Source organism: Heterocephalus glaber, unplaced genomic scaffold, assembly GCF_053883595.1.
Source record: "Heterocephalus glaber isolate CG9 unplaced genomic scaffold, H.glaber_assembly_v1.0 deba00001831, whole genome shotgun sequence".
In the NCBI taxonomy this organism is placed as follows: domain Eukaryota; kingdom Metazoa; phylum Chordata; class Mammalia; order Rodentia; family Bathyergidae; genus Heterocephalus; species Heterocephalus glaber.
Window position 1 is genome coordinate 190,456 of NW_028258491.1, and position 72,089 is coordinate 262,544.

The 72,089-nt window shown below is 40.6% G+C and overlaps 2 protein-coding genes and 1 pseudogene across 3 annotated transcripts; all 3 read left to right on the forward strand.

The window, feature by feature from the left end:
• Positions 1 to 12,626: 12,626 nt before the first annotated feature.
• LOC147820608 (uncharacterized) lies at positions 12,627 to 19,234 on the forward strand. 2 transcript variants are annotated; one of them, XM_087204005.1, is made up of 2 exons: positions 12,627 to 13,800; positions 17,678 to 19,234. In XM_087204005.1, the coding sequence occupies exon 1, from the start codon at positions 12,843 to 12,845 to the stop codon at positions 13,770 to 13,772; it is 930 nt and encodes a 309-aa protein (XP_087060131.1). In that variant the 5' UTR covers positions 12,627 to 12,842; the 3' UTR covers positions 13,773 to 13,800; positions 17,678 to 19,234. The 2 variants fall into 2 exon arrangements, with proteins under 2 accessions (XP_087060131.1, XP_087060130.1); XM_087204004.1 differs by lacking the exon at positions 17,678 to 19,234 and adding an exon at positions 15,249 to 15,424.
• A 1,345-nt stretch (positions 19,235 to 20,579) lies between these two features.
• Positions 20,580 to 38,725, forward strand: LOC147820609 (olfactory receptor 7G1-like). The gene is made up of 3 exons (XM_087204010.1): positions 20,580 to 20,938; positions 37,304 to 38,028; positions 38,406 to 38,725. Exons 1-3 carry the CDS (start codon positions 20,580 to 20,582, stop codon positions 38,723 to 38,725), a joined length of 1,404 nt encoding a protein of 467 aa, XP_087060136.1.
• A 21,885-nt stretch (positions 38,726 to 60,610) lies between these two features.
• On the forward strand, positions 60,611 to 61,578 carry LOC147820610 (olfactory receptor 7G2-like; annotated as a pseudogene).
• The last annotated feature ends 10,511 nt before the right edge of the window (positions 61,579 to 72,089 follow it).

Consider the following 72,089-nt stretch of genomic DNA (forward strand, 5'->3'; position numbering starts at 1 on the left):
CCTCAGAAGAACTTGATGTTAGGAGCCAAAACACCTCTTCAGAATGATCCTGCCCTTTCCGCTTCAGCTTTCCCACCAGCGTTCTTCTAGCGCCAGCTCTCCCAGGCAAGTCAAAGGAACGTCATGATACCGAGTGCAGTTCCCTCGCCCAGGAAGCAGCTAGAGCACTAGGAGTTGACCAGCTGACCGGCTACGTGCTAGCTGTCGGCGTGGCTGAATGCCGAAGCACATATCTCTGCGGTCTCTGCCGCAGGGAGCACTTTGGCCTAGAAAGAGCACTGAGGTTCTGCTGAAGGACAGGTGCAGGAAGGTCCGCCACGTTGCCCTAGGAAGAACTGGACGTTAGAAGCCCAAATCAGTCTTCAGGACGCGCCTGCAGTGGGCACTTCCGTTTTCCGGCAAGCCTACATCTAGGGCCCTCTCTCCCTTTCAAGGAAATGGGAGGCAATGTCATAACATGCAGTCCCATCTCAGAGAAAGCAAGTAGAGCACGGTGAGTTTCCCAGGGCACTCCAATCCCGGAATTCCCTGCAACCCCATTCACAACACCTTCTAGCTGTCTGCATTGCTGAATTCGGTAGCACATCTTTTGGAGGCCTCCACGGCCACTAGCACTTCGGCCTCGAAAGGGCACTGAGCTTGTGTTGAAAGACAGGTGCTGGAAAGTACGCCCCCTTGCTCGAAGAAGAGCTTCCCGTTAGGAGCCAACACCACTCTTCTTCAGAATGAGCTTGCCGTTTGCACTTCGTTTTTCCTACCAGCGTACGTCCAGCACCAGACCTCCCATGCAAGTCCAAGGGAGGTTAGGATCAAAAGTGCAGTGCCTTCCCAGAGGACACAGCTAGAGCACGGTGAGTTTGCCAGTGAACTGCCCTCTTGGACTTCCATCGAACACAAGGCCCACGACGTTCTAGCTGTCTGCATCGCTGAAATATGGGGCACGTTTGCAGGAGGCCTCTACCACGAAAGGCACTTTGGCCTAGAAAGAGCACAGAGGTTCTGCTGAGGGACAGGCGCTGGAAAGCCCTCAACTTTGCCCTGAGAAGAACTTGGTGCGCGAAGCCCAAATCCCTCTTCAGGATGATCCGACAGGTTGCGCTTCAGTTGGACGAGAAGCATAATTCTAGCGCCAGCTAGCCCCGGGAAACAGGCTAGGAGGGAATGACCAAATGGGCAGGTCCTTCTCAGAGAAAGCAGCTTGAGCACGGTGAGTTTTCTGGTGCACTCCACACTTGCACTTCTATTCAACACAATTCCCAAAACATTCTAAATGTCTGCATTGCTGAATTCTGCAGCCCAGCTTTCCGATCCCTCCACCACGAAGAGAACTTGGGTCTAGAAAGTGCCATGAGGTTCTGCAGGAAGACAGGTGCTGGCAAGTCGGCAACTTTGCCCTAAGGAGAACTTGATGTGAGAAGGCCAGATCTGTCTTCAGGAGGATCCTGCCGTTGGCACTCCTGTTTGCCTGCAAGAATATTCTAGTGCCAGCTCTCCCTTGCAAGGAAAGTGGAGGTTATGCTATAACGTGCAGTTCCACCTCAGGGACAGCAAGTGGAGCACGGTGAGATTCCCCGTGCACTCCAATCCTGGAATTACATTCAGCCCAATTCCCAACACATTGTCGCTGTCTGTCTGCCTGGCGGAAGTCTGGAGCACATCTTTAGGGAGCCTCTACAAGGAAATGCACTTTGGGCTAGGAGGTGCCTGGAAGTTCTGCTGAAAGACAAGTGCGGGAAAGCCCTCCACTTTGCCCTAAGAGGAACTGGATGTTAGAACCCAAACCATCCTTCAGAATGATCCTGCTGTGTGCACTGCGGGTTTCCTCCCAGCATTCTTCTAGCGCCAGATCTCCCATGCAAGTCAAGGGAAGGTTAGGATACAGAGTGCAGTTCCCTCGCCGAGGAGGCAGCTAGAGCACTGAGTTTAGCCACGCACTCCACTCTTGGACTCACCTGTAACACAATTCACACCACATTCTAGCGGTCTGCATGTCTGAATTCCGCAGCATACCTTTCGGAGGCCTCTACCATGCCTAGCACTGTGGCGTAGAAAGCGCATTGCGGTCCTGCTGGAAGACAGGTGCTTGAAAGGCCTGACCTTGGCCCTCAGAAGAACTTGATGTTAGGAGCCAAAACACCTCTTCAGAATGATCCTGCCCTTTCCGCTTCAGTTTTCCCACGAGCGTTCTTCTAGCGCCAGCTCTCCCAGGCAAGTCAAAGGAACGTCATGATACAGAGTGCAGTTCCCTCGCCCAGGAAGCAGCTAGAGCACTAGGAGTTGACCAGCTGACCGGCTACGTGCTAGCTGTCGGCGTGGCTGAATGCCGAAGCACATATCTCTGCGGTCTCTGCCGCAGGGAGCACTTTGGCCTAGAAAGAGCACTGAGGTTCTGCTGAAGGACAGGTGCAGGAAGGTCCGCCACGTTGCCCTAGGAAGAACTGGACGTCAGAAGCCCAAATCAGTCTTCAGGACGCGCCTGCCGTGGGCACTTCCGTTTTCCGGCAAGCCTACGTCTAGGGCCCTCTCTCCCTTTCAAGGAAATGGGAGGCAATGTCATAACATGCAGTCCCATCTCAGAGAAAGCACGTAGAGCACGGTGAGTTTCCCAGGGCACTCCAATCCCGGAATTCCCTGCAACCCCATTCACAACACCTTCTAGCTGTCTGCATTGCTGAATTCGGTAGCACATCTTTTGGAGGCCTCCACGGCCACTAGCACTTCGGCCTCGAAAGGGCACTGAGCTTGTGTTGAAAGACAGGTGCTGGAAAGTACGCCCCCTTGCTCGAAGAAGAGCTTCCCGTTAGGAGCCAACACCACTCTTCTTCAGAATGAGCTTGCCGTTTGCACTTCGTTTTTCCTACCAGCGTACGTCCAGCACCAGACCTCCCATGCAAGTCCAAGGGAGGTTAGGATCAAAAGTGCAGTGCCTTCCCAGAGGACACAGCTAGAGCACGGTGAGTTTGCCAGTGAACTGCCCTCTTGGACTTCCATCGAACACAAGGCCCACGACGTTCTAGCTGTCTGCATCGCTGAAATATGGGGCACGTTTGCAGGAGGCCTCTACCACGAAAGGCACTTTGGCCTAGAAAGAGCACAGAGGTTCTGCTGAGGGACAGGCGCTGGAAAGCCCTCAACTTTGCCCTGAGAAGAACTTGGTGCGCGAAGCCCAAATCCCTCTTCAGGATGATCCGACAGGTTGCGCTTCAGTTGGACGAGAAGCATAATTCTAGCGCCAGCTAGCCCCGGGAAACAGGCTAGGAGGGAATGACCAAATGGGCAGGTCCTTCTCAGAGAAAGCAGCTTGAGCACGGTGAGTTTTCCGGTGCACTCCACACTTGCACTTCTACTCAACACAATTCCCAAAACATTCTAAATGTCTGCATTGCTGAATTCTGCAGCCCAGCTTTCCGATCCCTCCACCGCGAAGAGAACTTGGGTCTAGAAAGTGCCATGAGGTTCTGCAGGAAGACAGGTGCTGGCAAGTCGGCAACTTTGCCCTAAGGAGAACTTGATGTGAGAAGGCCAGATCTGTCTTCAGGAGGATCCTGCCGTTTGCACTCCTGTTTGCCTGCAAGAATATTCTAGTGCCAGCTCTCCCTTGCAAGGAAAGTGGAGGTTGTGCTATAACGTGCAGTTCCACCTCAGGGACAGCAAGTGGAGCACGGTGAGATTCCCCGTGCACTCCAATCCTGGAATTACATTCAGCCCAATTCCCAACACATTGTCGCCGTCTGTCTGCCTGGCAGAAGTCTGGAGCACATCTTTAGGGAGCCTCTACAACGAAATGCACTTTGGGCTAGGAGGTGCCTGGAAGTTCTGCTGAAAGACAAGTGCGGGAAAGCCCTCCACTTTGCCCTAAGAGGAACTGGATGTTAGAACCCAAACCATCCTTCAGAATGATCCTGCTGTGTGCACTGCAGGTTTCCTCCCAGCATTCTTCTAGCGCCAGATCTCCCATGCAAGTCAAGGGAAGGTTAGGATACCGAGTGCAGTTCCCTCGCCGAGGAAGCAGCTAGAGCACTGAGTTTAGCCACGCACTCCACTCTTGGACTCACCTGTAACACAATTCACACCACATTCTAGCGGTCTGCATGTCTGAATTCCGCAGCATACCTTTCGGAGGCCTCTACCATGCGTAGCACTGTGGCGTAGAAAGCGCATTGCGGTCCTGCTGGAAGACAGGTGCTTGAAAGGCCTGACCTTGGCCCTCAGAAGAACTTGATGTTAGGAGCCAAAACACCTCTTCAGAATGATCCTGCCCTTTCCGCTTCAGCTTTCCCACCAGCGTTCTTCTAGCGCCAGCTCTCCCAGGCAAGTCAAAGGAACGTCATGATACCGAGTGCAGTTCCCTCGCCCAGGAAGCAGCTAGAGCACTAGGAGTTGACCAGCTGACCGGCTACGTGCTAGCTGTCGGCGTGGCTGAATGCCGAAGCACATATCTCTGCGGTCTCTGCCGCAGGGAGCACTTTGGCCTAGAAAGAGCACTGAGGTTCTGCTGAAGGACAGGTGCAGGAAGGTCCGCCACGTTGCCCTAGGAAGAACTGGACGTTAGAAGCCCAAATCAGTCTTCAGGACGCGCCTGCAGTGGGCACTTCCGTTTTCCGGCAAGCCTACATCTAGGGCCCTCTCTCCCTTTCAAGGAAATGGGAGGCAATGTCATAACATGCAGTCCCATCTCAGAGAAAGCAAGTAGAGCACGGTGAGTTTCCCAGGGCACTCCAATCCCGGAATTCCCTGCAACCCCATTCACAACACCTTCTAGCTGTCTGCATTGCTGAATTCGGTAGCACATCTTTTGGAGGCCTCCACGGCCACTAGCACTTCGGCCTCGAAAGGGCACTGAGCTTGTGTTGAAAGACAGGTGCTGGAAAGTACGCCCCCTTGCTCGAAGAAGAGCTTCCCGTTAGGAGCCAACACCACTCTTCTTCAGAATGAGCTTGCCGTTTGCACTTCGTTTTTCCTACCAGCGTACGTCCAGCACCAGACCTCCCATGCAAGTCCAAGGGAGGTTAGGATCAAAAGTGCAGTGCCTTCCCAGAGGACACAGCTAGAGCACGGTGAGTTTGCCAGTGAACTGCCCTCTTGGACTTCCATCGAACACAAGGCCCACGACGTTCTAGCTGTCTGCATCGCTGAAATATGGGGCACGTTTGCAGGAGGCCTCTACCACGAAAGGCACTTTGGCCTAGAAAGAGCACAGAGGTTCTGCTGAGGGACAGGCGCTGGAAAGCCCTCAACTTTGCCCTGAGAAGAACTTGGTGCGCGAAGCCCAAATCCCTCTTCAGGATGATCCGACAGGTTGCGCTTCAGTTGGACGAGAAGCATAATTCTAGCGCCAGCTAGCCCCGGGAAACAGGCTAGGAGGGAATGACCAAATGGGCAGGTCCTTCTCAGAGAAAGCAGCTTGAGCACGGTGAGTTTTCTGGTGCACTCCACACTTGCACTTCTATTCAACACAATTCCCAAAACATTCTAAATGTCTGCATTGCTGAATTCTGCAGCCCAGCTTTCCGATCCCTCCACCACGAAGAGAACTTGGGTCTAGAAAGTGCCATGAGGTTCTGCAGGAAGACAGGTGCTGGCAAGTCGGCAACTTTGCCCTAAGGAGAACTTGATGTGAGAAGGCCAGATCTGTCTTCAGGAGGATCCTGCCGTTGGCACTCCTGTTTGCCTGCAAGAATATTCTAGTGCCAGCTCTCCCTTGCAAGGAAAGTGGAGGTTATGCTATAACGTGCAGTTCCACCTCAGGGACAGCAAGTGGAGCACGGTGAGATTCCCCGTGCACTCCAATCCTGGAATTACATTCAGCCCAATTCCCAACACATTGTCGCTGTCTGTCTGCCTGGCGGAAGTCTGGAGCACATCTTTAGGGAGCCTCTACAAGGAAATGCACTTTGGGCTAGGAGGTGCCTGGAAGTTCTGCTGAAAGACAAGTGCGGGAAAGCCCTCCACTTTGCCCTAAGAGGAACTGGATGTTAGAACCCAAACCATCCTTCAGAATGATCCTGCTGTGTGCACTGCGGGTTTCCTCCCAGCATTCTTCTAGCGCCAGATCTCCCATGCAAGTCAAGGGAAGGTTAGGATACAGAGTGCAGTTCCCTCGCCGAGGAGGCAGCTAGAGCACTGAGTTTAGCCACGCACTCCACTCTTGGACTCACCTGTAACACAATTCACACCACATTCTAGCGGTCTGCATGTCTGAATTCCGCAGCATACCTTTCGGAGGCCTCTACCATGCCTAGCACTGTGGCGTAGAAAGCGCATTGCGGTCCTGCTGGAAGACAGGTGCTTGAAAGGCCTGACCTTGGCCCTCAGAAGAACTTGATGTTAGGAGCCAAAACACCTCTTCAGAATGATCCTGCCCTTTCCGCTTCAGTTTTCCCACGAGCGTTCTTCTAGCGCCAGCTCTCCCAGGCAAGTCAAAGGAACGTCATGATACAGAGTGCAGTTCCCTCGCCCAGGAAGCAGCTAGAGCACTAGGAGTTGACCAGCTGACCGGCTACGTGCTAGCTGTCGGCGTGGCTGAATGCCGAAGCACATATCTCTGCGGTCTCTGCCGCAGGGAGCACTTTGGCCTAGAAAGAGCACTGAGGTTCTGCTGAAGGACAGGTGCAGGAAGGTCCGCCACGTTGCCCTAGGAAGAACTGGACGTCAGAAGCCCAAATCAGTCTTCAGGACGCGCCTGCCGTGGGCACTTCCGTTTTCCGGCCAGCCTACGTCTAGGGCCCTCTCTCCCTTTCAAGGAAATGGGAGGCAATGTCATAACATGCAGTCCCATCTCAGAGAAAGCACGTAGAGCACGGTGAGTTTCCCAGGGCACTCCAATCCCGGAATTCCCTGCAACCCCATTCACAACACCTTCTAGCTGTCTGCATTGCTGAATTCGGTAGCACATCTTTTGGAGGCCTCCACGGCCACTAGCACTTCGGCCTCGAAAGGGCACTGAGCTTGTGTTGAAAGACAGGTGCTGGAAAGTACGCCCCCTTGCTCGAAGAAGAGCTTCCCGTTAGGAGCCAACACCACTCTTCTTCAGAATGAGCTTGCCGTTTGCACTTCGTTTTTCCTACCAGCGTACGTCCAGCACCAGACCTCCCATGCAAGTCCAAGGGAGGTTAGGATCAAAAGTGCAGTGCCTTCCCAGAGGACACAGCTAGAGCACGGTGAGTTTGCCAGTGAACTGCCCTCTTGGACTTCCATCGAACACAAGGCCCACGACGTTCTAGCTGTCTGCATCGCTGAAATATGGGGCACGTTTGCAGGAGGCCTCTACCACGAAAGGCACTTTGGCCTAGAAAGAGCACAGAGGTTCTGCTGAGGGACAGGCGCTGGAAAGCCCTCAACTTTGCCCTGAGAAGAACTTGGTGCGCGAAGCCCAAATCCCTCTTCAGGATGATCCGACAGGTTGCGCTTCAGTTGGACGAGAAGCATAATTCTAGCGCCAGCTAGCCCCGGGAAACAGGCTAGGAGGGAATGACCAAATGGGCAGGTCCTTCTCAGAGAAAGCAGCTTGAGCACGGTGAGTTTTCCGGTGCACTCCACACTTGCACTTCTACTCAACACAATTCCCAAAACATTCTAAATGTCTGCATTGCTGAATTCTGCAGCCCAGCTTTCCGATCCCTCCACCGCGAAGAGAACTTGGGTCTAGAAAGTGCCATGAGGTTCTGCAGGAAGACAGGTGCTGGCAAGTCGGCAACTTTGCCCTAAGGAGAACTTGATGTGAGAAGGCCAGATCTGTCTTCAGGAGGATCCTGCCGTTTGCACTCCTGTTTGCCTGCAAGAATATTCTAGTGCCAGCTCTCCCTTGCAAGGAAAGTGGAGGTTGTGCTATAACGTGCAGTTCCACCTCAGGGACAGCAAGTGGAGCACGGTGAGATTCCCCGTGCACTCCAATCCTGGAATTACATTCAGCCCAATTCCCAACACATTGTCGCCGTCTGTCTGCCTGGCAGAAGTCTGGAGCACATCTTTAGGGAGCCTCTACAACGAAATGCACTTTGGGCTAGGAGGTGCCTGGAAGTTCTGCTGAAAGACAAGTGCGGGAAAGCCCTCCACTTTGCCCTAAGAGGAACTGGATGTTAGAACCCAAACCATCCTTCAGAATGATCCTGCTGTGTGCACTGCAGGTTTCCTCCCAGCATTCTTCTAGCGCCAGATCTCCCATGCAAGTCAAGGGAAGGTTAGGATACCGAGTGCAGTTCCCTCGCCGAGGAAGCAGCTAGAGCACTGAGTTTAGCCACGCACTCCACTCTTGGACTCACCTGTAACACAATTCACACCACATTCTAGCGGTCTGCATGTCTGAATTCCGCAGCATACCTTTCGGAGGCCTCTACCATGCGTAGCACTGTGGCGTAGAAAGCGCATTGCGGTCCTGCTGGAAGACAGGTGCTTGAAAGGCCTGACCTTGGCCCTCAGAAGAACTTGATGTTAGGAGCCAAAACACCTCTTCAGAATGATCCTGCCCTTTCCGCTTCAGCTTTCCCACCAGCGTTCTTCTAGCGCCAGCTCTCCCAGGCAAGTCAAAGGAACGTCATGATACCGAGTGCAGTTCCCTCGCCCAGGAAGCAGCTAGAGCACTAGGAGTTGACCAGCTGACCGGCTACGTGCTAGCTGTCGGCGTGGCTGAATGCCGAAGCACATATCTCTGCGGTCTCTGCCGCAGGGAGCACTTTGGCCTAGAAAGAGCACTGAGGTTCTGCTGAAGGACAGGTGCAGGAAGGTCCGCCACGTTGCCCTAGGAAGAACTGGACGTTAGAAGCCCAAATCAGTCTTCAGGACGCGCCTGCAGTGGGCACTTCTGTTTTCCGGCAAGCCTACGTCTTGGGCCCTCTCTCCCTTTCAAGGAAATGGGAGGCAATGTCATAACATGCAGTCCCATCTCAGAGAAAGCAAGTAGAGCACGGTGAGTTTACCAGGGCACTCCAATCCCGGAATTCCCTGCAACCCCATTCACAACACCTTCTAGCTGTCTGCATTGCTGAATTCGGTAGCACATCTTTTGGAGGCCTCCACGGCCACTAGCATTTCGGCCTCGAAAGGGCACTGAGCTTGTGTTGAAAGACAGGTGCTGGAAAGTACGCCCCCTTGCTCGAAGAAGAGCTTCCTGGTAGGAGCCAACACCACTCTTCTTCAGAATGAGCTTGCCGTTTGCACTTCGTTTTTCCTACCAGCGTACGTCCAGCACCAGACCTCCCATGCAAGTCCAAGGGAGGTTAGGATCAAAAGTGCAGTGCCTTCCCAGAGGACACAGCTAGAGCACGGTGAGTTTGCCAGTGAACTGCCCTCTTGGACTTCCATCGAACACAAGGCCCACGACGTTCTAGCTGTCTGCATCGCTGAAATATGGGGCACGTTTGCAGGAGGCCTCTACCACGAAAGGCACTTTGGCCTAGAAAGAGCACAGAGGTTCTGCTGAGGGACAGGCGCTGGAAAGCCCTCAACTTTGCCCTGAGAAGAACTTGGTGCGCGAAGCCCAAATCCCTCTTCAGGATGATCCGACAGGTTGCGCTTCAGTTGGACGAGAAGCATAATTCTAGCGCCAGCTAGCCCCGGGAAACAGGCTAGGAGGGAATGACCAAATGGGCAGGTCCTTCTCAGAGAAAGCAGCTTGAGCACGGTGAGTTTTCCGGTGCACTCCACACTTGCACTTCTACTCAACACAATTCCCAAAACATTCTAAATGTCTGCATTGCTGAATTCTGCAGCCCAGCTTTCCGATCCCTCCACCGCAAAGAGAACTTGGGTCTAGAAAGTGCCATGAGGTTCTGCAGGAAGACAGGTGCTGGCAAGTCGGCAACTTTGCCCTAAGGAGAACTTGATGTGAGAAGGCCAGATCTGTCTTCAGGAGGATCCTGCCGTTTGCACTCCTGTTTGCCTGCAAGAATATTCTAGTGCCAGCTCTCCCTTGCAAGGAAAGTGGAGGTTGTGCTATAACGTGCAGTTCCACCTCAGGGACAGCAAGTGGAGCACGGTGAGATTCCCCGTGCACTCCAATCCTGGAATTACATTCAGCCCAATTCCCAACACATTGTCGCCGTCTGTCTGCCTGGCAGAAGTCTGGAGCACATCTTTAGGGAGCCTCTACAACGAAATGCACTTTGGGCTAGGAGGTGCCTGGAAGTTCTGCTGAAAGACAAGTGCGGGAAAGCCCTCCACTTTGCCCTAAGAGGAACTGGATGTTAGAACCCAAACCATCCTTCAGAATGATCCTGCTGTGTGCACTGCAGGTTTCCTCCCAGCATTCTTCTAGCGCCAGATCTCCCATGCAAGTCAAGGGAAGGTTAGGATACCGAGTGCAGTTCCCTCGCCGAGGAAGCAGCTAGAGCACTGAGTTTAGCCACGCACTCCACTCTTGGACTCACCTGTAACACAATTCACACCACATTCTAGCGGTCTGCATGTCTGAATTCCGCAGCATACCTTTCGGAGGCCTCTACCATGCGTAGCACTGTGGCGTAGAAAGCGCATTGCGGTCCTGCTGGAAGACAGGTGCTTGAAAGGCCTGACCTTGGCCCTCAGAAGAACTTGATGTTAGGAGCCAAAACACCTCTTCAGAATGATCCTGCCCTTTCCGCTTCAGCTTTCCCACCAGCGTTCTTCTAGCGCCAGCTCTCCCAGGCAAGTCAAAGGAACGTCATGATACCGAGTGCAGTTCCCTCGCCCAGGAAGCAGCTAGAGCACTAGGAGTTGACCAGCTGACCGGCTACGTGCTAGCTGTCGGCGTGGCTGAATGCCGAAGCACATATCTCTGCGGTCTCTGCCGCAGGGAGCACTTTGGCCTAGAAAGAGCACTGAGGTTCTGCTGAAGGACAGGTGCAGGAAGGTCCGCCACGTTGCCCTAGGAAGAACTGGACGTTAGAAGCCCAAATCAGTCTTCAGGACGCGCCTGCAGTGGGCACTTCTGTTTTCCGGCAAGCCTACGTCTTGGGCCCTCTCTCCCTTTCAAGGAAATGGGAGGCAATGTCATAACATGCAGTCCCATCTCAGAGAAAGCAAGTAGAGCACGGTGAGTTTACCAGGGCACTCCAATCCCGGAATTCCCTGCAACCCCATTCACAACACCTTCTAGCTGTCTGCATTGCTGAATTCGGTAGCACATCTTTTGGAGGCCTCCACGGCCACTAGCATTTCGGCCTCGAAAGGGCACTGAGCTTGTGTTGAAAGACAGGTGCTGGAAAGTACGCCCCCTTGCTCGAAGAAGAGCTTCCTGGTAGGAGCCAACACCACTCTTCTTCAGAATGAGCTTGCCGTTTGCACTTCGTTTTTCCTACCAGCGTACGTCCAGCACCAGACCTCCCATGCAAGTCCAAGGGAGGTTAGGATCAAAAGTGCAGTGCCTTCCCAGAGGACACAGCTAGAGCACGGTGAGTTTGCCAGTGAACTGCCCTCTTGGACTTCCATCGAACACAAGGCCCACGACGTTCTAGCTGTCTGCATCGCTGAAATATGGGGCACGTTTGCAGGAGGCCTCTACCACGAAAGGCACTTTGGCCTAGAAAGAGCACAGAGGTTCTGCTGAGGGACAGGCGCTGGAAAGCCCTCAACTTTGCCCTGAGAAGAACTTGGTGCGCGAAGCCCAAATCCCTCTTCAGGATGATCCGACAGGTTGCGCTTCAGTTGGACGAGAAGCATAATTCTAGCGCCAGCTAGCCCCGGGAAACAGGCTAGGAGGGAATGACCAAATGGGCAGGTCCTTCTCAGAGAAAGCAGCTTGAGCACGGTGAGTTTTCCGGTGCACTCCACACTTGCACTTCTATTCAACACAATTCCCAAAACATTCTAAATGTCTGCATTGCTGAATTCTGCAGCCCAGCTTTCCGATCCCTCCACCGCGAAGAGAACTTGGGTCTAGATAATGCAATGAGGTTCTGCAAGAAGACAGGTCCTGGCAAGTCGGCAACTTTGCCCTAAGGAGATCTTGATGTGATGTGGAGCCAGAGTGACTCCATTTTGGAGCTGTCTCCTTTGTTCTCTCAAATTTGTGCTTATCCTCTCAAAATTCCTAAGTTTATTACCCAGCCATCTGTGTACTCAGGAAGGACATTCTGGACACACTATCTATAAGGTAAGCAGTTAATGGCTAACTGCCCACAAAAGATAGATGTGACCATTAGTCAGTGGATCTGCTAACCATCAGCTTATGACAGTCGACCACTAACCTTTGCCCCCTTCTCCCTTGCAAAAATCTATACGTAACCCCCTTAACCCCCCCTAAGCCTAACCAATCAAAACCCTACACTTCATATGTATTGAGTATTAACCAATCACCTGGCTACTAATAACCAAAGCTTGTTGTATTCTCAATAAACACCCTGCTAGTTTTGAGGCTCGGGGCTCTCAATCTCGATCCGCTGCGTCGGTGACAATTGAGAGTCCCTGCTTAAGCTTGAATAAACGACCCTCGTGTGCTTACATCGGAAACGGTCTCCTGGTGGTCTTTGGGACATCGCGATCTGGGCACAACATTTGCGGGCTCGTCCGGGATCCCAAGACCTTCAGGACTCCCGTACCGGAGGGTCAACGCCGGCTGGTGAGTGTTTTTTGTGTTTGTAAAGTCTGGGCCTATTTTCTGGGAAGGTCGGCAGACGGTCTAGGCGGACGCGCTGCATGGGCCGCTGACCCGGGATCCTGGAAGACGTTCCGGATTCCGCTGGTGGGGACGGAGTGCCCCAAGAGTACGAGTCAGTGAGACTCCTGGAGGGACGGTGCGGGTCGCTCCCGCGGCACGGCAGGAGGCCGTCGTCCCATTTGCATTGCCTCCGATCAGGCGGAGGACGATTTTGTCTCGCGTGTTTTTCTGTTGTGTTTGTCTATGTGTTGTACTGACTTGGACTGGGACGATGGGACAGACTGTGACTACCCCTCTTTCCCTCATGAAAGATCATTTCAAGGAAGTTAGGGAGAGCGCTCGTAACCTAAGTTTAAAAATTAAAAAGGCTAAGTTCATCACCCTCTGTAGCTCGGAGTGGCCCTCCCTCGGGGTAGGATGGCCCCCCGAGGGAACTTTTGATTTGCAGATTGTTCGCAGAGTTCGTAAAGCCATCCTCCCCCCCGATCAGATACCCTACATCGCCGTTTGGGAATTTCTGATTTCTAACCCGCCCCCATGGGTTAAGCTCTTTTTGCCTTCACAGCAGCAGCAACCGGAGTTAATCCTGACGGCCAATGAAAAGGCTCCTAAAAAGCGCGCGGATGAAAACCAAACCGAAACCAAGCCAACCGCGCCACTTTACCCTGTCCTCCAGGGAGGGACCGAGGAAGATCTTATATTTCCTCCCCCCTATTCCCTCCCCTTTCTTCCGCCACAGCAGGCTGGAGGAGGTGACCCAGTCCCAGCCGGGGCTGGGGAGCCCGCCCCGGGCGCCGCCAACAACCGTGATGGTCCCGCCCAAAATACTCGTCACCGGCGCGCCGCCTCGCCGGCAGGACCGGCAGACTCAACTGTCTGCCCGCTGCGAGCAATAGGGCCCCCTGATGAACATGGAAACCAGCCTCATCATTACTGGCCCTTTGCTACCAGTGATCTTTATAATTGGCGCCGACAACACGCCAATTTTTCTGATAACCCTAGAGATTTAATTAACCTGTTAGAAACCGTTTTGTTTACCCATCAGCCCACTTGGGATGACTGTCAACAGCTTCTGCAGGTCCTGTTCACAACTGAGGAACGAGAGAGAATCCAGAATGAGGCCAGAAAATTGGTTCCTGGTGACAGTGGTCAGCCCACCACCAATGCAGACACCATCAACACTTCTTTTCCTCTGTCCTGACCTAACTGGGACTTCAACACGGCAGAAGGTAAGGAGAGACTTCGAGTCTATCGCCAGACTTTATTAAGAGGTCTCAGAGCAGCGGCGAGGAAGCCTACAAATTTGGCTAAGGTAGGGGATGTACAACAAAAGTTAGATGAAAGCCCTGCTGCTTTCCGAAAAAGAATTCAGGAAGCTTTTCATAGGTACACTCCTATGGACCCAGAAGCAGTTGAGACAAAGGCAGCTGTAATAATACATTTTGTCAACCAGGCGGCACCAGACATTAAGAGAAAGTTACAGAAAGTAGATAGGTTAGGAGAAAAGAGTATTCAGGACTTAGTGGCAGTGGCAGAGAAAGTGTATAACAATAGAGAAACCGCAGAGGAGAAACGAGAAAAAGCTGATGACCGCCAGACCCGAAACTTAGCTCGGATCCTTCTGGCTGCCACTGCGGGAGAGCAGAAAGAATGTGAATGTAGACTAAAAAAGATTGTGATGGAAGGAGAAAACAAAGAGAGACGCAGAGAGCGCCCCCAGTTGGGGAAAAATCAATGTGCTTATTGCAAAGAATACGGACACTGGGCCAGGGACTGTCCTAAAAAGAAACAGTGAGAAGGACGCCCCAAGACCCCTATTCTGGCTGCGGATGAATCAAATGATTAGGGGGGACGGGGTTCGGCACCCCTCCCCGAGCCCAGGGTAACCCTAAAAGTGGAGGGGAGGCCTATCGAGTTCCTAGTGGATACAGGGGCTCAACATTCGGTCCTACTTAAACCATGTGGCCATGTTTCTGATAAGACCTCCTGGGTTCAAGGAGCTACAGGCATGAAAAAGTATTCATGGACAACCCAAAAAAAAAACAGTAGACTTGGGAATGGGCCAAGTAACCCACTCATTTATGATTATACCAGACTGCCCCTACCCCTTATTGGAAAGAGACTTACTGACTAAATTAGGGGCTCAAATTCATTTCCAACCCGGGGGCACAAAAGTCCTTAATCAAGAGGGAAGGCCCATTCAGGTACTAACCATAAACCTAGAAGATAAATATCTGCTACATCAGAAGAGGGCCCCTCCTGATCCTGACATGGAACAATGGCTCATCATGTTCCCACAAGCATGGGCAGAGACTGGAGGCATGGGGTTAGCTGCACACAGAGCACCAGTGTTTGTAGAAATAAAACCTGGGGCAGATCCTGTACAAGTTCGCCAATATCCTATGCCCCTAGAGGCCCAGAAAGGAATAACTCCACACATCAGGAGGTTGCTTGCTCAGGGGATTCTTAGGCCTTGTCAATCAGCCTGGAACACCCCCTTGTTGCCAGTGCGAAAACCTCATTCTAATGACTATTGGCCAGTACAGGATCTCCGGGAAGTGAACAAGAGGGTTATGGACATCCACCCCACAGTGCCTAATCCATACACCCTTTTGAGTTCACTTCCCCCAAGCCATCGATGGTACACAGTCTTGGATCTCAAAGATGCTTTTTTTAGCCTTCCACTGGCACCTAAAAGCCAACACATCTTTGCGTTTGAATGGAGTGATCCAGAGCAAGGCATCAACGGACAGCTGACGTGGACCCGATTACCTCAAGGATTCAAAAACTCTCCCACCATCTTCGACGAGGCCCTACATGAAGACCTGGGTGAGTTTCGCCTCCAGAACCCCCAACTAACTCTGTTACAATATGTAGATGACCTCCTCATAGCAGCTGAAATGCGGGAAGACTGCCTAAGTGGAACCAAGAGACTCTTGATAGTCATAGGAGAACTGGGGTACCGGGCGTCCGCCAAAAAGGCCCAGATCTACAAACCCGAGGTAAGCTACTTGGGGTACGTGCTTAGAGAAGGGCAGAGATGGCTGTCGGATGCTAAAAAAGAGACAGTTCTTAAGATACCCACACCAGATTCTCCTCGGAAAGTCAGAGAGTTCTTGGGATCGGCGGGCTTCTGCCGCCTATGGATACCGGGGTTCGCAGAGCTCGCAAGGCCCCTTTATGAGGCAACCAAAGACAATCAGGCTTTTCAATGGACAGAAAAGCTACAAAAATCTTTCGATCAAATTAAAACAGCCTTGCTGACGGCACCAGCCTTGGGCTTGCCTGATATTACTAAGCCATTCCACCTTTACATTGATGAAAACAAAGGAGTCGCTAAGGGCGTCCTGATCCAGTATCTAGGGCCATGGCGCCGCCCAGTGGCGTACTTATCAAAAAGACTTGATCCAGTTGCGTCAGGATGGCCCCCGTGCCTAAGAATGATTGCAGCAGTAGCTCTAATGGTCAAAGACGCTGACAAGTTGACATTAGGCCAAGAACTATGCGTGACCACCCCTCACGCCATTGAGGGAGTCCTAAAACAGCCTCCGGATCGATGGCTCAGTAATGCTCGCCTGACCCACTACCAGAGCTTACTCCTAAATCCAACCCGAGTTGTCTTTCAGGCCCCGGCTGCTTTAAACCCAGCCACACTGTTGCCAGACCCGAACTTAGAGGCTCCGCTTCACGACTGCACAGACATCCTGGCCCAGGTACATGGAATTCGAGCAGATCTGAGTGACCAACCATGGCCAGATGCAGACAACACCTGGTACACTGATGGGAACAGCTTTGTTCGTGATGGCCGCAGGTATGCAGGAACAGCAGTGGTGACAGAGACTGAGGTCATTTGGGCAGAACCATTGCCCACCGGGACCTCAGCACAACGGGCAGAGCTCGTAACCCTGACCAAGGCATTGACTTTAGGACGGGGCCTAAAGTTAAATGTATACACAGATAGCCGGTATGCCTTTGCCACTGCGCACGTCCATGGGGCCATCTACAAAGAAAGGGGACTCTTGACAGCTGAAGGAAAGACTATTAAAAACAAAGAGGAGATCCTTGCCCTCTTAACAGCCCTCTGGCTACCGAAAAAATTAGCCATTATCCATTGCCCAGGACACCAAAAAGGCGACACTCCAATTGCCAGAGGAAATAATTTAGCTGACCAGACAGCCCGAAAAATAGCCTTAAAGATTAATCTGACACTGGCCACTCAGCTGCCCGATCCGGGAAGTGCAGCCCTACCAGAAAAACCCCAGTACACTGAAGAAGATTTAAATTGGATAAAACAATTACCTATGCCTCAGTGCCTCAACGGGTGGTGGAAATCTTCTGATTGTAAAGTCATCTTGCCTAAAGCGCTGGGAGAACAAGTTCTCTCCAAGATGCACCGGACCACCCACATGGGCACTCGAAAAATGCAAGATCTCCTGAGACATGCTGAAATTAAGATCCGTGATGCTAATTCTAAAATTGAACATATTGTTGCTACCTGCAAAGCCTGTCAATTGACAAATGCCACCCACAATAGGGCCAACCCAGAAAATAGGCTGAGGGGAAGCCGACCTGGAGCCTATTGGGAATTGGACTTCACCAAGGTAAAACCTGGAAGGTATGGTTATAAATACTTGTTAGTTTTGGTAGACACTTTTTCAGGATGGACAGAAGCGTTTCCTACCAAACACGAGACAGCGCAGAGTGTGACTAAAAAGCTGCTAGAAGACATCCTGCCAAGGTACGGTTTTCCAGTAATGCTAGGATCAGATAATGGACCCGCCTTCATTTCCAAGGTGAGTCAAACCCTAGCACAGGTGTTGGGGACAGATTGGAAATTACATTGTGCATACAGACCCCAAAGCTCAGGACAGGTAGAAAGGATGAATAGAACCTTAAAAGAGACCTTAACTAAATTAACCTTAGAGACTGGCGGTGACTGGGTGACTCTCCTTCCCTTCGCCCTTTATAGGGTGCGCAATTCACCCTATAAAATGGGGTTGACCCCTTTGAAATCATGTTTGGAATTCCCCCTCCCATTATCCCCAACCTTCACTCAAATGTACTTGTTGAATTTGATGACCAAAAGTTGTTACTTTCTTTAAAAAGCCTCCAAAGTGTACACGAAGACATCTGGCCTAAATTAAAAGCCTTATATCAAACTGGACCGCCTCCCGAGCCCCATCGCTATCGACCAGGAGACTGGGTCTTCGTCCAGAGACACCGACAAAGGGACCTTGAGCCCCGTTGAAAAGGACCCTACGGCACAGTCCTGACCACGCCCACCGCTCTCAAGGTCGACGGGATTGCCTCGTGGGTGCACTACACCCACGTTCGCCTTGCAGATCCTCACGCTGTCCTAGAGGACTTCGTTCCATCATGGCAGGTGTCCAAAGACCAAGACAATCCCCTCAAACTCAAGCTGCGTCGTCGACGGTCATGATTGTGGTAACTGTACTTTTAACACCGATTTTAGGAGGACAGAACCCACATGCTCCCCTAAATTTAACCTGGATGATCATCAATACCGCCACAGGTGACATTATTAACAGCTCGTCCAAAGTGAGCCCACCATTAACCTGGTGGCCTGCTCTAGAGTTTGATCTCTGTCGGCTAGCCACTGGCAGCTGGGATATTGGACACTGGAGCCTAGAGTCACGGGGAAGGCCTGAATGTGGGGAAACAAAAAAGGGGTGTACCCTCCCCCCGGTCGATTCACGAACACCGGGTTACAACCATGTAATTCGCAGGGCAATATTACGAGACACCCCCTTCTACAGGGAGGACTCTGCGTTGCCTTAGGTAAAGAATGTTGCTTCTATGTAGATCATTCAGGAGTGGTCAAAGAGTCCATGGCTAAAGTTAGGGAGGACATCGCCAAACGTAAGCAAAAAAGAAAACTATCTCAAACCTGGTTCGAATCTTGGTTTAATTCTTCCCCTTGGCTAACTACCCTAATCTCTACCCTGCTAGGCCCCTTGCTTATCGTGTTGCTACTATTAACCTTTGGACCTTGTATACTTAATAGACTAGTTTCGTTCATTAAAAAGCGAATTAACGCTGTTCAGTTAATGGTGCTCAGGTCCCAATACCAGCCAATACCTATTGATTTGACAGAATTAACCCCCAGAGGCCCATGATTGGCCCTCTATAGCACCATGAGAAGGGGGGAATGTGGAGCCAGAGTGACTCCATTTTGGAGCTGTCTCCTTTGTTCTCTCAAATTTGTGCTTATCCACTCAAAATTCCTAAGTTTATTACCCAGCCATCTGTGTACTTAGGAAGGACATTCCGGACACACTATCTATAAGGTAAGCAGTTAATGGCTAACTGCCCACAAAAGATAGATGTGACCATTAGTCAGTGGATCTGCTAACCATCAGCTTATGACAGTCGACCACTAACCTTTGCCCCCTTCTCCCTTGCAAAAATCTATACGTAACCCCCTTAACCCCCCCTAAGCCTAACCAACCAAAACCCTACACTTCATATGTATTGAGTATTAACCAATCACCTGGCTACTAACAACCAAAGCTTGTTGTATTCTCAATAAACACCCTGCTAGTTTTGAGGCTCGGGGCTCTCAATCTCGATCTGCTGCGTCGGTGACAATTGAGAGTCCCTGCTTAAGCTTGAATAAACGACCCTCGTGTGCTTACATCGGAAACGGTCTCCTGGTGGTCTTTGGGACATCGCGATCTGGGCACAACAGTGAGAAGGCCAGATCTGTCTTCAGGAGGATCCTGCCGTTTGCACTCCTGTTTGCCTGCAAGAATATTCTAGTGTCAGCTCTCCCTTGCAAGGAAAGTGGAGGTTATGCTATAACGTGCAGTTCCACCTCAGGGACAGCAAGTGGAGCACGGTGAGATTCCCCGTGCACTCCAATCCTGGAATTACATTCAGCCCAATTCCCAACACATTGTCGCCGTCTGTCTGCCTGGCAGAAGTCTGGAGCACATCTTTAGGGAGCCTCTACAAGGAAATGCACTTTGGGCTAGGAGGTGCCTGGAAGTTCTGCTGAAAGACAAGTGCGGGAGAGCCCTCCACTTTGCCCTAAGAGAAACTGGATGTTAGAACCCAAACCATCCTTCAGAATGATCCTGCTGTGTGCACTTCAGGTTTCCTCCCAGCATTCTTCTAGCGCCAGATCTCCCATGCAAGTCAAGGGAAGGTTAGGATACAGAGTGCAGTTCCCTCGCCGAGGAGGCAGCTAGAGCACTGAGTTTAGCCACGCACTCCACTCTTGGACTCACCTGTAACACAATTCACACCACATTCTAGCGGTCTGCATGTCTGAATTCCGCAGCATACCTTTCGGAGGCCTCTACCATGCGTAGCACTGTGGCGTAGAAAGCGCATTGCGGTCCTGCTGGAAGACAGGTGCTTGAAAGGCCTGACCTTGGCCCTCAGAAGAACTTGATGTTAGGAGCCAAAACACCTCTTCAGAATGATCCTGCCCTTTCCGCTTCAGTTTTCCCACCAGCGTTCTTCTAGCGCCAGCTCTCCCAGGCAAGTCAAAGGAACGTCATGATACCGAGTGCAGTTCCCTCGCCCAGGAAGCAGCTAGAGCACTAGGAGTTGACCAGCTGACCGGCTACATGCTAGCTGTCGGCGTGGCTGAATTCTGAAGCTCATATCTAGGTGGCCTCTTCCGCAAGGAACACCTTGGCCTAGAAAGAGCACTGAGGTTCAGCTGAAGGACAGGTGCAGGAATATCCGCCACATTGCCCTATGAAGAACTTGATGTTAGAAGCCAAAATCAGTCTTCAGGATGAGCCTGCCGTTGGCACTTCCATTTTCCGGCAAGCATACTTCTAGGGCCCTCTCTCCCTTTCAAGGAATTGGGAGGCCACGTTATAACATGCAGTCCCATCTCAGAGAAAGCAATTGGAGCATGGTGAGTTTACCAGTGCACTCCAATCCTGGAATTACATTCAACCCCATTCACAACACATTCTAGCTGTCTGCATTGCTGAATTCGGTAGCCCATATTTTGGAGGCCTCCGCAGCAATGAGCACTTTGGCCTGGAAAGTGCATTGGGCTTGTGTTGAAAGACAGGTGCTGGAAAGTACTCCCCCTTACTCGAAAAAGAACTTCCCGTTAGAAGCCACCACCACTCTTCAGAATGATCTTGCCATTTCCACTTCATTTTTCCTACAAGCTTACTTCCAGCAGCAGATCTCCTATGCACATCAACGGAAGGTTAGGAGAAAAAGTGCAGTACCTTCCCAGAGGACACAGCTAAAGCACGGTGTGTTTTCCAGTGAACTGTACTCTTGGACTTCCATTGAACACAATTTACACGACGGTCTAGCTGTCGGCATCCCTGAAACATGTGGCACGTTTTTAGGAGGCCTCTACCACGAAATGTACTTTGGCCCAGAAAGAGCACAGTGGTTCTGCTGAAGAACAGGCGCCGGAAATCCCTCAACTTTGCCCTAGGAAGAACTGGATGCTCAAAGCCAAAATCCATCTTCAGGATGATCCGAGTATTCTTTAAAAAATAAAACTTTGTACAAGCTCTACCACTCTTGTATTCATGAAAATATTAAAAGAGTATATTATGATATATGCATTTCCAATTTTATAGTGGCATAAATGCCAATAAGTAAGGTAAGGAAATGCTATGCTCAAAAGATTAGTGGATAAAGAGAAAGTGGTATAAATACACAATGGCCATTAAAAAAAAAATCTTTTCATTTGGAGGAAAATGGATAGAACTGAAAACAATATACTTAAATCAAATAAGCCAGTCTCAGAAAGTTAAAAATGGCATGCTCTTCTCAAGTAATAAGCCTTCAAATAAGTAAAAATGAATACTAACACGAAGGAAAGAGAATAGAAAACTTAATGACGTTCTTCTTCTGATGGGAATGGGTAATTGGTGGAGAGGGACAAGGAAGAGAGTGGGAGGTAATGGGGAAGAAAACAAGTAACATTAAACACATGTAGTTATATACAATCACAAACATGTTCTGTCCTACAAATATGCATTAATAAAAAGCTTGAAATGTATTCAAAGTTACTTGACATATACTGACAAGGGAACACTTGTACAATGCTGAAGGGAATGTAAAGTAGTGGACTATTAAAGAAACAGTTTGGAGGCTTCTCCCAAAATTAAAAATACAACTACCATATGATTGAGCAACTCCTCTACTGGGTCTATATGCACAAAAGAAAAATGACTTTGTTTAAGAGGTACTTGCACTGCCAGTTCTTCATAGTGATAGTCAAGTAGCCAAGATATGGAATCAAGTTGAGCATCCATTCACAGATGAATGCAAAACAAAACTATTGTACATATTCACTGTAAAATATTATGCCTTTTAAAAAGCAATTCGATAATTTTCAACAATATCAATAAATCTACAGGATACATTAGATGAAATAAGCCAGGCATTGAGAGGAAAACTCTGCAGATCTCACTCATGCCAAGGGTTAAATAGTCAAACTCATATAAAAAGGGAGTAAACCAAAAATTGGAGGTATTTAGGAAGATTTAGGGCAAAGGACATAAAATTTAAGTCAGACAGCAGGAATAATTTTAACAGTTCTATTGTACATCATACTTAATATAGGTGACCATAAAACAGTGCACTTTGTATCTTTTACCACAATGATATATGAGATGCATAGTTTTATAGAACAATCCCACACCATATACTAATGACAATATATCTAGTTCAGTTGCATGAATATATTCAATTTGTACTTGTCAACAGCAAACAATTAATACATAGGCAGGAAACATAAAAGTTTCTATGAAGAGTTGTGGAACACAAGGGTAAGAATCCAGGATGTAATTATTGGGTCAGAAGTAAAGTTCCTTTCCATTGTGACACCAAGAAACAATATGGGGCCAGGGATGTAGCTCTATGGCACTGTACCTGCCTAGCAAGTGCAAAGTCCTGAGTTTGAATCTCAGTTACAGAAAAACAAAAAGAAAAAAAGAAAGGAACAATGTAATAGTGAGAGAATTCAAAGCGGGAAGAGTACAGATCAACAATGGAAATTCTGAGATGTGGGAGGGCTTCTGGTCTTCTCTGTAATGTGGTTTACAGCATTGAGAATTGTGAGGGTCAGGATTTATTCCAGGAGTGTACCACAGGTGTGAGACTGACACTAAACCCTGTAAAGTGTTTACATGGGGACTGCACAACTGCTCATCAATGCTTAACCTCCATCATGCACTTTCTTCTTAAGACATCATATGGGATTTTGTTAATAGATGTTTTCTTGATTTCAAAACCAACTTTCAAAATATGCCAAATTCCTCAAAACAGGCTGTGACAAACAGACTGTTGTCCCTGATGACACAAAACTACAAACCCCTCTGTTTCAGGAAGGGGCATCTCCAAATCCTTGGTGGACCATGATGAAAAAACAAAGCCAAGGGAAGGAGACCCAAACATGTTTTTCAAAATGTTTTTTCCACGTTGGGGGTGACAGGTGCAGAGCCCCATGGCAGGTCGATCCCCAGAGCTCCTAGCTGAGGAGACATGAAAAGAGGGAGCCAGCAATGCTCTGGCCATCATGTCATCATAGGTGACATGTCACCACCATGGCTACATTACTAATACATCACTGTGCCTCTAGCTCTGCTCCTGTGTAGAAGCTAGTTTTTCATGTTCTCCCCTTTGCGGAGGCATATGATGACTGTGGGCCATGTGCCTTACACAGAGATTGGTTCTCCCTTCAGAGGGCTGAGTCAAAAGACATGACCCTGCTCCATTTCCTCACCACAGACTACAAAAAGAAATTGGTCTCCATTTGGGCCGAGCCTAACATGCTCTTCCCAATTTTGCTCTTCCTCCTTCTGAAACCACTACACCCATCCCAGTGTGACATTTCATGGTGTTTAGGATACCTGAGTCCAAGTGTTTACAGAGATGGAGACTTTGTGCTTGGTGGGTTTTTCCCTCTGTACTACATGAATCAGGACCCAGAAATATCCCATCTATCTTTTTTTATTCCAGCCTAAAACTAGAATGAGAGCCAATAGATAAGTTCCTGGTTGTGTGTGTGTGTGTATTAAATACACTATTAACTCTGTTTGGAAGTGCTTGTGTATGTGCAAATCTGTGGTTCATATGTATAGAGAACTGTGCTATAAAAAATGTAAAGACATGGCAGAAAAGCATGAATTCTGAGGTTCTTTTACTTCCCAATTCTTGCATATTTTTTCACTTTTCTTTTGCTCTCCTCTCCATAAAAATAGATGGTAGAATTCCTCATCCTTGTGTCCAGTCCATCAGATGCATGCTCATTACCAAGCAGAGAATCCTTCAAATGAATGAAATTGTTGCTGCCTCAGAACCTACTTCTTGAGCATCTATGATGTGACAGCCATAGGCACCCTAGAAACGTAGCCCTGGCCTGACATTAATTTTAAAATCAGTGACTCACTGTAGGTGCCCAATTTGAACAAGGACCTTGTTGAACTATGTCTCTTGGTGAAGCCAATTTTGGCTGAGATCCACCAGCCAAAATAGACCATGTCCTACAAAAGATCCATAATTGAATCTTTTCTTTCCTTAAATTCTTTTATTGGTACATTTAGGTATACAATATATTTACATTTACCATTGGGTACTTGTACCTGTACATGACATATCTTGGTTATTTTTTCCACAATTCTTGTCCTCTCTTCACCCCCTCCACCCTTCCCTATTTATAAAACCTTTGTTTCCATTTTTTTCCTTTTCTCATAATTTTCCTTTCCCCTTCCCCTTCTACTTCCCCTATTCCTTTGGACCTTTTGTTCCTATTTAAAGTTATCAATTATTCATTTTAATCATTTTAATCCTTATTTACACTTTCAGTTTCTCACACCAGAGAAACTATTCGGTATTTACATGTCTGTCTTATTTATTTCACTTAAGAGTATGGCTTCAATATGCATTCACTTAGCTAGAAATGTCTGTGGTTTCTCATTCTTTATGGCTGAGCAGTAGTCCATTTTATAAAAAACCCACATCATCTTTATCCAGCTTCCAGTTGTTGGGCACTTAGGCTGTTTCCAAGCTTTAGCTATTGCAAACTGTGCTGCTATAAACATGGGTGCACATATATCGCTGTGGTATGATTCTTTTCTTTTTGGAAGATACCGAGCAGAGGAATAGCTGGGTCAAATAGGACCTCTAGCCCTAGTTCTTTGAAGTATCTCCATACTGACTGGCTCAGTGGTTGCATTGGTCTGCACTCCCACAACAATGAAGTGTTCCTTTCTACCCATAACCCCACCAACGTTTGTTGTTGGTTCATTTCTTGATAGCAGCCATTCTTTCTAGGATGAGGTGTGTAGGGAACAGGGAAAGAGGACATTACTAGAACTTCTGCAGTAGGTCCTAGTCTCCTGTGAGCCATGGGAGCACAAGGTGAATTAACTTATACAGGAAAGGTAGAAAAAACGATGCTTTGGGAAGAAGTTTAGCTTTAGACCTGATCAGTGCTGCTCTGGGTGGCAAAGAAAAAGTGCTCTGAGTTAGCTGCACTTTTTATTCAGTATATTGGGAGAAATAAATATAACAAATGACTCAGGATAGGGCATTTGGTACATTGGGAGAAATAAATGTAACAGACAACTCAGGACAGAGAGTTTAGTACATGAAGTGCAGTGGAATATCTAAATCAATGAGGAACTGTGCAGATGAAGATTTTGGTCCTCCAGGGATATCTTCAGCTGCTGTAATCTTGTCCTGGAGCATCACAGCATCACTGGATCATTGAAGTCTCAGTTGTTATCAGAGACCAAAATGGAATTATGTCTTGAATTTCCGGAGCTGGCATGCAGGCAGGAGAACTAGACCTAATCAAATGATTTTTCTCAGACACTCTATCAAGGTCCCCAGTCAGGTGGAATACACACCAAATCAGCCCGCTGCAGGCAGGCAGGTCTGTGCACTCCCTACCGAGGTCCTCAGTCTCACAGAAGATGCCGAGTCACCCTGCTGCAGACAGGCAGGTCTACTCATGCCCGACCTAGGTCCTGAGTCACACAGAACATGCCAAATCAGCCTGCTGCAGACAGACAGGTCTGTGCAAGACCTATGAAGGTTCTGAGTCATGCAGAAGGCACCGAATCACCTCGCTGCAGACAGGCAGGTCTGCCCACACCCTACCAAGGTCCCCAGTCATGTAGAACACATGCCAAATCAGCCCGTTGAAGGCAGGCAGATCCCGAGTAACACAGAACATGCTGAATCAGCCTGCTGTAGGCAGGCAGGTCTGTGCATGACCTATCGAGGTTCTGAGACATGCAGAAGACACTGAATCACTCCTCTGCAGAAAGCCAGCCACCTGCTTCCACACTACAAAGATGCAGAGGACACCAGACCACCAGACCAAGATACTAACACTGGTCATGGCCCAGAGGAAGGGGTTTCTGGGCAACCATCCCTCCCACTGCTTCCAGCCCAGAAGAAAGGGTTATTGGGCCACCTACTGTCCTGCTGCTCCTGGGCCAGGGGAAGGGGCTTCCAGGCAACCATTCCTCCTACTGTTCCTGGACCAGAGGAAGGGGCTTCTGAGCCAACATCTCACTACTCCTGGTCCAGAGGAAGAGGTTTCCGGGCCACGATCACAACCACTGCTCCCAGTCCACAGGAAAGGGCTTTTGGGTCACCATTCCTACCACTGCGCCTGGCCCCTGTCCCACCTCACACAGCTCAGAGGAGGTAATCCATGCAGGTGCTAACAGTCCCCCACCCCAGGCGAAATGAGAAAACATGTAAATAAGTCTCAAAACCAGACTTCCAGATCACCCACAGCAACCCAAAAAGGAAATGAGATGGAACATTCTGATACTCAACCACCTGGACCCACTGAACTGGCAACAAAAGTGGATCTGGAAAAAATGAAATCAGAAATAATTTCTCAGATAACAGGAGAAATTGTGCCCTTAGTGCAAGACATGATTAATAAATCTAGAGAGGAGCTGAGGAACATGAGGGAATCCCAACATAAGAAACAAATGGAATCAATAAAACAGATGCAAATAGATTTCCAGGAAATGCAAAACTCCACTGAAAGTCTACACAGCATAATGATCCAATGTGAGGGCAGAATTTCAGATATAGAAGATAAGATTGCAATTAGTGACCCAGAAAAAGAATTGCTTCAAAATTATAAGGGAACATGACAAATCAATCCAGCAGCTGCTAAACGATGCAAAAAAGAATAATATAAGACTGACTGGGCTCAATGAAGAAATAGGAGAGAGTACAGATGACATAAAAAATCCCTTCACAGAAATAATGACAGAAAACTTCCCAAGCAGGGGAAAAGAGCTTGACATACAAATAAGTGGGGCATATAGGACTCCAAATAGCCTTGATCAAAAAAAACTACACACAGGCATATAATTGTTAAGATTCCAGAAACACAACAGAAGAAAAAAGTTCTACAAGCAGTCAGAGAAAAAAAACAAATTGCACACAAAAGAAAAGCCCATCGGAATCACAGCAGACTTCTCAACACAAACCATCAAGACAAGAAGAGCTTGAAGTTACATATTCGAAGCACTAAAAGAAAACAGCCTCCAACCCAGATTGATGTACCCTGCAAAACTATCTTTCAAAATTGATGAAGAAATAAGATACTTTCATGACAAAGAGCACCTTAGGAAATTGGTGAATACCAAACCAACATTCCAAAGAATTTTACATAATATCCTAGGAACAGACATTGAGGATCACAACCCCAGGAAGCAAAGCAGAATGAACCCATCTGGCATGACAAGAAATTAAATGTAAAGGGGAAGAACTCAACAAAAAGAAAAAGTCATGGAAATGACAAGTCAATATGTTTCAGTTATAACCATCGATGTTAATGGTCTCAATTCACCAATCAAAAGAAATAGACTGGCAGAATGGGTCAAGAAGCAAAATCCAACAATATGCTACATACAAGAAATACACTTCATCCAAAAGGAAATTCATAGACTGAAAGTTAAAGGGTGGAAAACAATACTCAGTGTGACAGGAAACTCCAAAAAAAGCAGGAGTAGCTATCCTCTTAGCAGATCAAGTAGATTTCAAACCAACACTGATTAAGAGAGATGAAGAAGGACACTACATGCTTGTAAAGAGAAGAATCCAAGAGGAAGAGATGACAATCATAAATATCTATGCACCAAACACTAGTGCACCCAACTGTATAAAACAAATACTAATGGCCATGAACAGTCATATATGCACTAATACAAATGTAGTGGGGGAACTCAACACCCCATTGTCACAAATAGATAGATCAACTAGACAAAATATAAGTAATGAAATACTAGAACTCAAGCAAACCTTTCAACAAGTGAACTTAACAGATGTTTACAGAGTCTTCCACCCCACAAAATCAGAATACACATTCTTCTCAGCTGCACATGGGTCATTCTCAAAAATAGACCACATACTCACACATAGAACGTGTTTAAATAATTGCAAAGGAATTGAAGATATCCCCTGTATATTATCAGACCATAGTGCAATGAAATTGGAGATCCATAGCAAAAGATACTCAAAAAATTTTGTAAACATGTGGAAATTGAACAACACACTTCTAAATAACCAATGGGTCAGAGAGGAAATTAAAGAAGAAATCAGACATTTCCTTCAATTAAATGATAATGACTATACAAAATATTGGAATCTATGGGACACAATGAAAGCAGTCTTATGAGGGAAATTCATAGCAGTGAATATGCATATTAGGAAAACAGAATGAGCCCAATTAAACAAACTGATGCTGAACCTCAAGCTTCTAGTAAAAGAAGAGCAGGACAACTCCAAAGCTCATACAAGGGAGGAAATTATAAAGATCAGAGGAAAATCAATGCAATAGAGGCTAAGAGAATGATACAAAAAAATCAATGAAGTCAAGAGTTGGTTCTTTGAAAGAATCAACAAAATTGACACCCTTTAGGTAACCTTGTCAGAAAAAGGAAAGAAAAGGCCCAAATCCATGCAATTAGGAATGAGAAGGGTGAAAGTACAACAGACCCACCAGAAATCCAGAGGATCATCAATACCTATTTCCAGAACCTATACTCAAATAAGATGGACAACACAGAAGAAATGGACAGATTCCTAGATACATATGAATTACCAAAGTTGAACAAAGAAGACCTAAAAATTCTGAACAACCCAACATCAAACAATGAAATTGAAAATGTAATTAAAAACTTATCAACTGAAAAAAGCCTGGGCCCTGATGGCTTCACTGCTGAATTCTACCAGATATTTAGAGAGGAACTACTGCCACTACTGTTTAAACTCTTCACTGAAATTGAAAGGGAAGCAATACTCCCGAATTCATTCCTGGAAGCAAGCATCACCTTGATCCCCAAGCAGAGAAAGACCCAACTGAAAAAAGAGAACAATAGGCCAATCTCACTAATGAACATAGATGCAAAAATCCTTAATAAGATATTGGCAAACAGAATGCAGAAGATCATCAAGAAGATCATATATCCTGATCAATTGAGATTCATCCCAGGGATGCAGGGATGGTTCAATATATGAAAATCAATTAATGAAATACACTATATCAATAGAGCCAAGGACAAAAACCATATGATTATCTCCATAGAAGCAGAAAAAGCATTTGACAAATTCCAACATGCATTTATGATAAAAACCCTACAAAAAATTGGAATAGATGGTCTCTACCTCAAACTGATAGAAGTCATCTATGAAAAACCAACAGCCAATATCATACTAAATCATAAAAAATTGAAATCCTGCACACTAAAATCAGGAACAAGACAAGGATGTCTACTATCACCACTCTTGTTTAATATAGTTGTGGAAACATTAGCCATGGCAATTAGACAAGAGAAAGAAATAAAAGGAATAAAGATAGGTAATGAAGAAGTCAAATTGTCACTATTTGCAGATGACATGATACTCTACATAGAAGACCCCAAGAACTCCACCAAAAGTCTTCTAGACTTCATAAACAAATTCAGTCAAGTAGCTGGTTATAAGGTCAACACACAAAAATCAATAGCTTTCCTCTACACCAATGACAGACTCACTCAGAGAGATATAGGGCAAATAATTCCTTTCACAATAGCATCCAAACAACTGAAATACCTAGGAATCATCCTAAAAAAAGAAATCAAAGACCTCTTCTCTGAAAACTAAGGCATTCTGAAAAGAGAGATTGAAGATGATATCAGAAAATGGACAGACATCCCCTGCTCCTGGGTAAGAAGAATTAATATAGTGAAAATGGCCATACTTCCAAAACTGCAATATAAATTTAATGCAATTCCAATTGAGATCCCAGCAGCATACTTCGTGGACCTTGAAGAAACAATCCAAAAATTCCTTTGGAACAAGAAGAGACCCAGAAGAGCAAAAGCATTTCTAGGTAACAGAGACATAGCAGGGGGTATCACAATCCCCAACCTGCAACTATACTGCAAAGCTACTGTGATAAAAACAGCATGGTACTGGCAAAGAAACAGACCTGAGAACCAGTGGAACAGATTAGAAGATCCAGAAACAACACCAGACACACTCAGCCATCTCATCTTCGACAAAGGAGCCAAACACCCTCACTGGAGGAAAGATAGCCTCTTTAATAAATAGTGCTGGAAAAATTGGGCTTCAACTTGCCAAAGATTAAAACTAGATCTGTATCTCTCACCATACACTAAACTAAAATCAAAATGGATTAAAGATCTACATATTAAAATAGAAACTCTGAACCAGTTGGAACAGAGGTTAGGTAGAACCCTTGAAGACATCGGTGTAGGAAAAGATTTTATGAAAAAACCCTCAGTTGCCTGTGAACTAGCACAAACAATCAACAGGTGGGATCTCTTCATATTATAAGGCTTCTACACAGCAAGAGAAACCACCAGCAGTGTGAAGAGAAAACCCACAATGTGGGAAAAAATCTTCCCCTGCTCTTCCTCAGACAAAAGCCTACTATCTCAAATCTATAAAGAACTTAAGAAGATCAGATCTCCCAAATTTAAACAACCAATCCAAAGATGGGCATCTGAAATGAACAGACATTTCTCACACAAAGAAGTAGAAATAGCAAATAAATACATGAAAAAATGTTCAACATCACTGGTCATTCGAGAGATGCAAATGAAAACAATGCTGAGATTCCACTTCACTCCAGAAAGAATGGCTGCTATCATGAAATCAACCAATAACAAATGCTGGTGGGGCTGTGGGGAAAGAGGAACCCTGTTCCATTGCTGGTGGGAGTGTAGACTGGTGCAACCACTGTGGAAATCAGTATGGAGATACCTCAAAGAACTAGGACTGGAAGTCACATTCGAACCTACTATTCCACTGCTTGGGATCTTCCCCAAAGAATTAAAAGACTCATACCACAGTGATATACATGCACCCATGTTCATAGCAGCACAGTTTGTAATAGCTAAAACTTGGAAACAGCCCAAATGCCCATCAACTGGTGACTGGATAAAGACAACGTGGTTTTTTAATAAAATGGAGTACTACTCAGCCATAAAAAATGAGAAATTAGAAACATTTATAGCTAAGTGTATGCACATTGAGGTGACAATCATAAGTGAAATAAGTAGGACACACATGAATAAATACCAAATAGTTTCTCTGGTGTGAGAAACTGAAAGTATAAATAAGGACTAAATGTATAATAGGTAATGTGAAATAGGAAGAAAAGGGGCAAAGGGGAAGGAAGTGGGAGGGCTAGGGGAAAGGATAGAAGGGAATGGGATTAATATGAGAAAATGGAAAAATAGGAACAAAATCTTTGTAAATAGGGAGGACTGGAGGGGCTGAAGAGAGGGCTGGGCAAAGGTGAAAAATAAGAACCAAGAGAGACTATGTAAAGGTGCAAATTTCCAATGATGAATGTCATTATATTGTACACCTCAAATGTTCCAATGATTAGAATGAATAATTAATGTAAAATAGGAAGAAAAGGTCCAAAGCAGAAGGGGTAGTGTGAGGCGCAGAGGAAAGGAAAGAAGAGAAAGGAAAAATGATAAGAAATTGAAAAAATGGAAATAAAGTCTTTGTAGAAGGGTGGAGGGTGTGAAAGGAGGGCTAGGAATGGGGAAAAAATAAGAACCAAGACGCATTATGTAAAGGTACAGTTCCCAATGAGAAATGTAATTGTGTTTTATACCTACAATAGAGCAAAAAAAGAATTTAATAAAAAAAAAATTCAGGTCCAAAATAATATATAACAAACTCCAACTACCCGTAACCCAAAATATCTACACCAAAACATATTTTAACAAAGATTCCAAAAGCCAAACAGAACAATACCTTACAAACAGTTAGAGAAAAGAAACAAATCACATACAAAAGAAACTCTGTTAGAATTACAGCAGACTTCTCTACCCAAATACTCAAGTCAAGGAGAATGTGGAGTGACAACTGACAGGGGTTAATATCCAGCATATATAAAGAATACAAACATCTGAATAGTAAACAAGAAAGTTGTAAATGGGATAAAGATCTGAATAATCATTTCCAAAAGAAGAGACATGTGGACAATAGATATATGAAAAATGCCCAAATCTTATATGCAAATCAAAGCCACAGTGAAAATCTAGGCATGGTAGTACATTTCTATAGACCAAGCTATTTGGGCCTCTGAGGCAAGAATATTGTTTAAGCTCCTGAGTTTGAGGCCAAATTAACATATTTAGATTGTTTGAAGTGAAGAAAAAAATGGGTTCCTGGGGACTTAGTTCAATAGTAGTGAATTTGTCTAGCATATGTGGAGGCCCTTGGGTTGGTTCCTAGCACTAGAAAAAGTAACATGAAAAGAACAGAAGAAGATGTCATATTACCACCCTGAGAACAGGGTAGAAATATGTCAATTTCTTCAGTTTTCCATCTCATTGACATATAGGTATTCAAAGGAGGAATTGATGCACCTCTGGATTTCAACTGAGTCTGTTGTAAGTTCATCCCTTTCATTACTAATGGCATGGATATGGGTCTTTTTTCTTTTTTTCATAAGGTTGGCTAAGGGCTTGTCACTTTTGTTTATTCTTTCAAAGAAACAACTTTTTGCTTCATCGATATTTTTTCCATCAAATCCTTTTTTTTTACAAATAGAACAGGCCAACAGAGATTTAAACTGACAAGTACAATAAGTTACTATGAAATATAGTCAAATCTAGACCCCACATCTTCTTGATTTCATCCCAGCAAACACAATTGGTGGTCCATAACATTTAGGTTTTGACATTTTTAGATGGCTATTTAAAAATCCAGGAGATCACAGAGACATAAATATTCAATTTCTTTCATAGTGTTTGCCACACAATTATCATCTTTAATGACTTCAAGTATTTACTCAGGGATTATTTTGAGTATGAAATGTTGTGCTAAAAAGATGAAATCTTGGTGTAAGAAGTGAAATTTCAAATAATTACTGAGTAACTAAAAGAAAAATAAAACCCATAGAGAGAAGAAACTGGGCAAACACAAAAGGAGAAATTGGACAAAATAGGCAATACACCCTGACCAAGTCAGATTTATCCCAGAGATTCCAGGATGATTCAACATCCATAAATCAGTAAATGTAATACATTATATTAACAGAGTCAAGGACAAAAACCATATTATCATACAAGATCAACACATTAAAATCAATAGCTTTTCCATACACAAAAACAGACTTACTGAGAAGAGAGAAATGGGCAATCAATTCCTTTCAGAGCAGCATCACAATAATTCAAATACCTATGAATCATCTAGCAAAAGAAATCAAAGACCTCTTCTCTGAAAACTATAGCTCTCTGAAAAGAGAGATGGAAGATGATATCAGAAAATGGAGACATCCCTTGCTCCTGTGTAGGAAGAATCAACATAGTGAAAATGGCCATAATTCCAAAACTGAGGTTTAGATTCGATGCAGTCCCAAATAAAATCTCAGCAGCATACATCACAGACCTGGAGAAAACCTTCCAAAAATTAATTTGGAACAGGAAGATACCTTGACTAGCAAAAGCAATACTACACAATGAAGACAAGGTGGGGGTATCACAATCCCCAATTTGAAACTATATTACAAAGCAATTGTGAAAAAAACAGCATGGTACTGGAAAAGAAACGAACCTGAGGACCAGTGGAACAGATTAGAAGATGCAGAAACAACTCCAGACATAGCCACCTCATCTTCTACAAAGGAGCAAAACACCCTCATTCAAGGAAAGATAGCCTCTTCAATAAATGGTGCTGGAAAAATTGAGTTTCAACTTGCCAAAGATTAAAACTAAACCTATATCTCTCACCATGCACTAAACTACAGTCAAAATGGTTTAGAGATCTAAATATTAAAACAAACACTAAACTGGATGGAAGAGAGTTTAGGAAGAACTGTTGAAGACTTTGGTGTATGAAACGTTTTATGAACAAAAACTCAGTTGCCATGAACTGGCACAAACAATGAACAAGTGGGATCTCTTCTTAATAAAAGCTTCTGCACAGCAAGAGAAACCACCAACAGTGTGAAGAGACCACCCACAATGTGGGAAAAAACTTCACCAGCTGTCACTTAGACAAAGGTCTACTATCTTGAATCTATAAACAACTTTAAAGAATCAGACCTCCTAAATTTAAAGCCCAATCTAAAAATGGGCATCTGAAATTAACAGACATTTTGCAGACAATGAAGTAGAAATAGCAAATAAACATATGAAAACATGTTCAACATCACTGGTCATTCAAGAGAAGCAAATGAAAACAACACTGAGATTCCACCTGACCCCAGAAAGAATGGATGCCATCATGAAATCAACAAACAACTAATGCTGGCTGGGCTGTGTGGAAAGAGGAACCCTAATCCACTGCTGCTGTGAGTGTAGACTGGTGCATCCACTGTGAAAATCAGTATGGAGATACCTCAAAAAACGAGGACTAGAAGTCCCATTTCACCCAGCTATTTCCATGCTGGGTATCTTCCCCAAAGAATTAAAAGATTCATACCACAGAGATACATGTGTACCCATATTCATAGCAGCACAATTCCTAATAGCTAAAACTTGGAAACAATCTAATTGCCCAACAACTGGAGTCTGTAAACAGAAAATGTAGGGTATTCTTTCTATAAAATGGAGTATTACTCAGCCATAAAAATGAGAATCTAGAGACATGTATAGCTAAATGGATGCCCATTGAGGTGATACTCTTAAATGAAATAAATAGGACACACATGTGAAAATACCGAATAGCTTCTCTAGTGTTAGAAACTGGAAGTGTAAATAAGGATTAAAAGGTATAATAGATAATGTGAAATAGGAAGAAAATGTGCCAATGGGAAGGGTAAATGGGAGCAGTAGGGGAAAAGAAAGAAGATAATGTAATTAATATGAGAAAAAGAAAAAATAGGAAGATGATTTGCTGTGCATCATTCTCATTGAAGTCAACAGGTAAGCAAAGTCCTTTAGTTAAAGATCTGGATCTGTTGGCAGGCGTTTTATCACAATTTAATTCAGGGTAGTTTGTGTAGAGAATGCATGAATAAGGCAATGAGAAACTGGTCCTCCAAAAGCCTCTTGGATAACCATCACCTTCTTGACACGTTTTTCACACTTTCAACAATTTCTGTCATTCTGCCAGACATCTGTTTCTCTTCACAGCAGTGGCGAACATTTTCCTCCTGAAGAGAAATATGCCTGTTCTCAAACATGCTGCCTCTCACAAAATATTCTGAAATTTATTTGAATATTTTGGGTGAACACAGGGATTTTTATTCATTTTATATGTTTTCTAGAACTTTTCTAACAAAGTACTACAGACTCGGTGGCTTAATAATAAGACATTTGTTTCCTACAATTCTGGAGTCTAGAATTTGATAGATCAGAGTGTGGCTTGAAAGCATCTTCCTAAGTACTGTCCTTAGCTCCTAGCTGGCTGTCTTCTTTCTGTGTCTTCTGCAGCCTTTCCTCTCTTGATTTCCATATCCTAATTTCCTGTTAATGTAAGGACCCCCAACATACTGGATTAGGGCTCAATTTTGAGCTCATGCTCCAAATTATTTATCTTTGATCTTATTTTCCTTCCTTTTCTACATAATAAAGTCTCTTAGTAGTAGTTTCAGCACAAGAACCTTTCTGTGTAATTTGCATTCATCAAACTAGTGATGTTCTTTCTTTTGTTTGACTCAAATGTCTCACCTCATAACTTCCTTCCCAGAGGTGAAAAATGTCATGTGCTATTGCTCATGTGCATGCACACACATACACATCATCACACACACACAAACACACACATGCACACTGCAAAGCTCAATATGTGAGTCCCAACTGCCCACACTTGTCTGTTTTTTCTGTTCCTTTCTCCTCATTAAAATGCTCCCATGAAGTTTTTCTTTCCAAATTTATTGAGATCTATTTGAGCGAACAAAATATCTGTATTTAAGAAATGTGATGAGGTGGTTAGAGAAATATAAATTATAAAGGGATTGTCATATTACAGCTAAGCGACACATCCACCAGGCAATTTCCATTAAGCAAATGAGGATGTCCAGGCTTCTCTTCTTGTTGAATATTTTTCCTAATCACAAATTTTGAGAATTAAATGTGTGAGTCTAATGTGTCACAAAATGATCATAGCTGGCCTCTCTCTTCCTCAGGAGATGAAGATCATTGCTCTTGAGGGACACAACTGTTAAAAAGCCTGATTTATCTAAGTCTGTATTATCTTGTAAATCTCTATCATTTGAACAACAAAAAATAGTTTTATTGCCATCAGTTTTAATAAGGGCCCCTGAATTTCCTCATTCTTTAATTTAACTATCTGTTTTGTGTTTATTAATTCTATTAATGACCTGGTCTTATGTAATTAAAGGAAGAACTTCCCAGAGGATTAGACAGAATAAGCCATCCACATTGTTACTCAGCTGCTCTTGCAGTTAAATACTAATGCAGATTGGTTTCATTCATTTCCAATGGAGTCTTACAAGCTTCAAATACATAGGCAACATTTTCTAGTCCTTGTTCACAGCCACCTGATGTATTTCCTCCACTGATTCCAATTAGCTTAATGAGTGGAAGAAGACATAAATGTTAATGGAACATTTGGGGTTATACACAAGAAGAAAGTATTAAAATAATACAGAAAGGGAAAATCATGACATTCAGTGTCTAATTCAGGGCTAATGTTGCCTGATCGAGAGACATTAACAAAGAGTTTTTCAGAAAATCAACTCATCAGTAAAACCATCAGATAACTGAATAAGTCTTTCTTAACCATTAACTGCATACTTTGTGTTCAAGACTTGTTCTCACAGGTACACAGAACAAACAATATGAATTGCTTCATCTGTATTTTGACAAGGCCTCCAAGTGATTCTAAGACATCTAAATATGGAGACAATGGCTCAAAAGATGTATGTGATAATTTGAGCCTTACATTTTTGTTTGAGCATGAAATAATTCTAAGAAACATCAATGTTATATTGTGTCCTACAGTCTCAGCAAATGATATAAAATGTGAAAAATTATTAGTACTCAAGAAAGATTTTGGAAGTTGCAAGATGTGTGAGTCAAGAGGAATAGGAGAATATAAGCAAAGATTTGAATATTCATGTAGCTTGATATGAATGAGAAAATTTTTCTTTGTGTTTAAATCTGCTTTTCAAGCTTTAAAAGTATAAATTTCCCTTGGAGTTTTTGCAAAAACAGAGTGCTGGTCCTTGTCCTCACACTTGCTCCAAAACAAGTCCAGAGCAGGTACAAAATATTTTTATATCTACCATGTTTTCAGACATTGTCCCTTTTGCTTGTATAGAAAGTTTGTTTTATTTTGTTTTCACCTTTCTTTTCCATCAGATTTGTCAGGAAAAATACAAGCTGTAAATCAAACAGTTGTTTCAGAATTTTTTCTCCTGGGACTGACAGATTATCCAGAACTGCTGCTCCTCACCTTCTACCTATTCCTGGCCATGTACCTGGTCACTGTGCTTGGGAATCTGCTCATCATCCTGGCCGTCAGCTCTGACTCCCACCTCCACACCTCCATGTACTTCTTCCTCTCTGTCCTGTCCTTTAGTGACATCTGTTTAATCACATGCATTATCCCAAAGATGCTGGTGAACATCCAAGCACAGGATCAGAGCATATCCTACACAGGCTGCCCCTCCCAGGTCTGTTTTCTCTTAGTTTTTATCAGTTTAGAAAGTTGTCTCCTTGCAGTGATGGCTTATGAGTGCTATGTGGCCATTTGTCACCCACTGAGGTACACAGTCATCATGAATCCTCTATTCTGGGTCCTGCTGGTTTTGTTCACCCTGTGTATTAGCATTGTGCATGCCCTGTTCCACATTCTGATGGCACTTCAGCTGTCCTTCTGCACAGACCTGGAGTTTCCACACTTCTGTGAACTTGCTCAGGTCATCAAGCTCGCTTGTTCTGATACCTTCATCAATAACATGCTAGTGTATTTGGTGTGTGACCTATTTGCTGGTGTTCCTTTCTTTGGAGTGACTATCTGTGGAGAGTGAAAGGTTGAAATAACCTTGAGAGACCTCTGAGTCTGTTGAGAACATAATGAATCCTGGATATGCAGGTGGTACAAAAGCAAGGATGGTTACTTGTAACGAGAGTGGTTAAATAGAAAGAGTTCAAATGTCTGTAATGCAAGGAAATGTTATTCCCAGAGTTGTAAAGATACATTTGACCTTTTCTCTGGAAAATAATTAGTCACCGAATTATGTACAGAGGAGGGGTTGGGGGTTGTGGAAAAGGTATATAAAGGGCAATAAAATGGGAAGAGGGGTCTCTCGTCTGCCTCTCTCTCCTTTTTCTTTTCCTCAGAGGTTGTGTTTTTCTTTCATCCTCTCCCCTCCTCTCAGGTGCTGTTTGACTAGTGATGGCTGGCACCATCACAACTATCTCTTACATTCACATTGTATTGTCTGTCTTGAGGATGTCATCAAGAGAAAAGTATGAAGCCTTTTCCACCTGTGGGTCTCATCTCTCTGTTGTTTCATTGTTCTATGGGACAGGTTTGGGGGTGTACATCAGCTCTCTATTTGCAAATTCACTGAGGAAGACTGCAGTGGGTTCTGTGCTGTATTCTGTGGCCACTCAGATGCTGAACCCCTTTATCTATGCTCTGAGGAACACGGACATGCTGGAAGTCTTGAGGAGATTCAATGTGTGTTATCCTCTGTCCTCCAACTCATGATTGGCTCAGGCTCACAAACAACTTGATTATGGTCACATGCCTCCATGATGGGCTGAATTCATTTTTGAAATTCTTTTTTTTTCAGGAGTGAAAACAGTTTAGTTTTCCCTTTCTGATGCTAATCTTGTCTTATTCACACATCCATACACCAAGCCAAACTTTTAGCCCATTATTTCTTGCTTGGAGGCTTTTCTGAAACTTTCAGCTATTCTAGGCCACTGTCATGGGTCTAAACAACTCAACACTTAAGTTCTCCCATCATTCTCAAGTAAGAAGTTTTTCTCTGCCCTTTGCAAACAATGTCCTCCAAAGATACTGCATCTTCATGACCTGGAATAAATAAGTATTTTCTGGCTTATGAGGGTAAAAAACTGAGCACTTTGACCTCTGTCCAATCAACATGATATTCTTCATGTCTTTTTTTGGTACCCCCAAAATATTATTGTATATTTATGCCTACTCTTTTTTTTTTTTTTTTTTTTTTTTTTTGTACTTGGGATCGAACTCATGTCCTTGAGCTTGTGCAGCAGGCGGTGAAACCACTGAGTTAAATCCTTGGACCTATGCCTATTCTTTTTATGGATGTTGCATGGAAAAATTGGTTTTCGTATGCTTTTATATGTTTTAGCTGTTAAACATGTCTTACATTTTGTGAGTTTTAAAATTAATTGGGTAAAGAAGTTAATGGAAAACATTCTGACACTTTCTTTTCTCTCTCTCATTTTAAGACCAACAATGTCTTCTTAAAAGGTGATTTTCAATAATACATTTCAAAAGTATAGGTCAATAAAATTTATACTGAAAGATTTCATATACTATAAATTGTTAATAAAATGAAAGTATATCAGTTTTAATCAGAGAAGTTTTGGAAATAAGTACTAATTAACTACAAAATGTAGCTTGGAATCTAATCAAATTTCATGAAATACAGATTTTCCATACAACTCAGCCATGGATGATATTGTAATCAGGTTAATTTAACCTGCAGAGCTAGTTTCAGTTCATGTTCTTTCTATTTATTTGTTTTGTTTTTCTTAATACATGTTTGTAGTACATAAAGTTTACATACCTTATGGGGAATTGTCATATGGACATAACACATCTTCATTCCTTTTTTCAATCCCTTGCCTGTCCCTTGTTTGTGGCTTTGTTTCTTAATCCCCTTCCCTTCTTTTGTACTTGTTTGCAGTACATAGAAATTCCTTTTTATGCAGCTATTACCCTTCCAGGTGTCTTTGCAAAAGAATTAAAAACATCATACTACAGTGATACATATATATTCATGTTTATAACAGCACAATTTATAACAAATATATCTTGGCAGTGATCTATATGCTCATGAACAGATGAATGAAGAAAATGTGGTATTTATACACAATGAAGGATTACCCTGCCATAAAGGAACCTCACCATTTTCTAATGTTAAAAAATGTACATTAAAAACATGTGACAGAATTGAAAAATATTCATTAAATATAATTAGAAAACAGTATCACTTTTATAAACACAGTCAAAATTGAATATTCTGAGCTAAATATATAGAACAAAAATAAAGTTCAAGACATGATTCACTTGTGAAGAAACATTTCAGAGTATTTTTACTTGTATCATATTTAGCTACTTGTATAATTAATTTATATGTGTTTATTTTAACACCTGGAACTGAATTAGGCTCATTCCTATTATGAAATATAGGGAGGTAACTAAAAAGTTCCAGGTGTTATGTGAACAAGGTAGCTGAAATTGAGGTGACAAGAAATCATGACAAGGCTTGGATGAGACACACCTTCCCTCAAGGGTCAGGGAATTGTGAGATCCTGACAGTTAGTTTTTCAGAATATCTCACCTGGAATCAGAATGATAGAAATATTTTTTATCTAATGAGGAGCTTGGGGTATTGAGCCCTGAGGGATAAAGAGACTGTAAGAGTTGGCCAATGAATATCTTGCCCCATAGTACTGCCCAGTCAGGTAGAAACAGCTGCACTGTTTCCTAAAGATGAGCCTGGTACTCCAAAGTACCCTAAGTCCATGAGTTTTTCTCTCTTGACCCAGGTCCTCTATTTTTCACATTCAGGTGAGATGCTGAGCATTATTCTCAGTGAACTCAATCAGGTAGCTGAAAGCCCCTTAGTTTATGGTTTGGACCTAAGAGAGGTGTTTCACCACAATTACATCAAGAGAAAGTCATCATAAAAGTGCACACATAAGACAATGAGGACCATGTAACAGGAACCCAGAAAAAAGCAGGCATAGCAATCTTATTTGGAAACAAAGTACATTTCAAGCAAAAACTAATTGAGAGACAAAGATGATCACTACATCCTTGAGAAGGGAACAATCCAAGAGGAAGAGATGACAATCCTAAATATATATGCACCAAATACGAATGCCCTAACTATAAAAAACTAATATTAGTGGAAGTGAAAAACCAAATAAGCATTAATACAATTGTAGTGGGGGACCTTAATACCCCACTATCACAAAGAGACACATTATTGAGACAAAAAATTAACAACAAAATTCTAGAACTGAACCAAGCTATTGAAGAAATGGACTTAATAGATGTTTATAGAGTGTTCCACCCCACAAAATCAGAATACACATTCTTTTCAGCTGCACATGGCTCGTCCTCCAGAATAAACCAAGTGCTAGCTCATAGGACATGTCTAAGTAAATGTGAAAGAATTGCAGTAACCCCCTGTATGGTATCACACCACAGTGCAATAAAGTTGGAGGTAAATAGCATAAGAAACTGCAAAACTCCCACAAACATATGGAAATTGAATAACATCCCCCGAACAACCAATGGGTCACAGAGGAAATTAAAGAAGAAATAAGACAATTTCTACAAGTAAATGACAATGTCCTTACAACATACAGGAATCTATGGTACACAATGAAAGCAGTTCGACATGGGAAATTCATAGCAGTGAATGCCCGTATTAGGAAAACAGAGAGAACTCAAATAACTTAATGCAGAACCTCAAGCTTTTAGAAAAAGAGCATAACAAAGCCAACACTTGTACAAGAAAGGAAATAATAAAGTTCAGAGCAGAAATCAATGCAATGGAGACTGAGAGAATGATACAAAAATTGATGAATCAAAGAGTTGGAGTTTTGAAAGAATAAATAAATTTGATAAACCGTGAGCCAAACTTATCAAAAAAAATGAAAGAAAAGGCTCAAATTCATGCAATTAAGAATTAAAAAGGTGAAGTCACAACAGATCCAGGAGAAATTCAGAGGATCATCAATACCTACTTTGAGAACCTGTATTCTAATAAAATGGACAACACAGAAGAAACTGACAGATTCCTAGACACATAGAAATTGTCAAAGTTAAATGAAGATGATATAGAAATTCTAAACACCCCAAATACAATGAGTGAAATTGAAAATGTACAAAATTTACAAACAAAGAAAAGCCCAGGTCCTGATGGCTTCACTGATGAATTCTACAAGACATTTAAAGAAGAACTATCACCATTACTCTTTAAACTCATCAAGGAAATTGAAAGAGAATCAGGGCTTCCAAATTCATTCCTGGAAGTATGTGCTACTGTGATTCCAAAACCAGGGAAAGACCCAGCCCAAAAAGAGAACTATAGGCCAATCTCCCTAATGAACATAGATGCAAAAATCCTCAACAAGATACTGGCAAACAGAATACAGAATGTCATCAAGATCATACACCCTGACCAAATCGGATTTATTCCAGGGATCCAAGGATGATTTAACATTCATAAATCAATAAATGTAATGCACTATATTAACACAGTCAAGGGAAAAACCATATGATTGTCTCAATAGATGAAGAAAAAGCATTTAACAAAATTCAACACACATTCAGGATAAAACCCTACAGAAAATTGGAATAGAAGGTCTTTATTTCAATCTGATTAAGGCTAGTTATGAAAAACCAACAGCTAACATCATACTAAATGGAAAAAATTGAAAAATTTCACCCTAAGATCAGGAACAAGACAATTATGCCCACTGTCACCACTCCTGTTCAATACAGTTCTGGCAACATTAACCATAGCAATTAGAAAAGAGAAAGAAATAAAAGGAATAATGATAGGAAAGGAAGAAGTTAAACTGTCATTATTTGCTGATGATATGATGCTTTACATAGAAAACCCAGAAAACTCCACCAAAAGACTTCTAGATCTAATAGATTCAGTAGAGTACCTGGATATAAGACCAACACTCAAAAAACAGTGGCCATGGGCTGGTGATTTAGCTCAGTGGTTTTTCTGCCTGCTGTGCAACCACAAGGACCCGAGTTTGATCCCCCAGTACCAAACAAAAACAAAACCAGTAACCTTCTTATACAACAAGTAGTAGACTCATTGAGAGAGCAATGCCAGAAACAATTCCTTTTACAATAGCATCCAAAAAATGAAATAGCTAGGAATAAACCAAACAAAGGAAGCAAAAGACCTCTCCACTGTAAACTAAAGTACTCTGAAAAGGGAGATTGAGGAGGATATAAGAAAATGGAAAGACATCCCTTGTTCCTGGGTAGGAAGAACCAATATAGTGAAAATGGCCATACTTTCAAAACTACTATACAGATTTAATGCAATGCTGATTGAAATTCCAACAATATGTTCCACAGATCTAGAGAAAACAATCCAAAAATTCCTTTGGAACCAGAAGAGACCTAGAATAGCAAAAACAATTCTAGGCAACAGAGACTTGGCTGGGGTTATCACAATCCCCAACTTGCAAATATAATACAAAGCTACTGTGACAAAAGCAGCATGGTACTGGCAAAGAAACAGACCCGAGGATGAGTGGAATAGACTAGAAGATCCAGAAACAACTACAGACATACTCAGTCACCTCATCTTTGACAAAGGAGCCAACCACACTCATTGGAGGAAAGATATCCTATTTAATAAATGGTGTTGGAAAACCTGGATTTCAACTTGCCAATGATTAAAAGTAGACTCATACCTATCACCATGTACTAAACTAAGATGAAAGTAGATTAAAGATCTAAATATTAAGACAGAAACACTAAACTTGCTGGAAGATAAATTAGGTAGAAGTCTTGAAGACATTGGCATAGGAAAAGATGTTATAAACAAAACCTCAGTAGCACGGGAATTAGCACAAAGAATCAACAACTGGGATCTCATCTTATTAAAAAGCTTTCACACTGCAAGAGAAACCACCAACAAGGCTAAGAGCCAACCTACAATATGGGAAAAAATTTAGCAGCTGTGCCTCAGACAAAGGTCTACCATCTAGAATATATAAAGAATTGAAAAAATTCAGACCCCTCAAATTCAAAAACCCAATTCAAAAATGGGCATCTGAAATGAATAGACATTTCTCAGACAAAGAAGTAAAAGCAGCAAATAAATATATGAAAAAGTGTTTAAAATCACTGGTCATTTGAGTCAGGCAGATGAAAACAACCCTGAGATTCCACCTCGCCCCAGAAAGAATGGCTCCTATCAAGAAGTCAACCAATAACAAATGCTGGTGGGTGTGGAGAGAAATAAACCCTTCTCTATTGTTGGTGGGAGTGCAGACTTGTGCAAACACTGTGTAAACCAGTATGGAGACACCTCTAAGAACTAGGACTAAAGGTCCCATTTGACCCAGCTATTCCCCTGCTGGGTACCTTCCCAAAAGATTTAAAAGAATCATACCACAGCGATATATGTGCACCCATGTTTATAGAGGCACAGTTTGTAATAGCTAAAGTTTGGAAACAGACCAAGTGCCCATCAGCTGGAAACTGGATGAAGAAGATGTGGGGTTTTTTAAAAAAAATAAAATGGAGTACTACTCAGCCATAAAGAATGAGAAACTAGAGACATTTATAGCTAAATGGGTGCATGTTGAGGCCATTCTCTTAAGTGAAATAAATAGCACACACATGTAAATACCTAATAGTTACTTTAGTGTGAGTAACTGAAAGTGTAAAGAAGAATTAAAATGACTAATTGATAATTTGAAATAGGAAAAGATCCAAAGGTGTAGGAGTGGTGGGAGTTGAAGGGGAAAGGGAAGAAGAGAATGGAAAAATTGTGAGAATAGAAAAAAATGAAAATGAAATCTATGTAAATAGGGAAGGGTGGAGGGGGTGAAGGGTGCACAGGTAATTGGGAAAAAATAAGAACTAAGATACATTTTGTACAAGTACAAGTACCTAATGATAAGTGTAAATGTATTGTATACCTAAAATATACCAATAAAAAATTTTTTTATTAAAAGATGATGAGGAGCAGGTGCCTCAGGAGCCCACTTGACTGTCATTTTCCTGACACATTCTCACTTTCATTTTCACCATTACTCACCCAGTTCTCATTCTGAAAGACACCTGCTCTCTCTTCACAGCAGCAGGGACTGTTTTCCTCCTGAACAGGAATCTTTTCCATCTCAAATTATGAGTTTCATAAAATATTCTCATGTTTATTTGAATTATTTTGGTGGTGATGGGAGTGTATTGATGAGTCTATTATTTGCATGAAGCTGCTCTAGCAAAGTATCAGACTGGGTAGTATAAGAGCAGAAATTTATTTTGTCACAGTTCTGGAGGCCAAAGGTGAACAATTAGGATACAGAGAGAGCTGGCTTTTCCTAAGGTCTCTCTCCCTGGGAAGTGGGTGGCTGTCTTCACTGTGCTCTTCCTTCTGTGGGTGTCCATGTCCTAATTTTTCTCTTCAAAAAAGAAACCCAATCATATTTGATTGGTGTTTACTCTAATGATCACATTCTTAATTAAATAACTTTTCTTTTTTCAAGGCAATTTTGCCTTTATTTCTGTAACTAATAATGTTAACATTTACATAAGCAAGATAGACCTAATAATGTCTAATATCCAGATTTAAATTTTTTAATTTTTATTTTTATTAGAACATATTTTCAGTACATAATGATTACATTCATCTTAGGGAGATGGCACATGTACACAATTTTCCAAAGATAGACCTCCAACAGCAGTCATGTTCTATTATATTGGGGATTAGGACTTGAGTATATGAATTTTGAAGGAGACAGATTTCACCCCATTATAATTTATTCTTATCTTCTTCCATATGCTGGTTCTAGGTATAATATGCAGAAATTTTTCTTTCAATCCTGAAGGGGGGAAATGAGGACCTTGGAGAGGAGGTAGAGATGCAGAGAGGATCACTCAGTAGCTTCCTAGTCCCCAAGATTTACTTATTAAAATTACCAAGTACTTTAAGCAGGAGCAGCAGATTTAGTGTCATTAACAATGACAACAGCAACAACAACAGCAACAACAGCTCTACCATGTGTCTCTGCTCTCCAATACTAAGAATGTGGACTTTTTGTCATATCTATTTCAGGTTTTTAAAAATGAAATAATGAAATAAGAAGCATACAGAATTCCCCCCTTCAGTATCCCCTTTGTTCCTCCTCATCCTTCCCAATGGCTTGATATGCATTTGAGATTATTCCTATGCATGACTGTACATTGTAAATTTGTCATTATTATAAAGCAGAAGCCATAGCATCCACTAAATAAGGAATGAAAAACAAATTGTTTTGTGACAATATAGTGGAATAATGATAGTTAAGATTTGCGAGGGAGGATATATCAACATTAAATATAACAACATTTAGTAAATAATGCCAAATATAAATGGCATATAAATATACATATATATGCATAATCATATATATATGTCCTGTGTATAGAAACATTTAAAAGGCAATATATTTTATGTATTAAGAAAAATATTACCAAACATAAAAATATTATGAGAGAATAATGTATATCATGGTAGTATGGTAATTTCCCTTGTGAAAGAATAAATTGAAAATCATATAAGTAAACACAGTGAAAGGCCTTAAATTAGCCTTCATTATTTCCTGCAATAAAAATACCTAAAGCAAATAGGTGTATACAAAGTCTTTGTAAATAGGGAGGGGTAGAATGGTTGAAGGGAGGGCAGGGGAATGGGGGAAATTAATAACCCATGTATATTATGAATTGGTGCAAATTTCGAATGATGAATGTCATTATAGTGTATCCCTAAACTATGCCAAAAAATTAATTTTAAAAATTTGCATGATGAGATAATCAGTTTGTTGAGATAATTGTAATGTAGTTGAAACTCCTTAGTACAGGTACTTTTAGCCCCAGTAAGAAAATAATTTCTACCATCAATATATTCCAATAATAGAGTGATACATTTCATTACAAGGACATCCCAGGTAAGGAATGTAACAATGTAGGGCTTCAGCCTGTCCTCCATGAGGTGGCATCTTCCTAAGCCTTGTCTTATCCAGGTCACCAATGATAGGGACAAATTCAGCTGTTGTCCTGGACATGATGCCAGAGACAGAAATATGAGGTCCCTTCCTGGGGTCAGTTTAGATAACTCATTTTCCATATATCATGTAGACTGTACCTCCATAATTGTTTGAATTGTGGCCCTCAAAATATGTCCAGTTCCTTTTATACTAAGTTCTGATTAATTTAAACATTAAATAGGTGCCTGTTACTTGTTTGAGAGAAAATAATTTGCTGAGAAAATGTTTTTCCTGGATTATCAGAGTAGGTCTTAAGTGCAAGCATATGTTTCCTTCTGAATAAAACAGAAGGGGAGCAAGATCACACAGAGAAAAGGGAGACATTGTAACCATGGAGACAGAAATTGCATTGTTGCAGCAAGTGTCTGACTACCAGTATTCAACCATTTTTGCCCTTAAAAAACTGTCATTTTCATATAACTCAAATTCTTTTTTATCACCCCTGGTGATATCCCTATACAATTTATAGTATAAAGGTGATTCGTTTTGACCTTGTTAATGTTCAAATTTAGTGAATGAACTTCATGTACTATTGTGACCCTCCTCCAGGATCTCCAAGTCAGTCCAGTGTGTTTAGTAGTTATGCATTCTTATTCAATCTCCATTAATTTCCCCCTTAGCAAGGATTGAATTCAGCACCTTGGCCTTGCCAAGCAGGAGTATCACCACTGAGCTACATCCCTGGCCCAATCTCCATAGTTTCAAGTTAGGTATTGTGATTTAAAAATGATACGCACTCCTGATAACAAAACAATGTTATCTGTTTCTGCCATTGTGAATAAAACTGCTTCAGCTTTCTTCTCCTTGTCTTCCAAAGAAAAAGAAGATAGTTATATAGTTGGGTTGGAATAACTGGCTATAGCAGAGTAACTTTACATTTTTCGAGTAGTTCACATTTTGGGTAGATTCCAAGAGATTTTCTAAGAGACAGAACCATTTTAAATTCCCATTAAATACCCACTACTCCAGCCCAAAACATTTTCTGTTATCCTGACAATGTAATGATTATAAAATATCATTTAATTAGTTTTCATTTTTCTTGTGATGTTTAGAATTACTTCATATATTAGGGACCATTTATGAAATATGCATATTTATGGTATTTCCACTGACCTTATCTTTTTAAAATCGATTCCTAATAGCTTTTATTCACTTGTAATAGTAGTCTATATTATATATTACATATTTATGTATATATTAAAGACTGCTATCTATATGGCAAATGATTATTAGACCTGTGTCTCCTTTAGCATTCGTGTTACATTATTTAATAGATTCCTTCAAGTGCTTAGTTTTAAGATGGTTAAATTTGTTATTTTCCTCATGGTCTATACTAAGTAGGTCTTAATATGGAAACCCTTACTTTGCTCCATGAAGGATTAATGCTCTTGCCTTAATTGAAGGTTATCATGCAAAATTTATTTTTTGCCTTTCATGTGGAAAAGAAATAAAATTAATTTTTATTACTTAGCACTTTTTACTGGATAATCTATTCATTTACTCTAGTGCCAGCTCAGCAATTAACAAAGCATTTCATTTCACTGTTTACATTTTCTGTACACTTTTTTCCAAACACTTAGGATTGTGGTATCTCGACACAAATATTTATGCTTTAATAACTGTACCTCATCTTCCAGCTAAACTATAGTAGCTTTCTGGAAACATGTACTTACAATCCCGTAGTTACCAGGTTCATGGGATTAATGTTTTTCTATTAATTTACAATTTTATGGAACAATATTGACAATCAGAACATTTAATTTAAATCTATATATGACATGTTATATATAGAACACACACACATATATATGTATATATATTTGTATACACACACACACACGTATATTTCACAAACAATTCATTCCATGATTCTGGAAGAGATGGCCACCTTTGTGTTCCTGTGGGGAAGATGGCTGTAGGCATGTTGTCACATGAGTTGGAGTTCACAAACAGAATCAAATTTTGCTGAACATTGCTTGCTTTGACAGCACATATACTAAAAGAATTTTGCTGAGCACTTCAGTTTGTGAGTCAAATTGTTGACAAACAGTAGCATTCATGTACTGAGGTATTACTGTACGTTATGCTTAGTATTTTTCTCTTTAGGAGTGTCTTACTATATATACAATATATTTCATTATTCATACATATATAGGAATACAGGAAGTCAGATTACTACTGTGAAGTTTGGAAAACTTGGTAAAGTCTAAAAAGAAATACTTTTTAGATACTTGTTAAGTAGTCCATGTAGATTATCAAGAACATATTAGATACTTGTTTATAATATGCAAATGAGAGTCAGGGAATTTACATAGAATTTGCCTTAAATATTTGCAGGGTTTGTGATACATTCATTCATTATCACTGGTATTAGGTAGGTAGATGAAGATATATTTACATAGATAAATGATAAGTAAACCTATCCTCTATTTTGAGCTAATCTTCATTTTGAGTTGAACTGACTTTCTTCTTCCTGGTATTGTTGGCTAGCATAGTTGTGACTGTTGAGGTACATAAGAAAAGAAACCCAGAGTCCACTACAGAGCAGAACTGTGTTGATGTTTGAAGGATATTTGTGATGAATGGGAACAGGGAGGCAGGGAAAGGTGTGGAGGGCCAACAGCTCTATAAGTATTAAGATGGACAACTTGGATTTCCTATGAAAGGGTTAAGTGAAATAGTGTAGAGCTTGTTGCCCAGCTCTGAAGAAGTTAGGTGTAGGAGAAAGTGATAAGAACAGCACAAAGACATGGAGCTAGGGAAAAGAAAACATGGGACTGTCTCAAGGCCTGGGGAATTTCCAGATGTGCCTTATGTAAGATGTTTTCTATTCTTGAGTGCTATAAAAGAGAACAATAAAGTCAATAAAACAGCTGGGTCTCTGAGAGCCCTCCTGACTCTGTCTCTTTGTCTTTCTTTTCTTCATCCTCACTCCCCCATTCAGGTGTTGTTTGACAAGTGATGGCGGGCTCCATCAGGATGGGAGAAAGGAAATCATAAGCATGGTTTCCCAGAGAGAAGGATATACAGCAGCAAGATGTGAAATGAAAGAAAATTCTAAAATTATGTCTCATTTCTTAAACTAATTATATCAATAATATTACATAGAAGGACTTTACACTTGACATGTGAATTTGGTACTCAGCTTTTTATATGCCTTAAATCTTTGAAGTCTCTCAATGATAAGTTATTGAAGTATCCAAGCACAATTTATTCAATGTCCTATTTTTGCCATTTATTATTCCCCCACCTCCTCCTCCTAAAAACTCACAAGTAGCCTAAATATTAATGAGACTGATTGTCTATCTCATCATAAGATTCAGCTTAGGATACAATAACATTTTTCTTTTACTTGCTGATGTAAAAATTCCATGCAACTCATCCTGTTTTCCTTTAATTTCTTTCTCTCTTTTTTTTTTGTTTTTGGAAAGGAAGATTACTGCATATTATCTCAGGTGAGTAATAGTTCATCTTGTAGTATCAGGTGAAAGTAATATCAACACAACAGACCTTACAGCTGAAGGTACTGGGAAGCACATTCTCAGCATCAGGTGTGGGTCCTGTGTTGAAGCTGTAACTTGATTCAGAGCTGTCAAAAGTTTTAGACCTTAATAGAAGCAACCCCCTGTGGCTTTAGTTTGGTGGCAGTTTTCAAACCCCACATGGTATGATAACACTAAGCCATTAGGCTGGCTAGTCCTATAAAGTCTGAGGTCACCTCCAATGGTTAATGGTCAATTCTGGAGCCCCAACTTCCAAATTCCACTCCCTTTATCAACACAACACATATGAGAGTGTCATGTGTCAACATATTTGTATATCCATAAATTTATCACTTTATATTTTTTTCATAAGCTTGTAGGTGAAATAGAGGCCATCAACATACCTAATTCATAATAGTTTTGAAGATAAAATCAGTTGATATCTTTAAAGTGCTGAAAACTGTACCTAGTAAAAGAATTTTCTAAGTGTTAGTGTTAATGATCATAGCCATTTATCTTAAATATTGTATTTCTTATTATGATTTATGGTAACATTCTCATTACTTCCAAAAATTAGGTATATTCCAATGATGGAAATGTGAAGTGCCATGGGATATTTTAGTCATTTTGGAGGGCTGGCTCTTGCAGAACATAGTATATTGAATCAAGCTTTTAGACTCCCCTGAGTCCCATTTGCAGACTATTATCCAGCTGGGTCACTCTTCCGAAAGTTTCAGATTCTGTTTCAACTGTGGAAAAATTAATTAACCATGCCACAAAAGAGTCTATGTTCTACAGTGGGTTTAAGAATGATCTGTTTTAGAAGCAGCATATTCAGAACATGATAATGTATTTCCTGGACACTCCATTTACAATGCCCATGATTTTAGAAGATATTACATCTTACCAATTACATGAAAATAAGACATTACTCTCCTAAGATAATATATATGAAATCTTGTTTACTCAAAAGAAAATAAATGGTAAAAAAATAAGTCATTGGTGATTCTACATTTTTGAATTCTGTTTAGAACATAATGGTCAATGTTTTAGAATTGTGGACTTCAAGTGTTGTATCAAAACTAGCAGAAGAAGCTTTTCAGAGTATTTTAGAAGAGAAAACTTGAACCTATGTCCAACTTTCTGAATCTAACACTCTTGATATGAAGCTCAACACTGCAATTTTTCTAAGTCCTCCAGCCGATTCTCATGCAATATGCGAGTTGAGAATCACTATCACGAAACTCAGAAATAATATTTTAAGTTGTGGTTTTCCTGTTAGCTTGTGATTTTGGAAAATTTACAAGGAAAAATGAAGTGTATCAATTCATTGATTTGTATCCGTTTAGTACATATGTTGAACAGTCCTTCCATGAGACAGATAATCCAGGTTTGGTTGTTTTGTTTGCTCTGCAGAAATTTTTATAAACTTAGTTGGCTATATTTGTTAAGGAATTTACATTATGTTCTTCAAAGACACAGGCTTGCAATTTTCTCAAGTTTATTGTCTTTTCTTGTTTTCATAAGAGTATAAAGACAGTGTTCTGAGTGGAGTTTGGGTGCATTCACTCCGCTTCCCATTTATCAGGCCTTTGAGAATAATTGATACAAATTCTTAGCTAGTGTATGTCTGTAATCCCAGCACTCTGGAAAGCTGTGGCAGAAGAATCACAAATTCAAGCCAAACCTGGGAAACCTATTTAAATTGCAAAGACCTTGTCTCAAAATTTAAAATGTTGGATTGAATTCAATGTGAAAACCCTAGGTTTGATCCCTAGTACTGTAAAAAAAAAAAATGTCGATAAAATTTCTTTAAATGTTTGGTAGAATTCATTGGCTAGGCTCACAGATCTTGAGTTTATTTCCTACTAGAAAGTTTTTAATTATTGATTCAGTCTCTTCAGAATCATTATTCTCCCGGGAACAATTTATGACTTGATCCATCAATTCCAAATAACTGAAGGTACATCATAGTTGTACCCTATCCTAGATCTTGAGATGCATCTATTTACCTAAAACTGTCTGAAGTTTATACTTCTTTGTGCTCAAGTAGTATTCTATTGTTTATGGATTATTTATTATATATAAGAAATGCTGGTGAGGATGTGGGGAAAAGAAGAACCCTTCTCCATTGTTGGTAGGAGTGTGAATTGGTACAACAACTATGGAAATCAGTTTGGAGATTCCTCAAAAAACTAAAAATAAAGGTTCTATTTGACCCAGCTATTCCACTTCTAGTTATCTCCCCCAAAAAGTTAATAGCATCATAGCAAAGTTATATATGCATACCGATGTTTATAGCTACACAATTTATAAAACCTTGGAAATAGCCCATATACTCATCAAGAAATAAACAAATAAAAATAATGTAGTATTTATATAAAATGGAGTACTATTCTGCCATTAATATATTTATGAAGAATTTTTCTTAGTGTTTTCAATTTTACCATATGCTAGCAATATTATCATAATTTTATGTATACACAGAGTCTGCCAAAAATGTCGACACACTTCAGGAAAAGAAAAACAGTATAAATATTCTAAAACTAAATTTATTGAGGCATCATGAAATTAATACAAATTACCTTTGGGCTCTACAATTACAAAATTGCTCAAAGTGGTGGCCATTAGCTCCCAGACGCTTATTAGCTTTCTTTTCCTACAATGGGTATATTTTTTGGCAGACTCTGTATATACAAATACATTTATGTAAATGTTTTTCATAATAAAAATTCCATTCGGCTTCCTGAGATGATGAAATCGGTTGACATAGCTAAAGTGGAAAGTAAAGATTTATTAGATAAGTTCAATGCATTATGTGTCTAATGAAATTGATTAGTAATGGTGGAGAGACCTGGCTGATGCACAGCTGGCATCAGGGTGAGGAAATCACTCATGTTGAATTCCTCCCCTCCATAGAGTTGATGTTTAAGGATCTGTGCTCCTGGGATCAGAATGGCAGTAGTGATTCCGGTAACTATTAGGTTAATGAGGAGCTTTGGAATAGATCCTTGAGGGATATGGAAACTTTAGAATTCAGGTTCTGCAACCTCACTCAAAAACCCTCCCCAGTCAGCCAGCAGTAACTGTGCTCCCTCCAGAGAAGGATCTTGGTGCAGAAGCATTAAGTCCATGTGTCCACCCTCCTAAGGACAGATCTTTTTGACTTTCACATGCAGGTGACTTTCTGAGCACCATTGTCAAAGAAACCCTCCAGGTAAGCCAAAGTCTCTTCCTTTATTATTTGGAAATGAGGGCAGCTATTGCAGTACAATTTCACCTCCTTAAAGAAATCTCTTGGACATTTAAGTAAGGTAGGAGTGTAAGTTCTTTGGATGAGGTGGTGGAGAAAGAGTAGCTCATTGAGCACTTTCTCGGTCCTCATGTTTCACACCAATAGGAAGAAATGACCTAAATAACAACACATGCAACACAACCTTACATCTTTCTCCTACCCTTAACCAATGTTATTACAATGCTGTGTTGTTTCATGTATCATTAAATGGAGTAATAAAATGCAAAGTATACGCAAGTCACCAACTTAATGATCTCTTTCACTGTTCTATTTTCCCCAAAGGAGCCCTCTTGCAAGTCATGGTGGCCTGCATGCATGGCTCTTAATTGGATGTGCAGTCATAAGCAAGAGGCAGTAACAGTAGCATCTATCAGATAAAGAAAATTCAAGTAGGCCATTCAAACACTCCTAGGGCAGAGGAAGTGAGCCAATCCCAGCATCCAGGAGGAAGCTCCCCCACTACCATTCCACTGCTCCAAGGGCAAAGGAGGTGAGCCAATCCCAGCACCTAGGAGGAGGCTCCCTGCTGACATTCCACCACTCCTAGGGCAGAGGAGGTGAGCTGAGGGGGCACCAGCAGCACGAACTCTCCCCCAGGGAAATGAGAGGGCACATAAACAAGCCTCAAAGACAGACTTCCGGATCACCTGGAGAAACTCCAAAGGGAAACGAGATGGAACTGTTTGATGCTCAACCATCTGGACTCCCAGAACTGGCAACAAAAGAGGATCTGGAAAAGATAAAATCAGAAATAATTTCTAAAATAACAGCAAAGATTTTGCCCTTAGTGCAAGACATGATTAATAAATCCAGACAGGACACAGATAAAAAATAGAGGATTTGAGGAACATGATGGAATATCAACATAGGAAACAAATGGAATCCATGAAATAGATGTAAAAGGATTTCCAGGAGATTAAAGACTCCATTGAAAGTCTATGCAGCAGAATGTAAGGGACCATGAGAAATCAATACAGCAGCTGCTAGACGATGCAAAGAGGAATAAAGTAAGACTGATTGGAGTTAATGAAGAAACAGCAGAGAGTGCAGACATTAAAAAAAAAACTGTTCACAGAAATGATGGCAGAAAACTTCCCAAGCACGGGAAAAGAACTTGCCAGACAGATAAGCAAGGCATATAGGACTCCAACTAGTTTTGTTCAAAAAAAATCTACACATAGGCAAATAATAGGATTCCAGAAACCCAACAGAAGAACAAAATTCTACAAGCAATGAGAGAAAGAAAACAAATCACATACAAAAGAAAGCCCATCAGAATCACAGCAGACTTTTCAATGAAAACTCTCAAGGCAAGAAGAGCTTTGAGTGATGTATTTCAAGGCCTAAAGGAAAACAGCCTCCAACCCAGACTGATGTACCCTGAAAAACTATCTTTCAAAATCGATGGAGAAATAAGATACTTTCATGATAAAGAGAAACTTAGGAACTTCACGAATACCTAACCAAAATTCCAAAAAATTTTAGACAATATCATAGGAAAAGACAATGAGGATCAAAACCCCAGGAAGCCCAGCAGAATTAATCTGTTGGGCATGAAAATTAAATGCAAAGGGGGCGATTCCAACCAAAGAAAAAGTCATGACAAGGGTTTTACAACTTTTAACTTCATCTCCCTAATGAATGTATAGTTCAATCTTGTTGTTGTACTTAATATTTTTCTGATTCTAGTGTTACACACCTTTCCTTGTGCTGTACTGGCTGTTTATCATCTTCTTGTGTCTACTTTTTAATTGGGTTGTCTATTAATGAGCTCTAATTGTTCTTTATATAGTCCAGACATAAGTTATATGTATTATAAATATGATCTGTTTAAGGACTACTTTTCATTTTAACAATGTCATTTAAACTACTAAGTTTTGATGGAATCTCATTTGTCAATTTTTTCCTTTTACACATCATGTTTTTTGTATCCTAGGAAGTTCTTGCCTACCCTGAATTCATAAACATTTTACCTTATAATTTCTTCTTAACATTTTATAATTTTAATCATTCATATTTAGGTTCATAGATCCTTTCAAGTTATTTTTATGTATGGAAATAAAGGGTTGAAGTTAATTTTTTATATATGGATACCAGGTGTTCTAGTACTATTTGCTGAAAACACTATCTTTGCCTCAGCTCTTGAATTGAGTTTATATTCTATAAAATATTAATGTTAAATAATCTTTCAAAACTCAGTGGGCCATATATGTGTGTTTCTATTGCTTAATTCTCTGTTTTATTCCAGTGATCTATATGTCTTTCCTTACACGAACACTGCCTTGATTGATGTAGCTTTAGAAGAAGTCTTAAAATTAGGTACTAAATGTCTTCCAACACTGTTTTTTTACTTTTCTAGGTCCTTTGTACTCCTACATAACTTTTAAATTTCAATATCTTATTCTTTATTTATAGCGAGTATACATAGACCTGAATTTTTATATATACCTTGTGTTTTCTAATCCTGCTAAATTCAAATACAAATTCTAGGGGCTCCTAGAGATTTCTTAGTATTTTCTCTGTAGATGATCATTTCATCTACATATAAAGATTTTGCTTCTATCTTGCCAATCCTATCCTAATTGTGTCATTTTATTGCCAGACTATTTTGGTTGGGCCTAGGTTTCAAAGTTTAATGGACAGATAAAGAGTAAGCATATCTGCCCTTGTTCCCCACCTTAAGGAGAAAGCATTGTATCTTCTCCATTCATATAAGGCATTCTCGCTAGAAGTATGGAGTACATGTCTTTAATCTGTTGAGAAGTTTCTGTTCTACTTCTAGTCTCCTGTTAGCTTTTAACATGCACAGCTGTAGAATTTTCTCCAACTAATGACAGGATCATATGGCTTTTCCCTTTCCTCTGTTAAAATGATGACTTTTAGGGGTGGATCTTCCAATGCTGAACCAATACTGCCATCTCCATAATAAAACCACTGTCTACATGCTGCCAGATCTGTCTTCTATTAGTTTGTTTTGTTAAACAAGTTTCTATCTATGTTTGTAATTTTTCTTCTATTATCTTTATCCAGTTTTAGGATTAGCACAATGTTGATTTCCTAAAATGAGGGGAGAAGTGTTCCTTTTTTTCTGCTTTAATTGTTTGATATAATTTGTCAGTTAACATGTATACTAGCCTGTTGTCATATAGGAAGCTTTTCAAGCTAGGAATATACTTTCTTTAATAGGTGCTATTCAAATTTTATATTTCCTCCAGAGTTAGTTTCATTAATTTGTCTTCCAAGGTATTTCTTTGAAGTTGTCAAATTTATTTCAAAAGAGATTTTTGTAATATGCTTTCTATATCCTTTTAAATTCTGTAAAATCTGTGATAATGTCTTTTAAATCTTGATATTGTAATTTAAAAATGTATAATTGATATTGTGTAATAGGAAGTAAAGGTCTAAATGAACAGTGAAAGTGGGAGGCATAGGGGAAAGGAAAGAAGGGAAAAGAAAAAATTGAGAAAAGAAAAAACATGGAAACAAAGTCTTTGCAAATAGGGAAGTGTGGAGAGGGTGAAGGGAGGGCAGGGGAAGGGGAAAAAAATAAGAACCAAGATACTCATGTAATGCTACAAGATCCCAATGATGTAAGTAATTGTATTTTATACCTAAAATGTACCAATAAATTTAATGGGGAAGAAAAGAATATTCAAGTAAATTGTGCTGTAAATATAGTGGAACAATCTAGTAATTAACATCAAAATAGGAGGACTACTTACAACCTTATCAGAAATTGAAATTATCTAAGTGCACTGATTGTAAATGATACACATATACAGTAGGGTCCTGTTATATGAAGATTTTAAAATACAACAACATGAAGTAGTTTTGCAGAATAAGGGTAAGTTCATTGAAAATTCAAAGAGAGTAATGTATGCCAACTTAAAGTGAAGTTTCCCCTGTGGGAAAAAATCAAATTTTTAAAAGAATGTGCTGGAAACTGCTTCAAACATGCCCTTATTATTTCTCACAATAAACATATCTAAAAAAGCCAGGGTGAAGTGTGTAGCATTTTGGTTGATTTCTATGGAGTGCCAACCCTTCAAGATTTTCTTCAGCTTCTTTAATGCATGGAAAATCCTTAAGAAAAGTGTACACACTTGTAGAGTTTCAGTTAAGTGTACATTTTTTATCAGGTAGCATTTTTCTAATAATATATTCATAAATTATACATAACCTTTGTGCATGATATATCTAATTCTTTTAATGTTTAATTTGGGGTTTTTTTTTGCAAACACATTATCATATATTGAACCCAAATGAATATTTATGTCATTGAAATTTCTTTCCTCACATTTTTACTTAAGCAAGATTCCAAAAAGTAATTTGAACATGTATATTCTTCACTGATAATGGCATTGTTCATGCTATAGTTTTCCTGTCTTCCCTTTTTTGTTTCTTTAACTACACCAAGCCATCACTTACTTCTGTTTGGTGAAAAGTGCATTAAGATATTGCTCATGAAAGACACACACAGACACATGTTCACACATACACAGACACAAAAGTTTGGAAAAGTCCATTGAGGGATGGACTTACTTAGAACTACATAGGCTGCTTTTACTCAATTTAATTATCATAACTTTAAAATATCTCTGAGAGGATTTTAACCCTCAGAATTGGGTGTATAATTGCAAAATAAAGATTATGCATTTAACATATATACAGTGCATACTGAAGCACACTCTGGAAAACATCTCCATGCTGCAGCCAGTGAAAACATCCATTGAGCAGTTTCCTTTATACAAATGAAAAACATCCAGTTAAAGAGTTCCTTCCCATTCCAAAAGCAACTGCTAGAGGATAGAATAAATTCAGAGCCTGTAACTCTCATTTATCACCAAATGATCATTTCTAATGTAGTTGTTTTTGTTTTCCCTGGGGGGAGAAACAGCAATGCTCACAAGGGACTCTCCTATTAGTACACCTGAATATCAGAGTCTGTGTAATTTTTTTAAGTCTCTATCTTCTAGAAAGGAATAATTCATTTTTATTTTTATCTTTTTTTCATTAGAGGCTTTGCATTTTACTTTTCTTAAATTTAGTTATTAGTTCATTTACTTTTTAATTTTATGTAATTATTTGTTTTCTGACTCATTAAGGGATGTGTTTCCCATAGTTACCTAGCTTCTCCTAGAAGTAGTTGTTAAGCAGATTGCTTGTGTTTCCAAGGGAGGGTCTTACCAGCTCCAATTCTAAAGCTAGTGTTTTCCAATCACTCCTCATGTCCACCAGCATGGCTGTCTTCCACATCCTACAGCTCACTTAATGCATAACAGATGGCACACTTTGAAAGCAAGGACAATTTTGGGATCTATTTCAACAAGAAACTTGCAATTGTAAAGGAAATTAATCAGAAACACAGAAATACTTAGAAATGCTGATTCTGTATTATCCAGGGGATTTGCAGAGATGAGTCAAGAGGATCAGCTAGGTAGTCTGACAATGAGATCTTAAACATAGCATTTGCCAACCTGTGTGTAGGCTTTTCCATGACATGTGCTGGTAGGTCCATGGGTCTAAAACATAAACTGTCTCATCTGAGATTGAAAAGACAATCAGGTGATACTGGGACTTCCCAAAATAAGAGACCGTTGCTTCACAACACACCATTTCTCCTTAAACTTGGGCTGTGGACTGGTTTGTGGCCTGTTAGGATGCAGGCCACACAGCAGGAGGTGAGCAGCAGGCAGGTGATCAAAGCTTTGTCTGTATTTACTGCCACTCAGCATGTCTTACATTAGTGCCTGAGCTCTGCCTCCTATCTGATGAGCAGTAGCTTTAGGTTCTCACAGGAGCTCAAGCACAATCCTGAACTGTGCATGCAAAGGATCTAGGTCCATGCTCTTTAAGACAGTCTAAGGACTGATAATCTATGGTGAAGCACATGTGCTGATGCTAATGCTGGAAAATGGATATAAATAGTGATTAAAAGTAGCAGAGATGTTTTCTCAGAGACAATAATAAATCAATTGCATTCAGGCATACCAAATATCTATCAGTGTGTGACACATAGCAATTATGCTGTATCCAGTGGCCTAGAATACAGTGGGAAGTAAGTTGATGTATTTAAATGGTACAACTATATCTGGTGGCAGGGTTTAGGTCAGAATCCAACCCTAATTTCAGTTTACATGAGTCCTTCCCATTATTTTATTTACTTGATTATGCATTACAATGACTCATAATTATTTCATTTTAATAATAATGGAAATAAAAAGCAGAACAGAAGTTATTGCATTTGAATCATCCCAACCTTCTCCTTCTCCCACAGTCTGTGGAAATAATGTCTTCCATAAAATTGGTCCCCCATAACAAAAAGGATGGGGACTGCTGTTCTGCAAGGTAAATTTGATGTTTATTCTCACATTTCTTTTTGTTTCAATGCATGGATAGAAAGAAAACTCCATGTCTTATGCTTAATTTTGTTCCCATGTTTTACCACCATTCTGAAAAACCATGGGTTCAATAAAGGAAGTCAGGGTTAGAAGAGAGAGAAGAAAAGTAGAGGAATAAGGCAGGAGAGAAATATCTGTATATTCACTTGGGTTTGCAATGTGAATTCTTACTTGTTCTTTATTTTAAGAAGTGTTACAAACACTTCAGAAATATTAAATTCATGGAAAATATATGCTAATCATGGAATGCTGGTCCTTATTCCCAGAGTGTATACAACAGACATCCATAGTGGTATCAAGAATTTTCATTCCTATCATGCCCAAGAGAGTCTGTTACTCAGCCAGAAACCATTTGTTTCATTTTGTTTTTACCTTATCCTTTTGATAGATTCAACAACAACATGAAATTCCAAAAGCAAACATCTGTTTTGGAATTCTTTCTGCTGGGACTGACAGATGATCCAGAAATGCAGCCACTCATCAAACTATTTCTGGTTATCTACCTGGTCACCATCATGGAAAACCTGTTCATCATCCTGGCTTTCACCTCTGACTCCCATCTCCACACTCCCATGTATTTCTTCTTCTCCAACCTGTTCTTCATTGACATCTGTGTAAGCACTAGCATGATCTTAAAGATGCTAGTGAACACCCATACACAGGATTGGAGAATCAGTTACACAGGATGCTTCTCTCTGCTTTGTTTTTTATTAGTTTTTGCCTGTTTAGAAAATTGTCTCCTTGTGATCATGGTTCATGACCAGTATGTGGCCATTTGTCTTCCACTGGGGTACATGGTCACCATGCACCCCCACCTCTGTGTCTTGCTGGTTCTACTCTCCCTGCTCATGAGCATTGTGTGCTGTCTAATCCCCAGTCTGATGGCACTTCCACTGTCCTTTTGCCCAAACATGAAGACCCCACACTTCTGTGAACTTGATCAGATCATAAACCTAGCCTGTTCTGATACATTTACCAATGCTATGCTGACATATTCAGCTTGAAACACATTTTCTGGTGTTCCTCTCATTGGAATTTTTTCTATTATGTTAAAATTGTCTCCTGTATTTTGAGAATGCCATCAGTTGGGGGAAGGTATAAGGCTTTTTCTACCTCTGGGTCTCACCTCTTTGTTGTTTCCTTTTCCTATGGGACAGGTTTTGGTGTGCACTTGAGTTCTACATTTAGTAACTCTTCCAATATTAATACAGTGGCTTTAGTGATGTACATTGTGATCCTTCAAGAAATGAATCTTTGTATCTATAGTTTGAGGAACAAGGAAATGAATACAGCTCTGAGATATCATCTTATTACTTGGGAGCCTTTTATATGGTTGGTCATGGGCTTTGAGTTAATGTTTATAGAATAGCAAAAAACGGGAAAAATACAAGATGGACAGAAGCCTAGCTCTGTCTCACTAAGATCTTCCAAAGTGCCCACATAGTATGATGTCCAAGCACATTTCAACTTGTACTTTGTGCTTTTCTTTGATTATCCAATTTTGTGATGTTTGACAAATGATTTCAACCTTTAAATGCTGTGGTGTTGCTCTGACTCATTCAAAGAAAAAATGAATTGTGTCCTCCATTTTAATAATTCTTTATGCATCAGTTTCTGAGAGGTAATGTTGGAGTAGTTGAACTGAATAAATTCTGCACTGATATCTGGAGATGAGCTTCTGTGTGGTCCCATAAATAGAGCCATGATTGTTTTCTCTCACATGATGCTAAAGAAATGGACTGTTATATGTAATTAAGTAATTACTGCCACTTTCTTCAGGCAAGTGCATCTTTCTTGATTCATATTAGCATCTTCCCTACTCAGTGTCATTATTTTTCTGATTCATATAATAAAATTATATGTCAACAATTTGAGGTGTTTTTGAGATATTTGATTTTATTCATGAAAAATAATGTATAATTTTGTGCTGCAATCTATAAAAACTCTTATCATATGTACATTATATTTAAGTGTTGTATTTCCCCAGAACTCAGTGATAGTCTTTTACAGTACAAAATGGTGGGACACTGAGACTGAATAGGAAGGAAGTGCCAAAGTATCTGCAAAAGAAAAAATGTACAAAGGTAGGAATGTAACAGATGAGAGAGGAAAAGTCTGTTTTGAAACGGGAAGACAAAAAGACTTCTCCTTATCAACTTACTATTCATATAATAGAAATTATAGACTTGAGAGAAGAATTAAAACTTTAAAAATATCAATAGTGTGCAATGATTATAATAATTTTATCAGTGGTATTGACAGTGCTAGCCAACATGTAACAAGCTCTTTTCTAAATAGAAAGTGAGGAATACACAATTATAAAATATTTGTGCACCCCTGGACCAAACAATATGAAACTTGCTTTTCATTTATTCCAAACGAGGTTCAGAAATCATTTACAGTTTAGATTAGGTCTAATAGACCAAGTAATTGAAAAATAAGGAATAGCAAAATGCCAACCACGGCATCCATTATCAATGTCTTCACCATTACATTTAGTGGATAGATGTTTTATTGAAATGATATCACTCACAGAAAAAAAGGAAAGACCAACACAACAGTGTAAAGTGAGCTGTTCAAAGAAATATATTAATGTAAAAAGAATTCAGAAAGAGACTATCTTCTACTGCCCAGATTGTAATTTTGAGCTATGTACAAAATATTTTAAGACATAACTTATACAGAAAATTATTGAATACATTTGAAAAAATTGTAATTTTTATATTTTCTGTTATATTATCATAAAAAATAAGGGAAAATAAGCAATTTTGGATCATCCAATATTTAAAGAATTGGATTGCTAAGAGGTTAAACAGTACCCAGCACTGTGTCTATCTGTTGGATGAAAACACCTCATTGGTAATAGTTCTAACTTTTGAGGCCTGTGCACTTAATGTTTCTCACATGTGAGACACTCAATCTTATCAGAATTGTTTAACCATTGATTTTTGAACTGGTCACCTCATTCAATACATCTACTCTAGAGAAAATCAACTAAGGTATATTTAAAATGGTAAAACATTAGGGATATATTTTTGATAACAGTAAATTATCCTTTTAGAAGCTAGATATTGGGAAGTGGGAAACACATATTCAAATGATAAAGGAAACAAGGGAGGTGGAAGAGAAGGGAAGAAAAGGGATTTTTTTAAAAAGAGAGAATGGAGGGCCGGGGATTTAGCTTAGTGGTTTCAGCACCTGCCTCAGAAGCGCAAGGTCCTGAGTTTGATCCCCAGTATCAAAAAGAATAAATAAATAAAAATAAAAATAAAAAGAGAATGGAAAGAAAAAATGGAAACAGAGCTTTTGAAAGTGAGGAAGGGAAAAGGGTTGAATGGGGGAGGGGAGTAGGAAAAAAGAAACCAGATGTGTTGTGTACAGGTACAAACTCCCCATGATTAATGTGATCATTGTATGGCAAAGATATACTAATAAAAATAGATGAAATGGAATAATAGTCTCTTATTAATAAAAAATTTTAATTCAAATAAAGTAAGATGCAGCCCTATTTTATTCACATACAAAACAAAATATCCATTATAGAATATTGATGAGTTTTATAATTGCTAAAACTATAATATCTGGATTCTGAATTAAAGTCAAATGTTCATAACCATAAAACTTTTTATGTGCAAATTATCTTCATGAATTTTTATCTTTTTGGTTTTTATTTTGTTTTTTAAAGAAAATTATTGCTCGGTCAAAAATTTAGATTATCTTTTTAAAGGCTCCTCAAACATAACAGCTACCTTTGTTCATATGGGATTCAAATTTTAACAAAAATTGAAATTTGATTTAATGCACAAAACTGTATAGCATTATTGCTGACCCCATAGATGGCATTGATACTGCACATATGAGTCATTAAATAATAATTAGCATTTAAGAAATATTTTTTGATTCTAGGTATGATAGCATATATGTTTCATTACAGCAATCAGGAGGCTGATGCAAGAGGATCACTGTGAGTTCAAGGCCAACCAGGGGTACAGAGCGACACTCTTTCTCAAAAAAAAAAAAAAAAGAAAATTAAAAGTAGAAATATTTTCTTTCTAATTTCCATTTTACTCAGTATTAACTTATATCCACATCTCACAGTGCCAAGGAAACATTTGGTATCTGACACTTGTCTGTCACTTTAGTTGTTGTATGGCTCAGTTAAAGTGCTTAAATCTATTTCTTTTATTTTATTGACAAATTTTAATAAATATATATTTGTGAGATAAAGAGTGAGCTTAGGTTTTATGTACATATTGTAGAGTGACCAGATCACCTTAAGTTGATTCTAATCTTAGACAATTAGAAGTGTTGCATCCTCCACGAATGAAACCCTCATGTTGACAGTTGAGGAATTAAGAAGGGGAGCCCCAAAGCCAGGCCTGACACCCAGCCTTCTTATATCTAAGTCACCAGCTGTTCATTGCTATCTTTCCTGAGGGAGGGATTTCTGTCCTCCAATCATCTCCCTGAAGGCTACAATCAATTCTCCTTTCTCTTTAACATGTCAATACAGTTTAATTTGGGGGAAAACAGAAAAAGAAAAGTACAGAGAGCCTAATTTAACAAATATCCTGGGAGTTCCCACATCAATAAAATGGAAATCATAAATAACCTTACCTTACAAAGGTATTCTTAAGAAATTAAATTAAGTAAAATGCATAAAATGCTTAGAACAGTCATCATCAATCCTAGTTGATCATTATACTTACCTGTGAGTATTGAAAATACACTAATGCCCTAGCCAGCTTAGAACCAGTTAAACAATATTCCCTACTTGAGGGTTTTATAGTAGTTCAGCATTGATCACCAACTCTTTTGAATATTGTTGTGCACTAGAAAATACTCCATTCCTAGTACAAGTTTACAGTCCATAAATGTTGCATTTTTTGTGAGGACTTGGATCACATACATAACACATCAGAATTCCTTTTTCATCCACTTCCCTCTTTACCCCCTCCCTCCATCATTGATCCCCCTCCCATTTGAGGAAACTATCTCCCTACACCCTGTTATCTATCTTTTATTTTGCTCTTCATTTATATTTTGGGCTTATAAAAATAAACAAGTGATAATAGCATATGTGCATTTTTATCATTTACTATTTGCTTCAGAATTAATATTTTATGGATATTAGAAATATTAATGAGTAATATTTTAGTTTTCTTACACCCTTGGATAATTCCATTCCTGTATATGTCTGTCTCTCAGATGCAACAACTGTTATTAAATTGTTGAGTGCATTTTCTGTCAATGATCCCATAACATGGGAATTAATATAATTATTTGTAAGTTTTCTTGAAAATTTGTGTAACAAGTAGGCAACTATATGTATTATATCTAAAACTTTCTTCTTCACTTAAACATTGAATTAAAGTCTTTCTGTGGTGTACATATTGAAACATCTTCCTCTAACTGATGAACAATACTCTAATTCCCGGAGATTAGACTTCATTTTATTAAACAACTTTTCCAATACAATTTCTTATAGCAATAGTCTATCAAAATTCTGAGCTTTTCTCTCATCACATAAGTGAGAAATTTCTTAGGCAATGATCAACCAAAATTCTGAGCTTTTCTCTCCTGTCACAGAACTGAGACTCCCTACGTGGTATGTGTGCATTTTGTAGATGTTGGGGTGGTAAAATCCAGTGCATGTTCAGTGATACTATTTATTCCCTATATTTGTTTTCTCAATAGAGAAATGGCTGTTTTTATCAATGACACTGTCTTATCAAGTGAGAAATATTCCTGAAGTTTATCTAACAATTGGTCCATGGTAAGACAATATAAAAATGTTTATATAAGTAGTGATAGTTCCGGTTAGAGATCAAAATTTGGCTATAAAATCCATTATCATTAATATAATCTCTTACAACTAATATGTCATAAAAGCTCCTACTAACCACTGATTCATTCTCCTGCTTCACAGATCAACTTACTGAATCTCAAGAAGAAGAATAAACAGTCTGCTTTGGTTCATTCAGTGGTAGTAAGGCAAATTTTACAAATGAAGCAATCATTCAGCTCTGCTTGATGTGTCACAGCCTGAGACTACAGTCAGCAGACAAAGTCTGGGTCCCACATTGTTCAAATATTTCCTATGCAGGATGGGTAAGCCACTCTGCCTCTCTGTGCTAAATTTCCTTATCTAGAAATATTTATCTCTAGACATGTAGTACACCTAAGGAAGGTGAAGATAAATGTTTGCACATTGTTTTGTAATGAGACTTGAATCATTATTGGAATTTATTCCAGGTTAACTAATGAAATACAATCACATAACAATTATATTCCCCTTAAATGTGATTGATTATGTGACTGAGACAACAGGTTTTTCTGGTCTCTGGGCTCTGGGGCACAGAATGATTTGGAATCTTATAATATTTCTCAATCCATGAAAAGCTTTTACCCATTCTGCTAGTTATGATAGTGCATGTTTGTAATCCCAGCACTCTGAGAGGCTGAGGCAGGAAGATTGAAAGTTCAAGCTCAGCCAGGGCAATTTAGCAACTTGTGGAGCCCTCGGCCAATTTTTTAAAATTAAAAGGTGCTGGAGATATAGTTCAATATGAAGACCATGGGTTCAAGGCTTAATAGTGCATAAAAATAAAATTAAGTTTAAATATGACTGGGGATATAGGTTACTGCAAAGACTGCGTTCAATCCTGAGTGCTCACACACATACACACACACACACACACCTTTTCTCTTTCTGACTCTTTTTTCATGTTTATGAAAATATCTGAAAAGGTTCTTGAAAATGTAAGTGTTGTCAATTTCATGACAACATGGAAAATTATAAATTCCGAAAACAATTCATAAAACAGACTTGGATCTTGTCTCTTGTCCTATGGAAGATCCCTAAAACCAGTAAGCAGATGTAGAAAAGGATCCCAAGGTGTGCAAGCTACCCAGATGACACTTATTCTGTGAGCCAAAGAAGTATGCATGTTCAATATTTACCAGATAATTTATTATTTTTGTAGGCAACTCTGTGTCACACACTCTGGGAAAGAATGTGACTCTGTTATTTTCCTCCAAATTCCTATATTGGCTTATACAAAAATTAGAATTAAGGAAAAATATAAAATGATTTTTTTCAGGAATCTATTAAAAAGAGATGGATGGATAGGAGAGGGAGAAAAGGAAAACAGAATGAAAAAAGGAATTAAAATGCTTTATGTACATGTACCACTTTCCCATGATGAATGTAAACATTATGTACTAAAAACGTGTATTAATAAAAAATCCAAATCTTCACATCATAGAAACTTTTAGTTTAATATTATAACAATAATAATTAATTTTCCTTTAGATATGTTCACACACACTTGCTCACAGAAGTAGTTTTGATTATCTCTTTAATCCTGACTCATTGGCATATGATCAACTAAGAATCAACTCTGATGATAACATTGAGGCTCAAAAATAATGACAGAATAAGTAGAGTCAAGGTTTCAAATTTACATATTTTATTCACAGAGACACATAAAATAAACTTTTTTATTCTGTTTGCTAAACTTGAGAAAGTTAAAAGTAGGGATCCACAGGTCTTCCTTTGAGATGGAGAAAGGCTAAATTTCAAGAATGAGAGAGGAAATGGACAATTGAAGGGAAACTCACAACAGGTATAAGAAGGCATATGCCCTTCATTGTTGTGAGCTCATTCTGTGATTTCTGTCTGTGATCTCAGCCCTCCTGCCCATGTTTAGAGCATAAAGGAGAAGTAACTCTTCCCCCCAGAGGTGTACCAGGAAGCTCTCAAAAGAGCACAGTGAGCAGGGAGTATCTGCTCGGGTGACAGAGACGAGAAGTTGCTGATGGTATTGTAACAGGAGAACCTTGCCCAGCTACCTTGTGTCCGCAGTAAGAATGTTCAGTTCAAACCTGTCTTCACCCCAGTTCCATCCCAGGACATGGACCAAGTTATATGAGAAAGCACTATGGTTTACTTATGAAAAAGAATAACAATATGTGCACGTATATCCTGGAAGCAGTTAGGCAGATGAAATTAAATAAAGTACATTGAGACTGGCACTTGGGAAAATTTGATAAAAGTTGATGGTATTATGGTTATAGGCATGTCATCATCCTAATCCTCTTCATCTTTATCACCACTCATGATCATTTTGAACCAATTAGTGGACAGTTTAGGGGGACTAATTTTCTACTCTGTTAAGAGATATTCCCAAGGAAGCTAGAACCAGTGTGTGAAGAAAGCAGAACTCTGACTGAGGGTTCTTGCATCTTCAACAGATACAAGACTGCAAAGTAGAATCATGGTCACTATAGGGTGGAAAGTGATGGATAGGAGGAGGAAGGGCCTGGATAGCAGATATCAAAATCCACTTAGATGGGGGAACATATTCCAGTGTTATATACTCCAGCAGATAAGGGTGACAATAAGTTATGACAATTAACTGTGTATGTTATTATAACTACAAGAGATTAGCTTGAATGTTTCAAATGCAAGAAATGGCATACATTTAAAGAACTGGGACTGCTAATTTCCCTAATCTGATCATTACATGCTGTACACATGTGACAATTATCACTGTGTGGGGGAAGGATTTAGCTTAATGGTGCCATGCCGGCCTGCCAAGCAAAAAGTCCTGAGTTTGATCCCTGGTATCAAAAATTATCACTGTGTGCCCCATAAATATATACTTATCTCAATTAATTTTTAAAATTAAAGATAATTTGTTAAAAATGTACCTTTAACCCTGAGTCAAACATTTGCAATTTGGAATCTTCCCATCTAGCTACTCTAGCTGCTTGACTTGATGGGGAAGAAGCAGTATTCTCTGAGTCCCTCCTGCATCTGGTTTCTCCCACACCACTCAGCAGCCTGTGCTACCTCTATACTGGAGCATGATGAAGGAGTAATGATCCATCATTGCCTGTCCCCTGCCTGAAGACCAATAGAGTTGGACTCTGTCCTCAGAGATGGCAGGAAGGCAGATGCAGACATGGACACACCGAAGCAAATGATGAGAAGATACATGCACCCCACTGGAAAAGGATGAGAAAACTGAAATCCTGGAGGATACAGGCTGATTATTTACAGTTCTGTGTGTGTAAGAGTCCAATGTGCACAGCTCATAATTAAATAAATTTGTTCACAATATCTCAGTCTGTAAGGATTTGTTAACATTGATGGAATAAGAACATAGAAAAAGGCAGCACCCTTTGTCATGTCTGGGACTTTCTACTTACCAAGAGCCTATTCAGCTACATTCCTCTCTTCTGATTTTCAGTTTTCATAATCTATTTTTTTTTATAACTAGGGGTTAATGGATACTAGGCAAGTGCTCCACCAGTGAGCTGTACCAAATCCTTTTTTATTTTTTAATTTGATACAGGATCTCTCTGAGTTGCTCAAGCCAGCCTCAAAATAGCAGTCCTCCTGACTTGGCCTCCCAAGTAGCTGGGAGTGCAGACATACACTCAAAGCTTATTTGTATTACCATGTTTAATTGTATACGTATTTCCGAGGTTCATTGTGATATTTCAGTACATGCATAGAGTGTGTATAGGTTTGACTCACTTTGAAATACTTCCCAACAAGAATGGCTGGTTAAAAAAGTGGTATACACAATGGAATATAATTTAACCTTCAAGAAAAATGGCATCATGTCAGTTGTGGAAAAATTGAAGGAAATTGCAATTATAATGTTAAGTGAAATAAATCAGACAATGTATGGCTTCCCTATGTGAAAAACCTGAATCATAAATAAATAAAATAATAAAATAAAGAGAGGGAGCATGAAAAAAAAAAACAAGATTTTTTTTTTTGAGATATGGAAAGCGAACAGGGAAACCGAGATGGTAGGGGGGAGAATAACAGCATCAAAAATAAACAAGATATTTTGACTGTCAACTGCCCCAAAATGAATGTGACTATCATGTATTTCAAACATACACAAATAAATAAAACTTTTTCAAAAGAAAATATGAGTTCAATATCATTAAAGCATTCAAATTATCAAGAAATTTGAGAATTATGTTTGTATCAAGAATCAGATAGCATATTCTATTGTCTGATTATTTTTTTCTAAGGACAAGTTCTTGTTATCCTTCCAATATGTCTTTCTTGTTGATAGGTTGATAGGTTGGAGATTTAATGTTTTACACTACTTTGAATGAAAATCTAGTTTGCACTTTCTTTATCTGATTGATTAGGTTAGAATATTGTAAAAGCATTGATTTTTACATATTTGATAACTTTATACTTCACTGAAATCCACAGGTTCCTTTCAGTTGGTTCCAATCAAAGCCAGACTAAAATCATCTCAGGGCTTCCCTGGAAGAGAATCTACTTGCAATCAAACTCACGTGGCTTTTCACAGGTTTCAGGTCTCATGTGTTATTGGCTTTCTTCAATTTGTTCCCCCTTGGAAATCAGATTATAACATGGAAGTTGGAAGAGATGGGTTCCCACAGGTCCTTTCAAGGATCTTTTGTCCAGTGACCTAAAGACCTCGCACTAGGCTCCACCTCTTCAAAGTTCCATTACTTCCCAATAGAACCATCCTGAGGGCCAAGCCTTCAATACATAAAATTTTTGGGAGAAGTTATTCAAATCTAAAGTCTCTATGTTCTCTTCATTGCAAACTATCACTAAGTGCAGCCCATAGTCAAGAAGGAGGAGATTATACAAGGATGTGAACAATAGGAACTAAGGATCATTGGGCATTTTTTGAAGCTGCCACCAAGCCGCATTTTTCAAGACTCTAGACTCCAAGCACAAGAAACTGGAGACATTACACAGATCTCCAGCACAGCTTCCAATGCATCAAACTGCCAACATGATTCTCGATGACCATGAAATAATTCTTTGAAAAGACCTAGCACTTTGGAAGAACTTTCTTTACATGGGGTGTTTACTTACACAGAACCTACTTGCTTCTCCTTGCTATACAGTCTGAAGAAGCACTCTAGCTTCTCTTTTACAAAGATAGTTCTTCCATCAAGCCAAATGCAACAAATTTCCCCTGCAGTGACTTGTTTCTTCAAAACTAGTAAAGGATAATACTGTTCCAAAATATATTTCCACTATATATCGCTATAATTTATGAAGTTTAGTAATACTTATTGATTCTATGAATTTTTCTAGTTGCTAATGCACCATAGATGTCCAAGTTTGTATCAGTCAGTGTTCACTAGAAAAAGAGATTCAATAGAAGATTATATATGTATACATACATATATAAATATATATATATATATATATGTTTAAAAGGTTAACTTACAGTAGCTGTCTGCAGAGTGAGGTTCTGAGGAAGGCAAAATGGCCTTCTGAACTCTGGAAATCTGAAGAATTCTGTCAAAATTGAAGACCTCGTGCTCACTGCCGAGGTCCAAGCAAGTCATTATTAGGAAGCTGAAAGGTCTGTGTTGCAACACTAAGAGTCTGCTCTGGAAGCCTGGAGGTGGATGTCTAAAGGTGACGGAAAAGACTGAAGCTTCTCTGAAGAAATAGAAATAAGAATTCCTTATTTCCCAGAATGAGACTTCCCTCTGCAGTAAGTCCACCATTGAGACACAGTCACAACAATGCTAAACCAATCAGCTGGATATTTCTCAGTCAAGTTGACCCCACAGATAACTATCACAATCCATGCCTTAACAACTTGACAACTAGATATATTTGCTTAAACCTTACTTAAACTCCAAATATAATAACAAGTTCATAATTACACTTAACATGGTACAACTATCCTGTGCACAAATAAGACAGCACTATTTCATTCTGAGAATAGATGGCAAAGTTTTTCTTGTGGCGATGCCTACTCCTAACATTTCCTAACATGAAAATTGTAATATGGATCTAACATATAGAAGAACTAATATTGAGGCTATTAACAGTATTTTTAAAAG

Bases quoted from the DNA above. Each gene is read 5' to 3' on its own strand.
- LOC147820608 (XM_087204005.1), top strand. From the start codon at position 12,843: ATGGGACAGACTGTGACTACCCCTCTTTCCCTCATGAAAGATCATTTC.
- LOC147820609 (XM_087204010.1), top strand. From the start codon at position 20,580: ATGAGCACTTTGGCCTGGAAAGTGCATTGGGCTTGTGTTGAAAGACAG. The intron at 20,939-37,303 runs GTACTTTGGCCC...CCATGTTTTCAG, and splicing joins GGAGGCCTCTACCACGAAAT to ACATTGTCCCTTTTGCTTGT. The intron at 38,029-38,405 runs GTGGAGAGTGAA...CTGTTTGACTAG, and splicing joins TTTCTTTGGAGTGACTATCT to TGATGGCTGGCACCATCACA.